Source organism: Carcharodon carcharias, chromosome 2 (genome assembly GCF_017639515.1).
Source record: "Carcharodon carcharias isolate sCarCar2 chromosome 2, sCarCar2.pri, whole genome shotgun sequence".
NCBI lineage: Eukaryota > Metazoa > Chordata > Chondrichthyes > Lamniformes > Lamnidae > Carcharodon > Carcharodon carcharias.
Window position 1 is genome coordinate 101,328,826 of NC_054468.1, and position 65,060 is coordinate 101,393,885.

The window sequence follows — 65,060 nt, forward strand, 5'->3', positions numbered from 1 at the left end:
CCACAGGGCAACCCTTGCTGCCCATCCCCCACAATCCCCCTCAACCCCCCTCAAACACAGGGCAGCCCTTGCTGCCCATCCCCCACAACCTCCCTCAACCACAGGGCAACCCTTGCTGCCCATCCCCCACAATCCCCCTCAACCCCCCTCAAACACAGGGCAGCCCTTGCCCTGATGCAGCTGTTGGCTCCCAATTGGGTGACGATATATAGATCTCCCACTAACCCCAGAAAGAACCCGAGGTTAAAAATTCAGGACCACTGTAACCTTAGGAGCCATTGGTCCCTGGACCATATGGAGGTGACAGTCACCCTTGGGAGGTGGTGCCTTCTTCGCCACTGAACCTCAGACATCTCCAGCTAACAGGAGTGCTGCCTGTAGACTCTGGCTGCTGGATAACGGCACCTTCTCCTTTTGCCTTGCACTTCCTGCTGGCCCTGCACCTCTCCTGGCTGCACCTCCCGATCCACAGGCCCCTCTCTAGGACGCTGCCTGCAGGCAACTGGCCTCCTCTCCCTTCTGGCACTTTCCTCCTCTCCTGAGAAAATTCCTCCAGCGGAGTAAATAATCCCCAGTTTTGTGCTGATGTTTCCACAGGTTTCTGTACTGGCAGACAGCCTCTGCAAATTTTAAGAAATCAGTGAGTTCTCCTGAATAACACAAAAATATCAGGAACTACCTATAAACCAGTTCCAAAGCACTCACAGCCAAACTCCTAACCACACAGCTTTGCATCTGCCTGTGGGTCTTTTATCCCACCTGGATGTGGAATGGGTGAGAAACACAAATGCTGCCCGGCCAAGTGAGCTGTGTGCTGAGCAGGAAAGCACACAGGCCCATGTAAAATCGTACTCCGTTGCCCTTTAAGTTATCTTAATTTTCCCTTTAATTGTCAGCAGCCACACTTTCAATTTCCCGAAATATCGCCCCCCCCCAAGACCATCGCACCCCATTTCACAAACAATTGGGACCACTGTGCACCTGCTACCTGAGTGTAAAATCCTGGCCATAGAGTCTGCTGTGTTTGAAGGATGCTGGTGAACAATCTATATCATTCACTCTTCACTCATAGAAGTGCTCAGCACTGGTTCCCCAATGATTACTGCTATGTGACTGTTAGGGAGTTGGCACTGAATATGGCCACTCAGCATTATAACCACACAAGCAGGGCTTGAGACTTTTTGCTGGGACTAAGCAAACTTCTGGCCCTGTTACAAACAGATGAGGGAGGAGAGCTGTATTTCTTGTGGTTATTCTTAGATGATGTATTTCTGTTCTGCTGCCCAGTCAGTTGTTCTGAGCACTATTACACTGAACATTTCTGACTGACTGACTGGTCCAGCTTGATTTGCCATTGCATATTTCACACGCTCACCCATTGCAGCTCCCTGGTTGGCAGATAAATTTCAGGTAGCAGATTGTTCCAGTGTCCCCATTCCTGGCAGATAGAGCACGGTGCTGAGTGTGATTTAGAGTTCAGTTCTGGGCACTGTACACAGGAAGGGCATTTTGGAAAGAGTGGAGTCAACACCAGGGCCAAAAGGGGTTTGTTTATGTTGGCAGAATCATAGGGCAGAATTTTCCGTGCCCACTGGCCTCGGGCATCATGGTGGGCGTGAGTGGACAATATGACGAGAAGGCCAAAAATCGGTTTCATGCCACAGTGAAACACATTTGCAACCGTCCGCTCCGTCTGTCAATGGCGGTGCGCGTTTTCCACTGTTGGATGTTGGGAACTTCACTGTAATACATCTGCATATCATTATAAGCCCAGCTCCCCAGAGTCATCGCCCCCACACTGGATCATTCGAGCCTGTCAGCATGATTGCACACCAATGGGTTTCACAACAGCATTTATAGGGTGTGCACCTGTCGGGCTGCACTTCGAGGGAAACATGGAAATGAGTGCACAGTAACGTTGTACAGAGCTCGAGAGGGTTGCCTGTTGACCTCAATGTTAAGGCACTGCACATTCATGTGAGGGCTTAGGACAAGTCGCTTCTTCCTGGCTGGAGATAGTGCAGTGCTGGGGCAAGGGCTGCACTGCAGTTGAGACACATTTGGGGGGCAGGGGCAAGAGCACAACTGCGATTGACGCTCTGTTCTGAAAGGTCAGTGCCTTCATTCACTTCCGGACCGATAAGGCTAGGCAGGCAGAGAGAGACAGCTTCGCTGCAATTGCAGGATTTCCCCGCATTCAGGGAGCCATCGACTGTCCATAAAGGTACCAGCAGGGAAGCCGGGTGCCTTTGTCAATAGAAAAGGCTTCCACTCCCTTATCGTCCAGATTGTGAGTGACCACAAGAGTCAGATATCACAGGTTTGTGCTAGGTATCCGAGAAGCTGTCATGATGCCTACATCCTCCGTCACTCCCAGGTGCCAAGGCTCTCCATTGTTCCAACTTGCTTGGGTGGTTAGCTCCTGGTGAGCAAAGGGTATCCACTGGAAAGATGGCTCGTGACCCCATGGAGACACCCAAGGACAGAGGCTGCGGAGAGCTATAATCGTAGTCATGCCTCTACAAGTGTAATAATTGAGAGAACCATAGGCCTACTCAAGATGAGGTTTCACTGCCTGGACCACTCAGGGGAATCACTTCAATATCCTCCTGAGTGCGTTTCCATTATTGTTGTTGTTTGCTGCACATGTCACAATCTGGCTCTGTCAAGGGAGGGACCCAGTGGAGGGTGAAGACAGTAATCCTGCTGCACAGGGCACAGAGGACAACTCAAGTGCTGGGTCTGAGGAGCAGCTGGAGGAGCCCCAGAGTGAGGAGCAGGATCCCAATGTGAGGGTCTTTATGGGAGGCAGGGAGACCAGGGAGGCCTTGATTCAGAGGGCTTTCAGCTAGAATCCAAACCAAGGAGTCAAAGTGACGGCAAGGGGTACGCCACCTCACTGATCTTTCCTGATGTAGCGATCCTGTCACTTTAAGGTGAGGTCTGACCTCTGAAACAACCCTTCTTCAGTGGCACACACGACTGCCAGGCCTTTTCCCTATCAAATGCAGGAAGCACACTAAGACCACCACATGTAATGAGACATTTTTATAATTAAGACAAAAATACATATGAACTGGTACACACATGCCAGGGAAACACAAATCACCCGTGACAACCCCGTATGTGATCAAAGTGACAAACCTCCATTTGCCTGTGCTGCGTCTTGGTGCCCTAACCTCTCTGGGAGCTGGATTTGAGGTATCCTGCTGACTCTGATACCCCATTGGCCTTGATGATCTTGGCGACCATCATCTGACTGGCAGAGCCTGGGTAGGCCCCATCTGGCCAGGAGGGTCCAGCGCCATGGCTAGGCACTCCTCAGTCGTTTTAGTCTCATCAGATGCGATGGTCATGACAGCGGGGCAGTGGAGCTGCTGCCATCATCCACATTGCCCTGAGAAGAGCCCCCAGATGTGAACTGTAGCTTCTCCACAATCATGAGGTTGGTTTGAACCTCCCTGTTCACCATTAATGGACAGGCACCTAGCAGAGTTAATAGGTGCATCATCTGTCTCTCATACTGACAGTTACCTACTTGCAGGTCGGAACGCAATCCCAGAAACCTCTTATTGAGTTCCTGGAGCGGCCTCTCCATGAGAGTCACCGCTTTCTCCATGGTGCAGGCAGTGCATTCTGAGATCTGGGCCAATGCAGTACTCACACTCACATGGGCCCCACCAAGACAGACACAGTGGCAAGCAGACCCTCAGGGATCCCTGCCACATCTTCCCATGCATCCCGCCTGATGGACAACTCCAGAGATTCATCATCTGCCTCGGACTCAGCATCGTCCGAATCTCCAGCTCCTCAGGTGAGTGTGATGTGCCTCCACCCCCATGCACTTCCACCTGATCCGAGACACTTATGCTCACCGACATGCCTGTAGCTGCGCTAGTACATGCTGCAGAGGGAAGATGTAACGTCCCTGTAGCTGCGCTGGTGCTTGCTGCAGAGGGAGGATGTGACGTCCCTGTAGCTGCACTGGTGCATGCTGCAGAGAGAGGATTTGACATGCCTGTAGCTGCGCTGGTGCTTGCTGCAGAGGGAGGGTGTGATGTGCCTGTAGCTGCACTGGTGCATGCTGAAGAGGGAGGATGTGATGTGCCTGTAGCTGCGCTGGTGCTTGCTGCCGAGGGAGGATATGACGTGTCTATAGCTGCGCTGGTGCATGCTGCAGAGAGAGGATGTGACGTGCCTGTAGCTGTGCTGGTGCATGCTGCAGAGGAAGGATGTGATGTGCCTGTAGCTGCACTGGTGCATGCTGCAGAGGGAGGATGTGATGTGCCTGTAGCTGCGCTGGTGCTTGCTGCAGAGGGAGGAGGTGATGTGCCTGTAGCTGCTCTGGTGCTTGCTGCAGAGGGAGGATGTGACGTGGCTGTAGCGGCGCTGGTGCATTCTGCAGAGGGAAGATGTGACGTGCCTGTAGCGGTGCTGGTTCTTGCTGCAGAGAAAGGATGTGACATGCCTGTAGCTGCGCTGGTGCATGCTGCAGAGGGAGGATGTGACATGCCTGTAGCTGCGCTGGTGCATGCTGCAGAGGGAGGATGTGACGTGCCTGTAGCTGCGCTGGTGCATGCTGCAGAGGGAGGATGTAACATGCCTGTAGCTGCGCTGGTGCAAGCTGCAGTGGGAGGATGTGACGTGGCTGTACCTGTGCTGGTGCATGCTGCAGAGAGAGGATGTAACATGCCTGTAGCTGCGCTGGTGCATGCTGCAGAGGGAGGATGTGATGTGGCTGTAGCTGTGTTGGTGCATGCTGCAGAGGGAGGATGTAACATGCCTGTAGCTGCGCTGGTGCATGCTGCAGAGGGAGGATGTAACATGCCTGTTGCTGCGCTGGTGCATGCTGCAGAGGGAGGATGTAACATGCCTGTAGCTGCGCTGGTGCATGCTGCAGAGGGAGGATGTAACATGCCTGTAACTGCGCTGGTGCATGCTGCAGAGGGAGTTTGCGATGTGGCTGTAGCTGCGCTGGTGCATGCTGCAGAGGGAGGATGTGATGTGGCTGTAGCTGTGTTGGTGCATGCTGCAGATGGAGGATGTAACATGCCTGTAGCTGTGCTGGTGCATGCTGCAGAGGGAGGATGTAACATGCCTGTAGCTGCGCTGGTGCATGCTGCAGAGGGAGGATGTAACATGCCTGTTGCTGCGCTGGTGCATGCTGCAGAGGGAGGATGTGACATGCCTTCAGCTGCTTTGCTGCATGCTGCAGAGGGAGGATGTAACATGCCTGTAACTGCGCTAGTGCATGCTGCAGAGGGAGGTTGCGACGTGGCTGTAGCTGCGCTGGTGCATGCTGCAGAGGGAGGATGTGATGTGGCTGTAGCTGTGTTGGTGCATGCTGCAGATGGAGGATGTAACATGCCTGTAGTTGCGCTGGTGCATGCTACAGAGGGAGGATGTAACATGCCTGTAGCTGCGCTGGTGCATGCTGCAGAGGGAGGATGTAACATGCCTGTTGCTGTGCTGGTGCATGCTGCAGAGGGAGGATGTGACGTGCCTTTAGCTGCTTTGGTGCATGCTGCAGAAGGAGGATGTAACATGCCTATAACTGCACCGGTGCATGCTGCAGAGGGAGGTTGTGATGTGGCTGTAGCTGCGCTGGTGCATGCTGCAGAAGGAGGATGTGACGTGCATGTAGCTGCGCTGGTGCATGCTGCAGAGGGAGGATGTAACATGCCTGTAGCTGCGCTGGTGCAAGCTGCAGAGGGAGGATGTGATGTGGCTGTACCTGTGCTGGTGCATGCTGCAGAGAGAGGATGTAACATGCCTGTAGCTGCGCTGGTGCATGCTGCAGAGGGAGGATGTGATGTGGCTGTAGCTGTGTTGGTGCATGCTGCAGAGGGAAGATGTAACATGCCTGTAGCTGCACTGGTGCATGCTGCAGAGGGAGGATGTAACATGCCTGTTGCTGCGCTGGTGCATGCTGCAGAGGGAGGATGTAACATGCCTGTAGCTGCGCTGGTGCATGCTGCAGAGGGAGGATGTAACATGCCTGTAACTGCGCTGGTGCATGCTGCAGAGGGAGTTTGCGATGTGGCTGTAGCTGCGCTGGTGCATGCTGCAGAGGGAGGATGTGATGTGCCTGTAGCTGCGCTGGTGCATGCTGCAGAGGGAGGATGTGACGTGCCTGTATCTGCACTGGTGCATGCTGCAGAGGGAGGATGTGACATGCCTGTAGCTGCGCTGGTGCATGCTGCCGAGGGAGGATGTAACATGCCTGTTGCTGTGCTGGTGCATGCTGCAGAGAGAGGATGTAACATGCCTGTAGCTGCGCTGGTGCAAGCTGCAGAGGGAGGATGTGACGTGGCTGTAGCTGCGCTGGTGCATGCTGCAGAGGGAGGATGTGATGTGGCTGTAGCTGTGTTGGTGCATGCTGCAGAGGGAGGATGTAACATGCCTGTAGCTGCGCTGGTGCATGCTGCAGAGGGAGGATGTAACATGCCTGTTGCTGCGCTGGTGCATGCTGCAGAGGGAGGATGTAACATGCCTGTAGCTGCGCTGGTGCATGCTGCAGAGGGAGGATGTAACATGCCTGTAACTGCGCTGGTGCATGCTGCAGAGGGAGTTTGCGATGTGGCTGTAGCTGCGCTGGTGCATGCTGCAGAGGGAGGATGTGATGTGCCGGTAGCTGCGCTGGTGCATGCTGCAGAGGGAGGATGTGACGTGCCTGTATCTGCACTGGTGCATGCTGCAGAGCGAGGATGTGACATGCCTGTAGCTGCGCTGGTGCATGCTGCCGAGGGAGGATGTAACATGCCTGTTGCTGTGCTGGTGCATGCTGCAGAGAGAGGATGTAACATGCCTGTAGCTGTGCTGGTGCATGCTGCAGAGGGAGGAAGTGATGTGGCTGTAGCTGCGCTGGTGCATGCTGCAGAGGGAGGATGTAACATGCCTGTTGCTGTGCTGGTGCATGCTGCAGAGGAAGGATGTGACGTGCCTTTAGCTGCTTTGGTGCATGCTGCAGAGGGAGGATGTAGCATGCCTGTAACTGCGCTGGTGCATGCTGCAAAGGGAGGTTGTGACGTGGCTGTAGCTGCGCTGGTGCATGCTGCAGAGGGAGGTTGTGACGTGGCTGTAGCTGCGCTTGTGCATGCTGCAGAGGGAGGCTGTGACGTGGCTGTAGCTGCGCTGGTGCATGCTGCAGAGGGAGGATGTAACATGCCTGTAGCTGCGCTGGTGCATGCTGCAGAGAAAGGATTAACATGCCTGTAGCTGCGCTGGTGCATGCTGCAGAGGGAGGATGTAACATGCCTTTTGCTGCACTGGTACATGCTGCTGAGGGAGGATGTGATGTGGCTGTAGCTGCACTGGTGCATGCTGCAGAGGGAGGATGTAACATGCCTGTCGCTGCGCTGGTGCATGCTGCAGAGGGAGGATGTAACATGCCTGTTGCTGTGCTGGTGCATGCTGCAGAGGGAGGATGTGACGTGCCTTTAGCTGCTTTGGTGCATGCTGCAGAGGGAGGATGTAACATGCCTTTCGCTGCTTTGGTGCATGCTGCAGAAGGAGGATGTAACATGCCTGTAACTGCGCTGGTGCATGCTGCAGAGAGAGGTTGAGACGTGGCTGTAGCTGCGCTGGTACATGCTGCAGATGGAGAATGTAACATGCCTGTAGCTGTGCTGGTGCATGTTGCAGAGGGAGGATGTAAAATGCCTGTAGCTGCGCTGGTGCATGCTGCAGAGGGAGGATGTAACATGCCTGTAGCTGCACTGGCGCATGCTGCAGAGGGAAGATGTGACGTGCCTGTAGCGGTGGTGGTTCTTGCTGCAGAGAAAGGATGTGACATGCCTGTAGCTGCGCTGGTGCATGCTGCAGAGGGAGGATGTGACGTGCATGTAGCTGTGCTGGCGCATGCTGCAGAGGGAGGATGTGATGTGCCTGTAGCTGTGCTGATGCATGCTGCAGAGGGAGGATGTGATGTGCATGTAGCTGCGCTGGTGCAAGCTGCAGAGGGAGGATGTGACGTGGCTGTACCTGTGCTGGTGCATGCTGCAGAGAGAGGATGTAACATGCCTGTAGCCGCGCTGGTGCATGCTGCAGAGGGAGGATGTGATGTGGCTGTAGCTGTGTTGGTGCATGCTGCAGAGGGAGGATGTAACATGCCTGTAGCTGCGCTGGTGCATGCTGCAGAGGGAGGATGTAACATGCCTGTTGCTGCGCTGGTGCATGCTGCAGAGGGAGGATGTAACATGCCTGTAGCTGCGCTGGTGCATGCTGCAGAGGGAGGATGTAACATGCCTGTAACTGCGCTGGTGCATGCTGCAGAGGGAGTTTGCGATGTGGCTGTAGCTGCACTGGTGCATGCTGCAGAGGGAGGATGTGATGTGGCTGTAGCTGTGTTGGTGCCTACTGCAGATGGAGGATGTAACATGTCTGTAGCTGCGCTGGTGCATGCTGCAGAGGGAGGATGTAACATGCCTGCAGCTGCGCTGGTGCATGCTGCAGAGGGAGGATGTAACATGCCTGTTGCTGTGCTGGTGCATGCTGCAGAGGGAGCATGTAACATGCCTGTAGCTGCGCTGGTGCATGCTGCAGAGGGAGGATGTAACATGCCTGTTGCTGTGCTGGTGCATGCTGCAGAGAGAGGATGTGACATGCCTTCAGCTGCTTTGCTGCATGCTGCAGAGGGAGGATGTAACATGCCTGTAACTGCGCTGGTGCATGCTGCAGAGGGAGGTTGCGACGTGGCTGTAGCTGCGCTGGTGCATGCTGCAGAGGGAGGATGTTATGTGGCTGTAGCTGTGTTGGTGCATGCTGCAGATGGAGGATGTAACATGCCTGTAGTTGCGCTGGTGCATGCTACAGAGGGAGGATGTAACATGCCTGTAGCTGCGCTGGTGCATGCTGCAGAGGGAGGATGTAACATGCCTGTTGCTGTGCTGGTGCATGCTGCTGAGGGAGGATGTGACGTGCCTTTAGCTGCTTTGGTGCATGCTGCAGAAGGAGGATGTAACATGCCTATAACTGCGCTGGTGCATGCTGCAGAGGGAGGATGTGATGTGCCTGTAGCTGCGCTGGTGCATGCTGCAGAGGGAGGATGTGACGTGCCTGTAGCTGCGCTGGTGCATGCTGCAGAGGGAGGATATAACATGCCTGTAGCTGCGCTGGTGCAAGCTGCAGAGGGAGGGTGTGACGTGGCTGTACCTGTGCTGGTGCATGCTGCAGAGAGAGGATGTAACATGCCTGTAGCTGCGCTGGTGCATGCTGCAGAGGGAGGATATGATGTGGCTGTAGCTGTGTTGGTGCATGCTGCAGAGGGAGGATGTAACATGCCTGTAGCTGCGCTGGTGCATGCTGCATAGGGAGTTTGCGATGTGGCTGTAGCTGCGCTGGTGCATGCTGCAGAGGGAGGATGTGATGTGGCTGTAGCTGTGTTGGTGCCTACTGCAGATGGAGGATGTAACATGCCTGTAGCTGCGCTGGTGCATGCTGCAGAGGGAGGATGTAACATGCCTGTTGCTGTGCTGGTGCATGCTGCAGAGGGAGGATGTGACATGCCTTCAGCTGCTTTGCTGCATGCTGCAGAGGGAGGATGTAACATGCCTGTAACTGCGCTGGTACATGCTGCAGAGGGAGGTTGCGACGTGGCTGTAGCTGCACTGGTGCATGCTGCAGAGGGAGGATGTGATGTGGCTGTAGCTGTGTTGGTCCATGCTGCAGATGGAGGATGTAACATGCCTGTAGTTGCGCTGGTGCATGCTACAGAGGGAGGATGTAACATGCCTGTAGCTGCGCTGGTGCATGCTGCAGAGGGAGGATGTAACATGCCTGTTGCTGTGCTGGTGCATGCTGCAGAGGGAGGATGTGACGTGCCTTTAGCTGCTTTGGTGCATGCTGCAGAAGGAGGATGTAACATGCCTATAACTGCGCTGGTGCATGCTGCAGAGGGAGGTTGTGACGTGGCTGTAACTGCGCTGGTGCATGCTGCAGAAGGAGGATGTGACGTGCATGTAGCTGCGCTGGTGCATGCTGCAGAGGGAGGATGTGACATGCCTGTAGCTGCGCTGGTGCATGCTGCAGAGGGAGGATGCAACACGTCTGTAGCTGCGCTGGTGCATGCTGCAGAGGGAGGATGTAACATGCCTGTAGCTGTGCTGGTGCATGCTGCAGAGGAAGGATGTAACATGCCTGTAGCAGCGCTGGTGCATGCTGCAGAGGGAGGATGTGATGTGCCTGTAGCTGCATTGGTGCATGCTGCAGAGGGAGAATGGTGTGCATGTAGCTGCGCTGGTGCATGCTGCAGAGGGAGGATGTGATGTGCCTGTAGCTGCGCTGGTGCATGCTGCAGAGGGAGGATGTGACGTGCCTGTATCTGCACTGGTGCATGCTGCAGAGGGAGGATGTGACATGCCTGTAGCTGCGCTGGTGCATGCTGCCGAGGGAGGATGTAACATGCCTGTTGCTGTGCTGGTGCATGCTGCAGAGAGAGGATGTAACAAGCCTGTAGCTGCGCTGGTGCATGCTGCAGAGGGAGGATGTGATGTGGCTGTAGCTGCGCTGGTGCATGCTGCAGAGGGAGGATGTAACATGCCTGTTGCTGTGCTGGTGCATGCTGCAGAGGAAGGATGTGACGTGCCTTTAGCTGCTTTGGTGCATGCTGCAGAGGGAGGATGTAGCATGCCTGTAACTGCGCTTGTGCATGCTGCAGAGGGAGGTTGTGACGTGGCTGTAGCTGCGCTGGTGCATGCTGCAGAGGGAGGTTGTGACGTGGCTGTAGCTGCGCTGGTGCATGCTGCAGAGGGAGGATGTGACATGCCTGTAGCTGCGCTGGTGCATGCTGCAGAGAAAGGATTAACATGCCTGTAGCTGCGCTGGTGCATGCTGCAGAGGGAGGATGTAACATGCCTTTTGCTGCACTGGTACATGCTGCTGAGGGAGGATGTGATGTGGCTGTAGCTGCACTGGTGCATGCTGCAGAGGGAGGATGTAACATGCCTGTAGCTGCGCTGGTGCATGCTGCAGAGGGAGGATGTAACATGCCTGTCGCTGCGCTGGTGCATGCTGCAGAGGGAGGATGTAACATGCCTGTTGCTGTGCTGGTGCATGCTGCAGAGGGAGGATGTGACGTGCCTTTAGCTGCGCTGGTGCATGCTGCAGATGGAGAATGTAACATGCCTGTAGCTGTGCTGGTGCATGTTGCAGAGGGAGGATGTAACATGCCTGTAGCTGCGCTGGTGCATGCTGCAGAGGGAGGATGTAACATGCCTGTAGCTGCGCTGGTGCATGCTGCAGAGGGAGGATGTGACATGGCTGTAGCTGCGCTGGTGCATGCTGCAGAGAGAGGATTAACATGCCTGTAGCTGCGCTGGTGCATGCTGCAGAGGGAGGATGTAACATGCCTGTAGCTGTGCTGGTGCATGCTGCAGAGGGAGGATGTGATGTGGCTGTAACTGCGCTGGTGCATGCTGCAGAGGGAGGATGTAACATGCCTGTAGCTGCGCTGGTGCATGCTGCAGAGGGTGGATGTAACATGCCTGTCGCTGCGCTGGTGCATGCTGCAGAGGGAGGATGTAACATGCCTGTTGCTGTGCTGGTGCCTGCTGCAGAGGGAGGATGTGATGTGCCTTAACTGCTTTGGTGCATGCTGCAGAAGGAGGATGTAACATGCCTGTAACTGCGCTGGTGCATGCTGCAGAGAGAGGTTGTGACATGGCTGTAGCTGCGCTGATGCATGCTGCAGAGGGAGAATGTAACATGCCTGTAGCTGTACTGGTGCATGCTGCAGAGGAAGGATGTAACATGCCTGTAGCTGCGCTGGTGCATGCTGCAGAGGGAGGATGTAACATGCCTGTAGCTGCACTGGTGCATGCTGCAGAGGGAGGATGTAACATGCCTGTAGCTGCGCTGGTGCATGCTGCAGAGGGAGGATGTAACATGCCTGTAACGGCGCTGGTGCATGCTGCAAAGGGAGTTTGCGATGTGGCTGTAGCTGCGCTGGTGCATGCTGCAGAGGGAGGATGTGATGTGGCTGTAGCTGTGTTGGTGCCTACTGCAGATGGAGGATGTAACATGCCTGTAGCTGCGCTGGTGCATGCTGCAGAGGGAGGATGTAACATGCCTGTTGCTGTGCTGGTGCATGCTGCAGAGGGAGGATGTGACATGCCTTCAGCTGCTTTGCTGCATGCTGCAGAGGGAGGATGTAACATGCCTGTAACTGCGCTGGTACATGCTGCAGAGGGAGGTTGCGACGTGGCTGTAGCTGCACTGGTGCATGCTGCAGAGGGAGGATGTGATGTGGCTGTAGCTGTGTTGGTCCATGCTGCAGATGGAGGATGTAACATGCCTGTAGTTGCGCTGGTGCATGCTACAGAGGGAGGATGTAACATGCCTGTAGCTGCGCTGGTGCATGCTGCAGAGGGAGGATGTAACATGCCTGTTGCTGTGCTGGTGCATGCTGCAGAGGGAGGATGTGACGTGCCTTTAGCTGCTTTGGTGCATGCTGCAGAAGGAGGATGTAACATGCCTATAACTGCGCTGGTGCATGCTGCAGAGGGAGGTTGTGACGTGGCTGTAACTGCGCTGGTGCATGCTGCAGAAGGAGGATGTGACGTGCATGTAGCTGCGCTGGTGCATGCTGCAGAGGGAGGATGTGACATGCCTGTAGCTGCGCTGGTGCATGCTGCAGAGGGAGGATGAAACATGCCTGTAGCTGCGTTGGTGCATGCTGCAGAGGGAGGATGTAACATGCCTGTAGCTGTGCTGGTGCATGCTGCAGAGGAAGGATGTAACATGCCTGTAGCAGCGCTGGTGCATGCTGCAGAGGGAGGATGTGATGTGCCTGTAGCTGCATTGGTGCATGCTGCAGAGGGAGAATGGTGTGCATGTAGCTGCGCTAGTGCATGCTGCAGAGGGAGGATGTGATGTGCCTGTAGCTGCGCTGGTGCATGCTGCAGAGGGAGGATGTGACGTGCCTGTATCTGCACTGGTGCATGCTTCAGAGGGAGGATGTGACATGCCTGTAGCTGCGCTGGTGCATGCTGCCGAGGGAGGATGTAACATGCCTGTTGCTGTGCTGGTGCATGCTGCAGAGAGAGGATGTAACATGCCTGTAGCTGCGCTGGTGCATGCTGCAGAGGGAGGATGTGATGTGGCTGTAGCTGCGCTGGTGCATGCTGCAGAGGGAGGATGTAACATGCCTGTTGCTGTGCTGGTGCATGCTGCAGAGGAAGGATGTGACGTGCCTTTAGCTGCTTTGGTGCATGCTGCAGAGGGAGGATGTAGCATGCCTGTAACTGCGCTGGTGCATGCTGCAGAGGGAGGTTGTGACGTGGCTGTAGCTGCGCTGGTGCATGCTGCAGAGGGAGGTTGTGACGTGGCTGTAGCTGCGCTGGTGCATGCTGCAGAGGGAGGATGTGACATGCCTGTAGCTGCGCTGGTGCATGCTGCAGAGAAAGGATTAACATGCCTGTAGCTGCGCTGGTGCATGCTGCAGAGGGAGGATGTAACATGCCTTTTGCTGCACTGGTACATGCTGCTGAGGGAGGATGTGATGTGGCTGTAGCTGCACTGGTGCATGCTGCAGAGGGAGGATGTAACATGCCTGTAGCTGCGCTGGTGCATGCTGCAGAGGGAGGATGTAACATGCCTGTCGCTGCGCTGGTGCATGCTGCAGAGGGAGGATGTAACATGCCTTTAGCTGCGCTGGTGCATGCTGCAGATGGAGAATGTATCATGCCTGTAGCTGTGCTGATGCATGTTGCAGAGGGAGGATGTAACATGCCTGTAGCTGCGCTGGTGCATGCTGCAGAGGGAGGATGTAACATGCCTGTAGCTGCGCTGGTGCATGCTGCAGAGGGAGGATGTAACATGCCTTTTGCTGCACTGGTACATGCTGCTGAGGGAGGATGTGATGTGGCTGTAGCTGCACTGGTGCATGCTGCAGAGGGAGGATGTAACATGCCTGTAGCTGCGCTGGTGCATGCTGCAGAGGGAGGATGCAACATGCCTGTCGCTGCGCTGGTGCATGCTGCAGAGGGAGGATGTAACATGCCTTTAGCTGCGCTGGTGCATGCTGCAGATGGAGAATGTATCATGCCTGTAGCTGTGCTGATGCATGTTGCAGAGGGAGGATGTAACATGCCTGTAGCTGCGCTGGTGCATGCTGCAGAGGGAGGATGTAACATGCCTGTAGCTGCGCTGGTGCATGCTGCAGAGGGAGGATGTAACATGCCTGTAGCTGCGCTGGTGCATGCTGCAGAGGGAGGATGTGACATGGCTGTAGCTGCGCTGGTGCATGCTGCAGAGAGAGGATTAACATGCCTGTAGCTGCGCTGGTGCATGCTGCAGAGGGAGGATGTAACATGCCTGTAGCTGTGCTGGTGCATGCTGCAGAGGGAGGATGTGATGTGGCTGTAACTGCGCTGGTGCATGCTGCAGAGGGAGGATGTAACATGCCTGTAGCTGCGCTGGTGCATGCTGCAGAGGGCGGATGTAACATGCCTGTCGCTGCGCTGGTGCATGCTGCAGAGGGAGGATGTAACATGCCTGTTGCTGTGCTGGTGCCTGCTGCAGAGGGAGGATGTGATGTGCCTTAACTGCTTTGGTGCATGCTGCAGAAGGAGGATGTAACATGCCTGTAACTGCGCTGGTGCATGCTGCAGAGAGAGGTTGTGACATGGCTGTAGCTGCGCTGATGCATGCTGCAGAGGGAGAATGTAACATGCCTGTAGCTGTACTGGTGCATGCTGCAGAGGGAGGATGTAACATGCCTGTAGCTGCACTGGTGCATGCTGCAGAGGGAGGATGTGACATGGCTGTAGCTATGCTAGTGCGTGCTGCAGAGGGAGGATGTAACATGTCTGTAGCTGCGCTGGTGCATGCTACAGAGAGAGGATTTGACCTGGCTGTAGCTGCGCTGGTGCATGCTGCAGAGGGAGGATGTAACATGCCTGTAGCTGTGCTGGTGCATGCTGCAGAGGGAGGATGTGATGTGGCTGTAGCTGCGCTGGTGCATGCTGCTGAGAGAGGATGTGACATGGCTGTAGCTGCGCAGGTGCATGCTGCAGATGGAGGATGTGATGTGGCTGTAACTGCACTGGTGCATGCTGCAGAGGGAGGATGTGACATGGCTGTAGCTGCGCTGGTGCATGCTGCAGAGAGAGGATGTGACGTAGCTGTAGCTGCACTGGTGCATGCTGCAGAGAGAGGATGTGACATGGCTGTAGGTGCGCTAGTGCATGCTGCAGAGAGAGGATGTGATTTGGCTGTAGCTGCACTGGTGCATGCTGCAGAGGGAGGATGTGATGTGGCTTAGCTGCGCTGGTGCATGCTGCAGAGGGAGGATGTGACGTGGCTGTATCTGGCAGCTGCTCCTTCTCGAGTGTCAAGGGGGGGTTTCCTCAGGGTCCTTCTGTTGTCGCGATGGTGAGCCCTCTGAGGGAGGAAGCAAAAATGTCAGCATTGACCATCATTGCGAAGTCAGAATCACGCAGTCTGCTTTCTCATTAGAATGGACATCTGAACAAATACTTTTGAATGGACATGTAGTGGGAATAACAGCATTTCACTGTCAGTCTTACAACCACAGCCCCACATTTCTCAGACCCAACACCACACTCTTCCCTTCCCATTAGATTCTTATGCTCTTCCGACATCCCTGCCTCTCTGCAACCTGTGGACCTGGCTCCACACTCGCAGCCATTTCCAAATCCTGCTGCTCCACCTGTCTGAGGATCAGCAGGTGTGGTATCCACCACAACAGTCTGGCTGCGCTCCATTGAATTGTGACCCCTGTTCTCCTGTAAGGGAAAAAGTGCTTCCATTACACCCCCCAACATACCGCCACACTTCAACCTCCCCACCCCGAAAGACACAGGAATAGTTGCCCGTCACATTGTTACAAATCAGCCTGCCACCCAGAAAGACATCGGCCCAAGGCTCCAACTGGAATCAGTCCTCACCCTGCCAGAGCGGAGAAGGTCACCATGGCAGATGGTGAAATTTGAATTCAATAAAAAATCTGGAATTCATTGTCTGATGATGACTATGAAACTATTGCTGATTGTTGTACAAAACCCACCTGGTTCACTAATGTTCCCTTTAGGGAAGGAAATCTGCTGTCCTTAGCTAGTCTCGTCTACATGTGACTCCAGACCCACAGCAACGTGGTTGACTCTTAAAATGCCCTCTGAACAAGGGCAGTTAGGGATGGGCAATAAATGCTGGCCTAACCAGAGATGCTCACATCCCCTGAACGAATATAAAAAATAATGTTTTAAAGTCATTGAACCTCTTCCAGCGCTGGATCCAGGTTCTGCATAGTACATCATGGCCCTGACCAAGCCCATCTCTTCCATCCAAACCTTCTTCGTGGTGTGAGGTGGCTGTCCTTTGGCAGCAGGATGTGATGGTCATTTTCTGCCTCCGATAATACACTTAGGCACTCATCCGCAAAACCCTGGTGGAAGGGGCAAACTGGATCCAGGCATTCCCATCACATTTGGCGTGGGATCCAGGGATTGCTGCCATCGTGCACACAGGAGCAGCACTTCAAATCTGCAATGGGCACCAAAAAAATTCCCACTGCAAACCAGCTCCCTGAGGCTCAGACGTCCAGCCTGCAGGGAGCTGTATTTAAAACCCCCTCACCCATGCCCTTCCTGTTCCCGGTGCCCACCCTCTTCCTGCCCCTCCCAGCAGTACTGAGCCTCTCTCAGAGCACTGATCACGCTAGCTGGCAATGAATTGGCCAGTCAGCGTCAAATTGAGTTTGACAGCCGATCGTGGGCGGAAGCGAATTCCACAGCCGCTTCTGGGAGTGCCGATTGCACTCACACTGACAATTCAGGCCGGTGGTCTGCAATCCTAGACCGATTAGACAAGACTGTTTGGAGGTGGTAGTGCTTCATGTCCTACAGTGAAATGCTGAAAAGTTTTAATATCTTTTTTGCTTGTAAAGAAAAGAAAGCCTTGCATTTTTATAGCACCTTTCACAATCTCAGGCATTTTATAGCCAATGAGGTATTTCTGAAATGTAGTCATTAAAATAAAAAAGCAACAATTAATTTGTACTCAGTAAAATCCCATGTTCAGCAATGAGTTAATTACCAGATAATGTTTTAATGATTTGTGAAATATTGCCTATACAACACAGTAAACTTCTCTGTGCACCTAACACCATATGGGACCTTTTACACCCTCTATGCAGGCCAGACTTCGAGTTGGCGTCTCACCTGAGAGATGACACTTGCAATATAGCAGCACTGCCTCATGACAGAAATAAAAATAGAAAATGCTCAGCAGGAGGTCTGGCAGCATCTGTGGAGTGAGAAACAGAGGCCTGAATCTTCTGGTCTCCAGTCCGTCGGTGACTGGACATACAACTGAGGATGTGTGTTGGGACCCCGTGGAAGTCCTGACTTATGGACCTATATGGGAATTGGCCCAAGAAGTTTTAACTTCCAATGGGTAATTCTCCTGCTCCCCAGGACCCTCTGAGTTAGAGTTGGAGATTTGGGTCGGTTCCATGGTGCTTTTTTGGATAGTTACCCTGGAAATATTGGACAGATTGAAACCTAGTCTAACATCTGGGTAACTACACAACTGATCCTCCAGTCACCCCACAAAACACCTGACCGCCTGACTACCCCCCCAACCTGACTACATTTCCTACCACCCGAACTACCCGACCCAAGCCAACTACATCCCAGCCTCACCTGACTACCCTCCCAAGCCAACTACATCCCCAACCACCCTACTACCACCTGACCTTATCCAATTACCCCCCTGCCCACCCAAATACCCCAATGACAGCCACCTCATCTGCCTGCCATCTCACCCACCTATCACCTCACCTACCTAGCCATCCACTCACCCATCCACTAACATTTAGACTGGACATTTAAACTTACCATATGGAGTGGACGGTAAAGTGGCAGATGGATTTTAACATAGAGAAGTGTGAAGTCATACATTTAGGGAAGTCAAACAGTTACAGGGATTACACAATAAATGGGAATATACTAAGAGGGGTAGATGAAGTGAGAGATCTTGGCGTACAAGTACACAGGTCCCTGAAGGCAGCAGTTCAAGTAGACAAGGTTGTAAAGAAGGCATATGGAATGCTCTCCTTCACTGGCAGAGGTTTGAATATAAAAGTAAGGATATAATGTTGCAGTTGTATAAAACACTGGTGAGGCCACAACTTGAGAATTGTATGCAGTTCTGGTCACCACATTACAGGAAGGATGTAATAGCTCTGGAGAGAGTGCAGAAGAGGTTTACAAGAATGTTGCCAGGGTTAGAAAAGTGTAGCTACAAGGAGAGATTGGATAGGTTGGGGTTATTTTCCTTAGAACAAAGAAGGCTGAGAGGTGACTTGATTGAGATGAACAAAATTATGAGGGGACTAGATAGAGTGGACAAGATAAAATTGTTTCCCTTGGTGGAGCATTCTAGATTCAGGGGACATAGTTTCAAGATAAGTAGCAGAAGGTGTAGGGGGGACATGAGGAAGAACTTTTTTACGCAGAGGGTAGTGGGTGTCTGGAATTCACTGCCCAAGTTGGTGGTAGAGGCAGAAACTCTAAACTCTTTTAAAAAGTACTTGGATCTGCACCTTAAGTGCTGTAAACTGCAGGGCTATGGGCCGGGTGCAGGAAGGTGGGATTAGAAAGGGCACCTGGGCGTCCTCGGGCTGGCATGGACAAGATGGGCTGATTGGCCTCATTCTGTGCTGTAACTTTTCTATGGTTCTATGGCAGCTAGTGCCATAAAAGGGTGGTGTGTCCTGTCTTCCCACATTGCTACTCTGCTCCGATGGATGTTCCCAGTGGACACTGTGCTGCACATTTCTGGGAAAGCCGCACTCAGAAGGTCCCGGAAATGCACAACAATGTCGAGTTAGGGATATTTTCAATCTTTACGGCAACTGGACAATCATTGCTGCTGCTCCAAAGATTCAGGCCAGAGTTAATGTTTCAGGTCAGAACTGGGAAAGGTTGGAAATGAAATAGCTTTTTAGGAGTGAAACGTGGAAAAAAGTAAAAGAGAAGCTCTGTGTTAGGGAGAGATTAAATGACAACATGGCTATGGCAACAAGGTAAAAGAGACAATTGGAAATCCTGTCAGAGAGAAGAGTAAAACTCCTTCAAAATAGGAATTCCTCAGCACTGCACTGGAGTGTCAGCCGGGATTATAAACTCAAATCATTGGCTTAGACAATCACAATCTTCTGGCTCTGTGGTGCACTGTTAACACATATATAAACGGTGATAACAAACAATGTCATTCATTATATTTTTTAAAAATCAGTTATTTCATTAACATTTTTTAAAATCTCCATTGTTTATAAGAAAATACAGGAGCTCCCAATAGGTGGCTTGATGAATCACAAACAACTAAAGATCAGCGTATGGGATGTTTTGCTAAAAGTGATAAATGATTTCCTTCCACCTGCTGAAGGGGCAAATATCTTTATAATTTTATTTTTTCTTATTGTTTAGATGATAAACTGAAAGTATTGTTCATATTTAACCAACAGTTATAAAGGAGATGCAAATGTAACTCTTTGAGGTAGGAATGGTTGAAACATTTATAGTGATTGCATTCATCGCTACATATCTGTTGTCCTCACAGGTTAATCCCAAAAGTAATGTGCAAAATCTCGTGAATGAACTGCTGAAGTTTGCAAGTTCAGATCTGGAGAAAATCAGATTGTTATGGATCTGGATTTGTTGTCACATTGGTAAATATTCAGCTAAGTAATCATTACAATTCTGTGCAGGAATTATCTGCATCACAAATGAAATGTATATGAGTTTAACTGCTAGATGAGAACGGTAAGTGCCATCTATCAGAAGCTGTTTGAAGATTGTCCTGCAAACAGTGCATTAATCGTTACCCTCCCTGTCATTTTACCTGCAAAACTGTAACAAAACAAGGTGTGCTCAACATTCCATTCGACAATAACAGCAGCAAAGACTTCTATTTACACAGTTCCTCGAACAGTGAAACATTCCAAGATACTTCACAAGACTTGCCAAAGACACAAGAGAAACTTCCAAGCTCCAGGGCAATGTATCTGGGAGGTACCCCAAAGATGTGCTGGGGAACCGCCTCCCTGTCCCTCCCCAACCCCTGAATGTTCCCTGGTAAAGATTGCACAGCAATTGCCTGGGAAATTCAAACTTCCCCTGGACAATTGCCCTGCACTGGGAACCACCCGAAAATGCGATTTAAAAACACACAACTTCGGAGGGTTCTGAGTGTGTTCCAGTAATAGTTACCCAGAACAGTTAGGAGAATTGGAACCACTTCTAGCCTCTGGGTAACTATTGTGCAGTGCCACACAGACCCCCAGTGGTATTCCCACCACGTCCCAACCCCTGGGAAACAGTCCCACCACTCCCCAACTACCTCTCCACATGACTACACCTCCAAATACACCCCCCACACCCCCACCCCCACCCCCACCAGCAGATTACACATCCCCCATGGGACTCCCCACCCCCACAGGACTCTTCCGCACCCCATGGGACTCCCACCCCCACAGGGCTCTTCCCCCACCCCACAGGACTCCCCACCCCCAGGGGCCTCTCCATACCCCCATCAAGACCCAACTGCTGACCACCCCTCCCCCTCTGAAAGGCCAGGCCAGCTCGCCCCCAAGGCCCGACTGCTGACCTCTCCCTCATGCCCCTCCTCTTCCTCACAACCCTCCTCTCCCTCATGCTCCTCTCCACCTTGGCCCCACGCCCCAGGCCCTCCACCCCGCCACTCCAGCCAGCCCCGATTCCCACCCTCCCAAAACCCAACTGCCAACCCCCAACCAGGCCAGGGCCCTCCCCACCCAAGGCTCAACTGCTGACCTCCCCAATCACTCATCTACAACCCACCACAGACCCAACCTGACCCAACAACGCCGACCTCCACCCTCCAAATGCTCCCCATTTACCCTATACACTTATCTTCTCTCCCTGGCTTGTCAAAGATCTTTAAACCCAGCTGAACGTTTAAACCTACCTGGTTTGCGGCAGTGAGTGCCATAAAAAGGGGGCGCGGCTTACCTCCCTTCGAATGAGCTGCTCTCAAACGTAGGCCTTGGGAGTGTGCTGCACTGCACAGATCTCTCCCAGCCTGAGCTGAAAGGTCAGGCAAGATAGGATTGCCAGGATTTCCAGGTAAGTAATTTCGAGCGGAATGGCAATCTGACTCAATTGCCACTCCATCGGAAGTTACGGCTCATTGGGACAGATGAACAAAACCTTGCCAAAAGGTAGGTTGTAAGCAGTGTCTTAAAGAAGGAAAGAGGAAGTGATAGGTAAAGGTGAACCAGTGGAAAGACTTGAAAATAAGCATGGGAATTTTAATCTAAATACACTACATCTACTGGTTCCTCCTTATCCATCCTTCTAGTTCCATCCTCAAAAAACTCCTTACTGGAGATGTCAAACATGATTTCCTTTTCACAAACTCATGTTATGGTTTTCTAAGTAGCCTAATATCACGTCCCGAATAGTAGATTCTAGCCTTTTACCTACAGAAGATGTTAGGCTAACTGGACTATAATTCCCCATGATCTTTCTCCCTCCTGTCTTAAATGGTGAGGTTATATTTGCTACCTTCCAATCCATGGGAACTGTTCTAGAGTTTGAGGAATTCTGGAAGCTTAAAACTAATGCACCCATTATCTCTGCAGCCACCTCTTTTAAAACCCTAGAATGCAGATCGTCAGGTCTAAGGGATTTGTTGCCACTTTGTCCCATTAATTTCCCCAATACTCATACTGATGTCTCTAAGTTCTTCATTCTCGCTAGACTTTTGGCTTCCCATAATTTAAGTCAAAGAATCACAGAGTAATTCTGACACAGAAGGAGGCTACTCAGCCCATCTGGTCCATTTCCTTCCTCTATAGAGTAATCCAGTCAGTCCCATTACCCCCTCTAACCCCATTGCCCTGTGAGTTTATTTCCTTTACATATCCATTTAATTTTCTTTGACCAATCTCCATAAAAGTTCAGCATAACTTCCCTGCTCTGTAATCAATATTTCTTTTTATGAAACCTAAGATCTTATATGCTTTGCTAAATATTCTTTCAACATATCCTGCCACCTTCATAGAGCTATGATATGAACCCTTCAGTCCCTCTGTCCCTGCACATTCTTTAGAGATGTGCCATTAAGTCTATATTGTCCCTTCTACCAAAATGCATCATTTCATATTCAAAAAACTAAATTGATGGCTACATTAATGTTTGAGGAGGTGAAGCAAAGTCCCAAATGGCAAAGCTTTCAAATAATACACATAAAGCACACAATCTGGGAACATAATTACTTCTACATTTTTGAATGTTGCTTGCCAAAGGAATAAGTGAATGCCCAAGAAGAATAAATAAATTCATCCCCACAAAGAATGATGCAGGTGAGGTCCTTGGCCATCTGAGAAATGGTAGGTTCCCATACATGACCATGTGGTCTTGCTTAAGACCTATTTCATTAGGTTATGCTTAGTATCGTCTGTGAAAGAGGTTACTTGCATTTCTTTTTATGCTATGTCATACTTATCTATAAGGGAGCAAAGTCAAAAAGCAGCAATGCTGACTGGGCTATGGACAGTTTAAAGATACTTGCTGTGCAGTGATGGGGCTACAGTGCTCGAGCCTTTAAGCAATGGGAGTCTCTCTGGAGAATTCAGGTGTGGTTTATCCCTGATTTATATCTCCACATTATCTCACTGCTGCTCAGTGTTGATATTCTTCTTGTGCCAGATGGTTCCAAGGCTTTCTCACAGTTGGAAATTCCCCACAGAGAACAGATGAATCTTTAACATCAGTTATAATAAGCAATGTTGGGTGTGTCAGCTGTGGCTCAATGATTGTCTCTCAATCAGAAGATTGTGGTTCAAACCCCAGTTGTACACATTATCAAGGCACACACTCCAGCTCAGGACTGGGAGGATAGGTTGTTAGGACAGTTCAGAGTGTATTAAAGGTCTACTGCATTGAGTGCAAATGGGGTCATTATCGGCAGGACTGGCAACTTTCCTTCCCTGAAAAATCAAACCTAAAATTTTTGGCAGGTCAGACAAAATATAAAAACTAGCAAAGAATTACTAAAGAAATGATAAGGAGAGAGAAATTAGTGTACAAGAGAAAGCTAGTTAAAATGTAAAAACAGATAGTAAGAGTTTCTATCAGTATTTAAAAAGGAAAAGTGTAGTTAAACTGAGCATTGATCTTCTAGCTCAAGGATGGGGAACCTTTCTCTTATCAAGGGCCACACATACACAGACAAAATCAGTCGTGGGCCACACTCACAGACAAAATCAGTCATTGGCCACTCCCACAGACAAAATCTGTCATGGGCCACTCACATAGACAAAATCAGTCATGGGCCACTCACACAGACAAAATCAGTCATGGGACATTCACACATAGACAAAATCAGTCATGGGCCATTCACACATAGACAAAATCAGTCATGGGCCACTCACACAGATAAAATCAGTCATGGGCCACTCCCACAGACAAAATCAGTCATGGGCCACTCACACAGACAAAATCAGTCATGGGCCACTCACACATACACAAAATCAGTCGTGGGACATTCACACAGACAAAATCAGTCATGGGCCATCCACACAGACAAAATCAGTCATGGGCCATTCACACATAGACAAAACAGTTGTAGGCCAATCCCACAGACAAAATCAGTTGTGGGCCACTCACACAGACAAAATCAGTCGTGGGCCATTCACACATAGACGAAATCAGCCATGGGCCACTCACACAGACAAAATCAGTCATGGGCCACTCACACATACACAAAATCAGTCGTGGGACATTCACACAGACAAAATCAGTCATGGGCCATTCACACATAGACAAAACAGTTGTAGGCCAATCCCACAGACAAAATCAGTTGTGGGCCATTCACACATAGACGAAATCAGCCATGGGCCACTCACACAGACAAAATCAGTCATGGGCCACTCACACATACACAAAATCAGTCGTGGGACATTCACACAGACAAAATCAGTTGTGGGCCACTCACACATACACAAAATCAGTCATGGGCCATTCACACATAGACAAAATCAGTCGTGGAACATTCACACAGACAAAATCAGTCATGGGCCATTCACACTTAGACAAAATCAGTCATTGACCATTCATACACAGACAAAATCAGTCATGGGCCACTCACACATAGACAAAATCAGTCATAGGCCATTCACACATAGACAAAATCAGTTGTAGGCCAATCCCACAGACAAATCAGTTGTGGGCCACTCACACATACACAAAATCAGTCATGGGCCATTCACACATAGACAAAATCAGTCGTGGAACATTCACACAGACAAAATCAGACATGGGCCATTCACACTTAGACAAAATCAGTCATTGACCATTCATACACAGAAAAAATCAGTCATGGGCCACTCACACATAGACAAAATCAGTCATTGACCATTCATACAAACACAAAATCAGTCATGGGCTATTCACACCTAGACAAAATCAGTCATTGACCATTCATACATAGACAAAATCAGTCATTGGCCGCTCACACATACACAAAATCAGTAATGGGCCATTCACACATAGACAAAATCAGTCGTGGGACATTCACACAGACAAAATCAGTCATGAGCCATTCACACATAGACAAAATCAGTTGTAGGCCAATCCCACAGACAAAATCAGTTGTGGGCCACTCACACATACACAAAATCATTCATGGGCCATTCACACATAGACAAAATCAGTCGTGGAACATTCCCACAGACAAAATCAGTCATGGGCCATTCACACTTAGACAGAATCAGTCATTGACCATTCATACACAGACAAAATCAGCCATGGGCCACTCACACAGACAAAATCAGTCATGGTCCATTCACACATAAACAAAATCAGTAATGGGCCATTCACACATAGACAAAATCAGTTGTAGGCCAATCCCACAGACAAAATCAGTTGTAGGCCAATCCCACAGACAAAATCAGTTGTGGGCCACTCACACATACACAAAATCAGTCATGGGCCATTCACACATAGACAAAATCAGTCATTGACCATTCATACATACACAAAATCAGTCATGGGCCATTCACACTTAGACAAAATCAGTCATTGACCATTCATACACAGACAAAATCAGCCATGGGCCACTCACACAGACAAAATCAGTCATGGTCCATTCACACATAAACAAAATCAGTAATGGGCCATTCATACATAGACAAAATCAGTCATGGGCCACTCACACATACACAAAATCAGTAATGGGCCATTCACACATAGACAAAATCAGCCATGGGCCACTCACACATACACAAAATCAGTAATGGGCCATTCACACATAGACAAAAACAGCCATGGGCCACTCATACATAGACAAAATCAGTCATTGGCCGCTCACACATACACAAAATCAGTCATGGGCCACTCACACAGACAAAATCAGTCGTGGGACATTCACACAGACAAAATCAGTCATGGGCCATTCACACATAGACAAAACAGTTGTAGGCCAATCCCACAGACAAAATCAGTTGTGGGCCACTCACACAGACAAAATCAGTCATGGGCCATTCACACATAGACGAAATCAGCCATGGGCCATTCACACAGACAAAATCAGTCATGGGCCACTCACACATACACAAAATCAGTCGTGGGACATTCACACAGACAAAATCAGTCATGGGCCATTCACACATAGACAAAACAGTTGTAGGCCAATCCCACAGACAAAATCAGTTGTGGGCCATTCACACATAGACGAAATCAGCCATGGGCCACTCACACAGACAAAATCAGTCATGGGCCACTCACACATACACAAAATCAGTCGTGGGACATTCACACAGACAAAATCAGTTGTGGGCCACTCACACATACACAAAATCAGTCATGGGCCATTCACACATAGACAAAATCAGTCGTGGAACATTCACACAGACAAAATCAGTCATGGGCCATTCACACTTAGACAAAATCAGTCATTGACCATTCATACACAGACAAAATCAGCCATGGGCCACTCACACATAGACAAAATCAGTCATGGGCCATTCACACATAGACAAAATCAGTCGTGGAACATTCACACAGACAAAATCAGGCATGGGCCATTCACACATACACAAAATCAGTCATTGGCCGCTCACACATACACAAAATCAGTCATGGGCCACTCACACAGACAAAATCAGTCATGGGACATTCACACAGACAAAATCAGTCATGGGCCATTCACACATAGACAAAACAGTTGTAGGCCAATCCCACAGACAAAATCAGTTGTGGGCCACTCACACAGACAAAATCAGTCGTGGGCCATTCACACATAGACGAAATCAGCCATGGGCCATTCACACAGACAAAATCAGTCATGGGCCACTCACACATACACAAAATCAGTCGTGGGACATTCACACAGACAAATTCAGTCATGGGCCATTCACACATAGACAAAACAGTTGTAGGCCAATCCCACAGACAAAATCAGTTGTGGGCCATTCACACATAGACGAAATCAGCCATGGGCCACTCACACAGACAAAATCAGTCATGGGCCACTCACACATACACAAAATCAGTCGTGGGACATTCACACAGACAAAATCAGTTGTGGGCCACTCACACCTACACAAAATCAGTCATGGGCCATTCACACATAGACAAAATCAGTCGTGGAACATTCACACAGACAAAATCAGTCATGGGCCATTCACACTTAGACAAAATCAGTCATTGACCATTCATACACAGACAAAATCAGCCATGGGCCACTCACACATAGACAAAATCAGTCATGGGCCATTCACACATAGACAAAATCAGTTGTAGGCCAATCCCACAGACAAATCAGTTGTGGGCCACTCACACATACACAAAATCAGTCATGGGCCATTCACACATAGACAAAATCAGTCGTGGAACATTCACACAGACAAAATCAGGCATGGGCCATTCACACTTAGACAAAATCAGTCATTGACCATTCATACACAGACAAAATCAGTCATGGGCCACTCACACATAGACAAAATCAGTCATTGACCATTCATACAAACACAAAATCAGTCATGGACCATTCACACCTAGACAAAATCAGTCATTGACCATTCATACATAGACAAAATCAGTCATTGGCCGCTCACACATACACAAAATCAGTAATGGGCCATTCACACATAGACAAAATCAGTCGTGGGACATTCACACATAGACAAAACAGTTGTAGGCCAATCCCACAGACAAAATCAGTTGTAGGCCAATCCCACAGACAAAATCAGTGTGGGCCACTCACACATACACAAAATCAGTAATGGGCCATTCACACATAGACAAAATCAGCCATGGGCCACTCACACATAAACAAAATCAGTCATTGACCATTCATACAAACACAAAATCAGTCATGGACCATTCACACCTAGACAAAATCAGTCATTGACCATTCATACATAGACAAAATCAGTCATTGGCCGCTCACACATACACAAAATCAGTAATGGGCCATTCACACATAGACAAAATCAGTCGTGGGACATTCACACATAGACAAAACAGTTGTAGGCCAATCCCACAGACAAAATCAGTTGTAGGCCAATCCCACAGACAAAATCAGTGTGGGCCACTCACACATACACAAAATCAGTAATGGGCCATTCACACATAGACAAAATCAGCCATGGGCCACTCACACATAAACAAAATCAGTCATGGGCCATTCACACTTAGACAAAATCAGTCATTGACCATTCATACACAGACAAAATCAGCCATGGGCCACTCACACATAAACAAAATCAGCCATGGGCCATTCATACACAGACAAAATCAGTCATGGTCCATTCAAACGTAAACAAAATCAGTCATGGGCCATTCATACGTAGACAAAATCAGTCATGGGCCACTCACACATACACAAAATCAGTCATGGGCCACTCACACAGACAAAATCAGTCATGGGACATTCACACAGACAAAATCAGTCATGGGCCATTTGCACAGACAAAATCAGTCATGGGCCATTCACACATAGACAAAATCAGTTGTAGGCCAATCCCACAGACAAAATCAGTTGTAGGCCAATCCCACAGACAAAATCAGTTGTGGGCCACTCACACATACACAAAATCAGTCATGGGCCATTCACACATAGACAAAATCAGTCATTGACCATTCATACATACACAAAATCAGGCATGGGCCATTCACACTTAGACAAAATCAGTCATTGACCATTCATACATAGACAAAATCAGTCATGGGCCACTCACACATACACAAAATCAGTCATGGGCCATTCATACACAGACAAAATCAGTCATGGTCCATTCACACATAAACAAAATCAGTCATGGGCCATTCATACATAGACAAAATCAGTCATGGGCCACTCACACATACACAAAATCAGTAATGGGCCATTCACACATAGACAAAATCAGTCGTGGGACATTCACACAGACAAAATCAGTCATGGGCCATTCACACAGACAAAATCATTCATGGGCCATTCACACATAGACAAGATCAGTCGTGGAACATTCCCACAGACAAAATCAGTCATGGGCCACTCACACTTAGACAGAATCAGTCATTGACCATTCATACACAGACAAAATCAATCATGGGCCACTCACACAGAGACAAAATCACTCATTGACCATTCATACATAGACAAAATCAGTCATGGGCCACTAACACATACACAAAATCAATCATTGGCCATTCCCACAGACAAAATCAGTCGTGGGCCATTCCCACGGACAAAATCAGTCGTGAGCCATTCACACGTACACAAAATCATTCATGGGCCATTCACATATAGACAAAATCAGTCGTGGGCCATTCACACATAACAAAATCAGTCATGGGCCACTCTCACAGACAAAATCAGTCGTGGGATATTCATACAGACAAAATCAGTCGTGGGCCATTCACACATACACAAAATCAGTCGTGGGCCATTCACACATAGACAAAATCAGTCATGGGTCATTCACACATAGACAAAATCAGTCATCGGCCATTCACACATATACAAAATCAGTCGTGGGCCATTCACACATACACAAAATCAGTCATGGGCCACTCTCACAGACAAAATCAGTCGTGGGGCTTTCACACAGACAAAATCAGTCGTGGGCCATTCACACATACACAAAATCAGTCGTGGGCCACTCCCACAGACAAAATCAGTCGTGGAACATTCACACAGACAAAATCAGTCATAGAACATTTACACATAGACAAAATCAGTCGTAGGTCACACAAACACAAATGCCAGTTTAATTTAGTTTTTTTAGAGAGATTACAGTAACGATCAACTCACCCACTGCTTTAATGCAATGGCTGAGTTTTCTTTTCCTTAATGAGCCTAGTTATATCTGCTGGCACTGATGATGTTGCTTCTCACAACTGGCTTTTCAAGTTAATCTGGTACAGGGATCATTTTTGGTGAAAGAAAGTTTTGTGAAAAGCTGCTCACAGCAGTATGTCATTCCAAACAGCATTGCCATTTTCAGTCTCCTCAAGTTTGGAAATTGGTCAGCACCTAAGTGAAGTCTGTTTAATTCCAGCAGAGGCAGGTTATCTTATTTAGCCTCACATTCAATGTTGCTTTGCAGCTCTATAACTTCATGTTGAAGGTCTTCAGGTACATCGACCGCTTCAATACAGAGCAGCATGGCAAAAATGTCTAATTCCAGGTCCTTCACTTTTATGTTTTGAAATCGCTCATGACATTTGTGAAGTAAATTTGGGGTACTCCATTGTTGCTGCAGTGTTTTGTTTCTGAAGGGTAGCAAAATGCATCGTGTTGCCCTTGTCCAGCTGCATTTACCATACTTTAATTTGGCTTCAAATGGTTTTCTATTTGAAAGAAGGGAAGTAATAAGTTGGTTAGGCCCTCGCAATTTAACAGTGAGCTCAGACGGACGCTGTGTAATGACAGCCAAATCACACAGCCGCTTGTTGTCACTCAGCTCGGCCACAGGTTTTCCCTTTGTCTCCATGAAAAGTTTTGCTTCGTCCCTCAGTTCATAAAACCACATCAGCATACCGCACCCCACCGCCCCCACCCCCATCCCCACCCTCACCCCAACCCCCCACCCCCCACCAGACGGCTGAGCCATCACACTTCACAATAGTAAACTAAATCGCCATGCTCTGATTCAAGGTCTTTCAGTAACTCCTTAAACAGGTGGCTGTTTAACCCTCTACTTTTAATGAAGTTAATGCTCAATGCTGCTGTCGACATTATGTTGCTCCATCACACAGACTGTGCACACAGATTCTCCTGATGAATGATCCAGTGACATACAATCAGCTTACTTCAATCAAGGTTGAGGAGATTCATTTCTTTCTTGATTAGAGGAACTAATCCCTTTGAGATCCAACCAGTGCTGGAGCACCATCAGTAGCAAGCCCAGTTAATGTTTCAAATGATAACTGAAGCCCGTGCACTGCCAATACAACCTTCTCAAACATATATTCATCTTTGGCGGTGACATGCATTGTTATTAAAGCAAGCTAAACCCTCTCAAATCTCAGAATCTGCCCTGATTCCGTGCAGAAAAATCACCAGTTGGCATGTATTTCTTATGTCTGTTGTCTCATCACTATCCAGAGAGTAAAACTCAAAATCAGCCACAGAATCTTTCAGAGGCTTCTCAACGTCTTGAGCCATATCATTAATTCGATCTGACACGGACCTGCAAGATAAGCCCACATTCTCAAATAATTTGTTTTTCTCTGGAGCCAGCAAAGCTGCGGTCACAACGATGCACTCCTTTACAAACTCTCCTTCTGAATGAGGCCTAAGCTTTTTTGCAATACATTCATTCACCACATAACTGGCTTGCATAACACTGGGGAGAAATTTCTCCCCGTCAGGCGGGCCAGTTGGGAGCAGGCGTGGTCGGGCGCATAGCCGATCACCACCCACGATCAGCTGCGCGCCACCATTTTACGTGGGCGGGCCAGTTAAGGCCTGCCCAGTGTGACGCGCACCCAGAAGTGCTGAGCACTACCTGTTCGGGTGGGGGGAGGAGGGAGAATCGGGGCCTGTGCTCTTTGGCACGTACATAAATCTCTCTGAGGCATGGATCTGTCTCAGGGAGATTAAGTTCAGAATGAGAAATTGAAAAAAGAATTTAAAAAATTATTCTGACATGTCCCCTCATGTGACATTGTCACATGAGCTGGTGCATGTTTATGAATTTTCATGAGACATTTTATGAATTAATAAACCCCTAATGAAGCCTCATCCTGACCGTGGATGAGGTTCCATGAGATATGCGAAGGCCGCCTGGGCTCTTCGCCTGACCGACATCCTTAAGGATGGATGAGCAACCCTGGCAAGTTCTTCAATTAGTTCGTTAATGGCCTTAACAGGCCTTTGACAGTTCGGCAGGCATGCAGCTGACTCCAGTGCATGCCCAGTGAACAGAAGATCAGAATGGCACACGGTGACGTCAGGACACGCCCAACATCACCGTGTGTCATTTAACACATCAGCTCGTCGAACTATTTCTAAAATGACGAACGGTATGTGTGGAATGGAGAAAGTCCTCACTGACCGGGTCTTGTTGGTGTGCTATCTTCAACCTGCTCAAAAGCATTGAGCTTGAGGTCCTTGGTTTCCAAGATTTGGATCGGCTGAATATAACAGAAATACTGTGTAAATTCAAATTAGTTAACAGTAAATCACCAAAACAGCTCAGGGTAGCACAGTTTCTGTGTCTCAATTACAGCATACCTGAAATTCAGCTCAACTTTTTGTTTGCTTTCCTTTCCCATTCTCTCCGTCTGTCTCTCTTTCTCTCCTTCCCCACTTTGTCTCTCGCTCTCTCTCTCTCTTTCACTTTCTCCCTCTCCTTTCTTACTTTGTCTCACCCCCAAACCAGCCCAGGGCAGCGACTCGACAACCCAAGGCTCTGGCCAAACCCCGGCCTGAGGCTGCATCTAGGCCTGGAGCCTGGGCCTCTTCCTCAGTCTGCAGGGGCTGAGCCCCTGTCCTAGGACACCAATGGAGCTGGGACTGGGGGAGGGGGGCAGTGAGCCACTGATGGAACTGGGTATCCTGCTCCCTTTCTCGTCTGCACTGGATTACTCTCACTTCACCACCCAATTGGCAGCTGGCAGCTTCCCATCCCTGCCCTACACCCCTGCTCCTGGATCTCGGGCCTCTCTCTCTCTCCACAGCCTGGGCCTCTGGTGACTGCAGCTGAGGCTGAGGCATCTGAACATGGCAGCAGATGGCCCAGAGTGCAGGATGCGGGGTGAGGGGGGGCAGAAGTGGAGGCCAGATTTTGAAATCTCATCGCGGGACAGATGAAAAAGTGCAACGGGCCAGATCCAGTCCCTGGGCCGGTGGTTCCCCACGCCTGCTCTAGAGAGTGAGAATGGGAATTAAGATTCAAAAAACGGAAATGGCAGAAGTGTTGAACAGATACTTTGTGCCTGTCTTTACTGTGCATGATACAAATAACATCCCAGAAATAATTGTAAATCAAGAGGTGAAAGGGGAGAAGGAGCTTAAAATAATTACAATCACTAGGGAAAGAGCATGGATAAAATTATTAGAACTATAGGCTGACAATTATTAATACACAAGGTCCTGTTCTTTGCAGACAGAAAAAACATGTACACACATTGTTCCTGTTTCAGCTAAACAAAATAAGTGACAGCCATTCACTGACTCATTCCTCAGAGCAATGCCTTGACCGATCAGGGTCAAGCTGCTTGGTTTAAATTTCAACAATGTTTGGCAGCTAACTGTCAGTCACCATCACTAGTGCATTCTCCATGGCAATGCTATTGGCCAACCAATCAGCACTCTCTTCACATACAGTATAAATTGTAGTTTTCCCCTTATATTGGTATTCTTGCGAGGTGGACAGATGAATGCAAGATGAAAAGCTTCAACATGTCTCTTTTCTCAGCAATAATTAAGTTCTGTACTACCAAACGACTATTCATTTATTAGAAGTCTTTGAGGAAGTAACAAGCAATCTGGATAAAGGGGAACCTGTAAACAGGTTAATAGATTCATTCTCACCCCTGAATTTCAGTCAATTGATCCTAGTCACACTGAATCTTTGACGATGGATTAACAAGATTAATAGCCATTACTAAAGTACTATACTATATAATCTAACAACAATAGTCTAGCATTTCTTTTCTGTCATAATTATTTCCATTGCCCTTGAAGAACTAAATGAAAGTGTTTCTGGCAATTTAAAAAATGTAGAGACAATTGAATTTACATAGGAGCCAGTACATCTGTCAGCTTATAAATGTCCTTAAAATTGCACTTGTAGAAAATACAAAAATAAAGTGCAACCCACAGACCGAGGTGCATTTAAACCCTGACCTCACTTGTTGTTTCGTTAACAGTAATTAGGCTTATTCTTAAAGGATAAAAACAAAAAAACTGCGGATGCTGGAAATCCAAAACAAAAACAGAATTACCTGGAAAAACTCAGCAGGTCTGGCAGCATCGGCGGAGAAGAAAAGAGTTGACGTTTCGAGTCCTCGTGATTATTCCTAGTTCTGTCGAAGGGTCATGAGGACTCGAAACGTCAACTCTTTTCTTCTCCGCCGATGCTGCCAGACCTGCTGAGTTTTTCCAGGTAATTCTGTTTTTGTTTTTTATTCTTAAAGGATTCAGCTTCACCTTGGCCACTGTGTCTACCAACCTCAAAAGGTCTACACTAAAAAGTAATTTGTATGATGTGTTTTGCAACATTTTTCAGAAGTTTGATCAGTGCTGTGCAACTGATCTTTGCTTATTGAAAGATGAGGACTAAACCTCCATAAATCACTTCTCAATGTACTGCTTATGAGTTCTGAGTTACTGTCACTTCTGAGATTAAGTTCTACATTTAACAATTAATTATCTAACCTCCTCTTACTCTTCCTATCTTTCTGTAATAACAAGTGACCTAGCTACCAATAGTATTTTTGGGTTTTTTGAGTATGCCTATTTTTAATACTTTCAATTTCTGTGCCACATTATCAGAGCTGACAGTTTCTATAATGTATTTGATTATTAATTGCCGGAAGAAATAGTAGCCAGTGCTTTAATATCTTTGCAGAATATGACGTGAAGGGATATCACAACAAGGACCTGAAACACGATGGCCCCAATGATGTATTGAAGACTGGAAAAGCAGTGTGTGCTGGATATTCAGGTCTCTTTTGTCAAATGTGCAGGTAACATTTTGCTTCATTTCCATCTGTACTCTTTTTCCCTCACTAGCTTTCCTTGTCCTCTTTTTGCTAATCTGTTTGAATTGCTATAAACTTGCTTCCTCAGTGAACTGAGGCCCTGGGACCTCCCTACATCCTCTTTGAATTTTCAATTCAGGGTTAGGCTCAGTGGGAGGGTGGATATTCCATTCCATTGCACCTACAGCAAGATTGTGAAGCCTACAATGTCTGAGCTTCTTGTAATTGTGCCACACAATCTTTAACATCTACCTGAACCCGAGCAGACTTGGTGAATGTTACATCCAAAGGTGACCAGGCAACATTCCCTGAGCACTGTACTGCAGTTTCAGCCTAGATTACATGCTCACGTCAAGGAGTGGGTTCCTTTGACTCAGAGGCAAGCTCTCTGATGATTCATTGTAAAGAATGTCTGGAAGATATAAGGGTTAGTGAAGGGTGGATATCACAGCAGAACCTCATACTGTCCTCTCCCTCATTCAGTCCATTATCAGTAGGGATGGGACACAAAAGTATGATCAGAAATATAACCATGAAGAGTTTTATTCTTTATTCACCAGAATCACCAGGCACCAAGATCAAATTTTCAACCTTCTTTCACACTGGGTGGTCCATTTTCCGGCTGAGGAATTATAATATGATACTCCCTTTCCTCTGTCTTCTGCTTTCCAATTGGCATGCCTTCAACTTTAACCTTTCAAGTAGTAACTCACATTGATCAAACTGTCTTACGGACTCAATTTGAAGCTTTAAATCTTAACAGCTTCATTCTTGAATGTCTAGATTCTCCTAATACACCAACATCCTTTGTTCAATGTCCTGAATCTCCCTTTTTACATTGCACTAATTTTGCAATCCTTTGCCTTAAAGTGCTTTCTCCCTTTGCTTGCCTCGCTATATGCTGTTGAAAACTTCCTTTGTGAAGAGGCAAGGTTCTGATACTATTGAGCATCGCAGCAGAGAAGCTGTGTAGGTGATGCCAAGTTTGGGTTTTAAAATCTTGAAGATTGGACTGATCAAGGTGAGGAGATCCCCAACTCTGCAGAAATGCTTTTCCAGCATTTTCTGTTTTTGTTCCACTAAATCAAAGCTTTGTCTGCACACTCAGATGGATCTAAAACATTTCATGGCACTTTTTAGGGAATCAAAGAAAATATTTACACATGGAGGCATAGGACACAGCTGAAGTATTAAATGAATACTTTGCATCTGTCCTTACCTAGGAAGGGATAACATGCTACCCAGGTCATGGTGAAAGAGGTAATTCAGACACTAGAAGGATTTAAAATTGATAAGGAGGTTTTGGATAGGCCTGCCTATACTTAAAGTTGATAAGGCACCATGACTGGATGCGATGCATCCAAGGATACTGAGGCAAGTGAGAGTGGAAAATGTGGAGGCACTGGCCATAATTTTCCAGTCTTCCTTAGACTCAGGAGTAGTGCCAGAGGACTGGAGAATTGCAAATGTTACATCCTTGTTCTTAAAAGGGTGTAAAGATAAGCTCAGCAACTATAGGCCAGTCAGTTTAATTTTGATGGCGGGGAAACTTCTAGAAACAATAACAGAGTACAAAATTAATAGTCACATGAACAAATGTGGGTGAATGAAAGAAAGCCAGCATGGATTTCTTCAGCAAAAATCGTGTTTAACTAACTTGGAGTTTTTTTCAGAGGTAACAGAGAGGGTTGATGAGGGCAATGTTGTATACATGAACTTCCAAAAGACATTCGACACAGTGCCATACTTGTGAACAAATTTATAGCTCATGGAATAAAAGGGAAGGTAGCAACAATGATAAGGAATTGGCTGAGTGACAAGAAACAGAGGCTAAGTAGTCAATGGATGTTTTTTGGGCTGGAGGACAGTTTTTAGTAGATGCTATCAAAGCTTTTTGTCTTGCACTCATCAGGATAGTTGCAAGAATACCAATTGTAAAGAGAGCAATCATTTATGCTGCATGAGATGAGAGTGCTGATTGGCTAGCAAGTGGATTCTGATGGGAAGAGACATTGCCCTTGAGAAAGCACCAGGGAACAAATTACTGCCAAGCTTTTTAAATTCAAACCAGGCAGGTCAACTCTGATTGGTGAAGGCATTGCCATGAGGAATGGCTGTGCCCTAAGCTTTTGTTTAGTTGAAAAAGCCACAGCACTTGTACATGCTCCTTCTGTCTGCAAATATTCTATGTAAATATATGTAGCTTCTAGCATGTGTAAGTGAGCCACACTGAAAGCCTGACTGATAATCTTAAACTGGTTGTCAGTGATTGTGCTAAGAATTACACTGACCCTTGCTTTTCCTGATATATATTAATGACCTAGAACTTGGTATACAGGGCACAATTTCAAACTTTGTGGATGATACAGAACTTGGGAGCATTGTGAAATGTGAGGAGGATAGTATAGGACTCCTAAAGGGCATAGACAAGTTGGTGGAATGGGTATACACGTGGCAGGGTATGCAGCAGTTAAATAAACAGGAAAGAAAAAAATAAAATAAACTGAATACAAAGGAAATGTCAGGAGGATACATTAATGAATGAAATTGCAAGATGAGCTCATGAGATTAAATGCAGATGAAATTTACTTCTGACCTCATTAATGAGCTGAGATTATTAGTAAAATTCTGGGTGGAATTGGAGCGGTGAGTTTAAATTAAAGGGCATTCAGAAAAACCAGTGGGCTCCAATGATATCAGGGGTACTATTGACAACAACAAGGTAAAACTTGATAATATATCAGAAATTGGCTGTAGCTTCCAAACATGATGTCTGGCTAGCGGACAGGTGTTGAGATGCTGTGTGGAATCACACTAAGATTGGTCTTGGGGCCTGTACTTTTTTCATGGATAGCATTCAGGCTTGAGCTGGTAAGTGGCAAGTAACATTCATGCCACACAGTGTCACGCAATGACCATCTTCAACAAGAGAGAGTCCAACCATTTCCACTTGACATTCAATGACATTACCATCGCTGATCTGCATCCCCCCTTCCCCCCCCAACCCCCACTAAACCTGGGGGGGTTACCATTGATGAGAAACTGAACTGGACTAACCATATAAATACTGTGGCTACAAGAACAGGTCAAAGGCTAGGAATCCTGTGGCAACTAACTCACCTCCTGACCCCGCAAAGCCTGTCCACCATCCACAAGGCACAAGTCAGGAATGTGATCGAAAAATCCCCACTTGCCTGGATGAGTGCAGCTCCAACAACACTCAAGAAGCTTAACACTATCCAGGACAGAGCAGCCCGCTTGATTCATACCACATCCACAAACATTCACTCCCTCCACCACTGATGCACAGTAGCAGCGGTGTGTACCATCTACAAGATACACTGCAAGAATTCACCAAGGTTCCTTCGACAGCACCTTCCAAACCCACGACCCACTACCATCTAGAAGGACAAAGGCAGCAGACATATGGGAGCACCACCACCTGAAAGTTCCCATCCGAGCCACTCACTATCCTGAATTCGAAATATATCAAAGTTCCTTCACTGTCACTGGGTCAAAATCCTTGAACTCCCTTCCTAACAGCACTGTGGGTGTACCTACACCACATGGACTGCAGCGGTTCAAGAAGGCAGTTCACCACCACCTTCTCAAGGGCAGTTAAGGATGGGAAATAAATGCTGGGCAGCCAGCAAAGCCCACACCCCGTAAATGAATAAAAAAAAGCTCCTGAAGTAGCCCTTCCTCCTACAATCTACAGACTTGTCAAACCCAACTAGGCATTCCTCAGGTGACTGATCTCACATTCTCCCCAACCTTTATCAAATCCCAGTGCTACCAGACACAATTCACTTTGCTGTACACAAGTTTCTCAAATCAAAAAAAAAGCTGGATGTGGTTGATGATTGATGATACATTGTATGCCAACAAATTAGTTTTGCAGGTATAGAGTGTACCACAATCGAAGGATACTCCAAAGGTTACAATTATGATATTGGAAAGAAGTTTGTGGGGGAAGCTGACCACGCATGGAATGCTGTGTTCCTGGATGGGAAATGGCACCTTCTCGACAGCACTTGGGGAGCAGGCCACGTTAATGAGACCTGCACCAAGTTTACTTTCAAGTAAGTCTTGTCTTTTACTTCATGCAATTTCTACATTCACCCATTTCTACATCACCAGGCACAGAAAGCATAAAGCAATGTCAACATATGGATATTTTAACCTTGTACTCTGAGGGAAACAAGATGCAATGCTTGGACATGCTCCTCCTGGCTGCAAATGTTTTGTGTGAATATATGTATTTTGTCATCTTTCCCTTTTATTGAGGTCTCTTTGTTTTTGCCCAAGACTGGACACAGGTGTCTCATTTGCAGGACTCTGCTATTGTTGTTCTGTAAACAGCAAACAGGGATGGCACAGTAATCCCAAGAAACTCACCTCCAACACGGTACTCTGTGGGGAATAACTCATCTCTATTCAGTCTCTTTCCCCTAAAGGTGGGGCTGAATGCATTGAAAACTGCATTAAAAACTGGATTTCGGTATTTTATGGTTCCATGCATTGTATCCCCCAGTTATGACACTATTTTCATACAATAGATGGACACTGGTGGAAAAATGGAGATTGTCGTGCCTGTTTCTCAGATGATGACAGGGGCTTTAGAGCTTCAAATAGCATCTGCTGTATTTTTTGGGCCAAATCACACTAGATGCCATATGGTGAAAGGGTTCGTGCCCATTCCGGACACAGGCAGAGTTGGAAGAACGCAAAGACAATCAGTGTGCAATGCTGGGGTTTCTCCAGTGATGCCATTTTGGAGCTCAACACTCCAGCTAATGTCCTCTCTTAACCTCACACAGCTGAACACACTTTCAGCAACAGGAAGAACACCCACCAGTGGTACATAAAGGGCACATCAGCCACTCACAGGTCAGTTGCTGGTTGATTTTTCTGGCTGTTAAGATTCCACAAGATTTTGGTGTTTTGTATAGTCATTACAATTTGCTATAGTCAACAGGGAAGTAGTATGACAGGTGCTGAAGGAATTTGTCCTGACTTCAAGGTTTCTGTACAAATCAGTTGCTCCCAGATTTGGATGTACTTATATCCATTCCCCTTGGAATGTTTCGTGACTGGAAGAATGAACAGAGGCCACAAGTGTACTGATATAGTTGGCAACCACCTCAATGCTTGAAAGGGTTCTGTGCAAATTCGTGTGCCAAGTTGGTGCTGGGCTCCTCTGTACTGCTTGATATCGAACACAGGCTGTCTGGCAGGCTTCCCAATGCACTAGGTGTTTAGTCATACATATCCATCAGCTTTCTTCTGTAGCTTGCCCCATCAAAGTGTTTACCTGAGCCCTCTTCAGCCAAGCTCGTGTGTGACTTCACCCTCTGGTGAGCTGGCACCTGCATTGTCCTTGCCTCCTGCCATAGCTACCAGCCACTCATTCCCAGTGCCTCACCACATGCACATCCCACCTCTAATCTACCCTTGAAGCTATGCACTCTGTCAGGACCTGAGCTGGTGGTTGCAAAAGTGAAATTGTGTGATGATGTTGTGACTTCATCATCACTCTCTTCTTCTGAACCACCACTGCCTGGTCAGGAGATCTGCAAGGAGAAAAGCACAAGGGTAAGTTTTGGTGTGGGGAATGGGGAGAAGCCAAAAGGTTCCTGCCACAGCATCTGAAGCTTGTAAATTAGCAGAGATTGTAGGATGAGGGAGGAGGTGGGATGTGAGAAGAAAGATTCGTAATGAGGACACTGCCACCTTCAATGATTTCTGCCCTGCCTGTAGCCACAGTCTTGGAAATGACTGTTTCGATAACGGCAGCATGACCTCCTCCATGGGACTTGGGACATACAGGTGAGCCCCCTTATTTCCCATTCTCCAAACTTGCTGCTTCAAATTTATCTGTCCTTTTCTAACTAAACTATCTGTGTACCTCAAGGGCAAATTTAGCAGTGCAAAGCTACTAGAATGATTGGTGATGTAAGTGGTCATATTCAGATGCTTTGGAGTTTGGGGGTAGTGGTGTATTTGATATAACCATCCCCCTCCCCATCCTAGAAATCTTCTGAAGTTTTGAATTGTGCAAGTGCTGTGTGCACCATTGGTGAAAGAGTAATTGATGAGTGCGAGATGTGGCTTCACTTGTACAGGCGATGAAATTCACTGAAGAAGGTTAAACATGAATCCCAAATCCATCTCAGTGCAAGAATAGCTGCTGCTATTTTCCAGTGTTACTCAGGGATTTTATTTCATATGATTTTAAGATGCTCTATCTTTATATTGCAGGTATGTTGAATTTTATTTCTTTACTCATCCTACACTTTTCATCAATAATCATTTTCCCATCGATGAAAAATGGCAGCTGATATCTCCAAAGATTCCCCTCAAAATATTTGAAAATATGGTATTTAGGACTGGAGAGTTTTATGATATTGGTCTGACATACATCCATCCAGACGTACAGGTGGTGTCCACAGGTAAACAGAATCGTACGATAATTTGAAACAAGGGATCATTGGGAAGGAAGAGAATGAGGGAAACAGGGAGAGAAAGAGAGAGAAAGAGAGAGAGAAGGAAATAAGGTTGGATGAGAGAGAGGGAGATGAAGAGAGTGAGATAAAGCAAGAAAGAGAGATCGAGATAAAGACGGAATGAGTGAGATAGAGAGCAAGAGAAATGAAAGACAGAATGAGAGAATTAATTATATTGTCAATCAGACAAGGCTAGATTCTTGCCCGCAGTGGGTAGGGGTCTAGATGTGTAATTCAGCAGCAATCATTCTGGTTAGAAGTTTCTCTTTCAAATCAGTTGGTCAGACATCTCAACTCCAGTCCAAATATAACACTGCGACAATGAGTCTGTGGCATTAACAATCAGATCACAAATTGGCAAAATTGGACTGAACTGGAGATGTCTATTAGTGAAATCAGCTCAGATGGAAATTCAGGCCTGGCTTCCATGCCTGTTGCCTAGTTTACTTGAACTGAGATTATTCAGAACTCCACAATAAAGCCAGAAAGGATGAAACAGTAATGAATGAACATTCTACAATGTATATACTATTCTTTCTAAATATCAAAGACACATTGGCTCTGGAACATTTTGAACCAGCACATCCACAGGTTATGCCAAAATTTCCTGAGAACCTCATTAGCATAAGGCTATAAATGAATAAAGGTTTAATTTAATTTATATAAAAAACCTCATGAGGCTTGGTGGTTTTTATTCCTGAATTCAGAGCTACATCTCAAACATACCAATTAAAATTATAGGTTATGACAGTTGTTTAAAGTTTCCCTCCAGGATTTTAAATAACTCAGCCTTTACCAACTGCATCGGTCATAACAATATAAACAATCAGGGCCCAATGTGCTGAACTTACTTCATATTCTCTCTTAGTAGTTGGCCTTCGTCTTTCATTTTCATGCGCTAATTGGCACACTAAACATGGCATGATTAAGAAAATACAATTGTGGAAGTATTTCAACTTTTAGTGCAAGTCACCCTGATGTTATAAAGTTTCATTCAAAAGTACAGAAAATGCACTTTGGATCTTTGAAATAAAATTTGAGAAAAAGTTGCTGAAGTTTTCAATCAACAAAAGACGTTAGAAAATATATACTTTGATTCTGTTGTGCCTGGAATTTGAAGTGGGAATGCTTAGCCTTCTTGGAGCAGAAGTGAATTCAGGAAATTCTCATGAAATGCACTTTTGACTGGTGGAGGGAGTAGTTGGGCCGAGGTTACATTAATGAGCAATAGAGGACTTTGTCAGAAGTCATGCAGAATTAGTGTAAAAAAATGGGAAAATTCAGGCAGAGAAATTTGCTTCCTGCTTGCACTGCTTTTCAGTGCTTGTTTTCAGGAAACACCAGCTTATATGCATACAGGTCACATAGTGCAGTCCCGATATACACAACAGGAAAAAAGAAAGAACTTGCATTTATAATGTGCCTTTTTCCATTAGCCAGGACATGAGGTAGAAATCTTCTGCTCTTCTTTAAAATACTGCCATGGGATTTGTATCCTAGGAAAACAGACAGTGCTTCTGTTTAGTGTTTGGCAGATGGTGCCTCCAACAGTGCAGCACTCCCTCAGTACCACACTGGAGTGTCAGCCTAGATTTCAGGCTCGAGTCTCTGGAATGGGACTTGATCTCAAACCTCAGGGCTGAGAGTGACAGGAAGTCTCAAGCTTAGCCCTGAGCTGTACCATCAACAAGGATAGCAGTGCATGGGCACAGTCATCCTGAGCAGCACTGAAAAAATTAACTGAACTTGATGTCATTTAGGTTTAAAATGAGGTTATAACCCATAGCAGCAAAGAGTCATTGTTCAAAAATTAACAGAAAGAACAACTTAATTATTACCTGTTATCACAGAAGGTTACCCAGGTAATGCACACAGAGCACTGTCTATTCATCCTATGTGTAACTTGCTCAATTACAGTAACAAAAGCCCTAGAATTAATGCAGGTTAATTAGTAAAGTGATGTCCTGTTACTTCAGGTCTCTCACACCAAGGCATCAAAAAGTATACATACTAAACCTTGTTATGAAAGTGTGGGAGTCAGCAGTACACTAGGTTTAAGATAACGGCAGCAAAGTTATGCTAACATAGCTAGCACCATATTGAAAACCAACAGAAGACCATCATACAATTCACCAATGCAGGCATCTCTAACTTGCTAAACTAATTCTTAATCATTTCAAACAGTGAACGGAAGAGTTATCATCAATGTGGAAGGTCAATATCCAACATACTTCATGTTCAATCTGGATGGTAAAAAGGACTGCGCTATCTTAACCATAACTAAATTTGGCATGAAGCTAGAGGTTCTTCCTGAAAAGACTGGAGAATTCAAGTTAAAAATCTATGCCAAACTGTTGAAGTCTGAAGAGGAGACATATTCCTTTATATGTGCATATTTGATTAAATGTGATTTTATTGATGAAAACTTTAAACTACCAAAGTCATTTCACAATCCTTTGGGTCCTAGTTGGATTACTGAGAACAAGGGCCTTCTTCGGCCCTCACATCCTGAGCCCATTATTTACTGCGATGATGGCAAAATCAAAATAAGGTTTATGCTGAACAGAGATCTCACTTTCACTAGCAAACTGTCAAGTGACGAAGTTCAATTGTCAGATGAGGTCATGAGAAATCACATCTTTAAAAATCAGCAAGGCAATTGGGTAGAATTCCAGATCCATCTCCCTGCAGCCGGTCTTTATGTTTTTGCAATCTTTGCCAAGGAAAAGAAAAAGCGCACCCCTACACATGACCACGTGTGTGAATACTTGATCTCATGTCCAAATCGGAATGTCCACTGGCCGGGTTTCCCTAAAATTTTCAGCTCCTGGACTGATGGATGTGAATTAGTCGAGCCCCTCTCTGGGATTCTGCCACGTAACCAGATGGTGACATTCAAGCTGAAAATCCCTCACGTGAGAAAGGTTCTCGTTCATGGTAAAACAACTTGTCCACTGAGCATGACAAAGGAGGGCTATTGGGAAGGAAAGTGTCTTACACAAGAATCAAAGTACCTTAGTGTTGGAGTTTCAGACAAAATGTTTGACACTAAGTTTACATTCGCCCTTCAATATGAGATAGCGGACTCATAGCCTGGACATGGTTTGAAAGCAATGAATACCTGTTGTTGTTAGCATTACTAGCAAAAATGATGCTGCCTTGCTATTAGTAATAAAAACACGTGTGATTCATCTGAAAGCCTGTCTAAAGATAATAAATATGTTTTGTAGTGTGGCACTACCTTTGCAATGGACAGTTGTCACCCTTTGAGATGTGACAGATTGACAGTAGCTTATAGCTTCTTCATTCAACTTTCGGACAAAAAATGAAGTTCTCAGAAGAAGAAGAAAGAATTTGAAATTATATTTGTCTGTTATGTTTTCAGAATGCCCAAAATTATTTCAGAGCTAATAAATTACTTTTGAAGTATAGTCACTGTTGTAATGTTGAGAGACAAAGCGGCTAATTTATGTACAGCAACATCAATAACTTGCATTTATATAACACCTTTAACGTAGAAAAACATCCCAAGGTGATTGACAGGAGCATTCTCAACAAAATGTGATACCAAGCCACTTAAAGTGATGTTCGGGCCAGTAACCAGAGAATTAATTACCCAGGTAGGTTTGAAAGAGCATTTTAAAGGAGGAGAGAGAGAGAGATGTTAAGGAGATGGAAGTAGGCAGTTTTGGCAATGGAGAGGATAAGTGGTCAGAGGTTCAGCTCACAGTCAAAGATCTGATTCATCCTCAGACTGCAGACAGACAAAAGGATGGAACTGTTGGTTAGGGAACTGAGTTTGTGACAAGGCCAAGGATAATGGTTTTGGTCTTCCCATTACTTAATTGAAGGAAATTTCTGCTCACGCTGCCCTAATCCTGAACTTACATCTTTCTCTACTTTCTCTCTTATCTGCCTTCCTGCACCCTCTGAGCTCATCTTGTTCATGAGCCACACGTCCTGCTCTCTTGACCCTATCCCCACTAAACTGCTGACCACCAAGTTGCCTTCCATGTTAACTGACATTGTTAACTGTTTGCTCTCCTCAGGTAATGTCCCCCCTCTTTCAAATCCACCATCATCATCCCCTCTCCTCAAAGGCCAACCCTTGATCCCACCATCCTTACAAACTACATTGACATATCCATCCTGCCTTTCCTCTCCATAGTCCTTGAGCATGTTGTTGCCTCCCAAATCTATGCCCATCTTTCCCATGTTTGAATTCCTCTAATCAGGTTTCTGTCCCTGCCACAGAACCGAAACAGCTCTATCAAAGTCACAATGATATCCAATGTGACTGTGACAAAGGTAAACTATCCCTTTGCAGAACAACTTCCCCGTTCAGTCTACACACATGACTCTGAGTTTCTGGTCACCTTTCATTGTAATTCTCCACTTTGCTCTCATACTGACCTCTCTATCCTTGGCCTCCTGCACTCTTCCAAGGAAACTCAACATAAGTTTGAGGAACAGTATTTCAACTTTCATTTAGGCACTTTACAACATTCTGGACTCATCATTGGGTTCAACAATTTCAGACTGTAATCGCTGTCGCCATTTTGTCCTCTTTGCATGCCTGTCTTAATCTTGTTTCTCTCTTTGCTTTCAGATGGCAGCTATTCATGATTCTGCCATTCACACCTTCTCTGGACCCTGACATTTACACCTCTTCTTGACCCTGCCATTCATACCTCCTCTAGACATATCTTGTGTTTCTTTATTTGCCACTCCCTCTAGCCTTGTATCAACTTTTTTTGTCATCTATCACCCTATCACAAACCTTCCCATTTGTTCCTTTTTTACACTTCCCCATTTGACTTGCTTAAAACCTATCACATTTCAAACCTTTCCCAGTTTTGATGAAAGCTTAAAGACCAGCAATGCTAACTCTGCTTCTCTCCACAGATGCTGCCTGACCTGCTGAGTGTTTCCAGGAGGAGAATTTTCTCCCCATCAACGGGTGGGAGGTTGTGCAGTGGTGGGCGCCTGTGGGTGTGCAGCCCATCGGTGCCCCCATTTTACGTGGGTTGGCCCGCTCAGCGTGACGCGCACCTGGAAGCGCCTGGGGGTGGTGGATTCCCTGAGTGAGGGAAGGCCTTCTTTCGTGAATGGGTGTGAAAGAGAGCAGAAGTTTCACTTATAAAACATTGAATAAAGATTTTTAAAGATTTATGACATCACCTTATGTGAAACTGTCACATGAGCTGGGACATGTCCATAAATTTTATTAAAAATTTTTTAAACACTTCAAAAACATTCATGAATCCTCATGCCACCCGTGGATGAGGATCCATGAAAAATGCAAAGGCTGCCTGGGCTCTTCGCCTGCCCCTTGCCAACCTTAAGGTTGGACGGGCTGCTCAGTTAATAGTTTTATTGGCTTCTTAATGGCCTTAGTAGGCCTTTGACAGTTCAGCTGGCAAGCAGCCGAGTCAGCTGCACACCCGCGGAACTGAAAATCTAAATGACATGCAGTGACGTCAGGACACATGCCCAACATCATCGCGCATCATTTTACACCTCAGCGAGCGGGCCCCACCCCCACTCGCCGAGCTGAAGATTCTACCCCAGCATTTACCCTTATTTCAAAGGATCACAGAATTACACTTTACAAAAGAGGACCTTCGGCCCATCGAGTCTACACCGACACGTGAGAAACACCTGACCTACCTACCCAATCCCATTAACCAGCACTTGGCCCATAGCCTTGAAGGTTATGATGTGCCAAGTGCTCATCCAGGTACTTTTTAAAGGATGTGAGGCAACCCGCCTCCACCACCCTCCCAGGCAGTGCATTCCAGACCGTCACCACCCTCTGGGTAAAAAAGTTTTTCCTCACACCCCCCCCTAAATCTCCTGCCCCTCATCTTGAACTTATGCCCCCTTGTGACTGACCCTTCAACGAAGGAGAACAGCTGCTCCCTATCCACCCTGTCCATGCCCCTCATAATCTTGTACACCTTGATCAGGTCGCCCCTCAGTCTTCTCTGCTCCAACGAAAACAACCCAAGTCTATCCAACCTCTCTTCCTAACTTAAATGTTTCATCCCAGGCAACATCCTGTTGAATATCCTCTGCACCCCGTCCAGTGCAATCAAATCCTTCCTATAATGTGGTAACCAGAACTGCACACAGTTCTTGGCCTCACCAAGGTTCTATACAACTCCAACATGACCTCCTACTTTTGTAATCTATGCCTCGATTGATAAAGGCAAGTGTCCCATATGCCTTTTTCACCACCCCACTAACATGCCCCTCTGCCTTCAGAGATCTATGGACACACATGTCAAGGTCCCTTTGTTCCTCAGAACTTCCTAGTGCCATGCCGTTCATTGAATACTTCCTTGTCAAATTACTCTTTCCAAAGTATATCACCTCACATTTTTCAGGGTTAAATTCCATCTGCCACTTATCTGCCCATTTGAGCATCCCATCTATATCTTCCTGTAGCCCAAGACACTCAACCTCACTGTTAACCACCCGACCAATCTTTGTGTCATCCGCAAACTTACTAATCCTACCCCCCACATTGTCATCTATGTCGTTTATATAAATCACAAATAATAGGGGACCCAGCACAGATCCCTGTGGTATGCCACTAGACACTGGCTTCCAGTCACTAAAGCATCCTTCTGTCATCACCCTCTGTCTCCTATAACTAAGCCAATTTTGAATCCACCTTATCAAATTATCATGTGCATTTCAATATCTGCAGTATTTTGGTTTTGTAAACTATCCCTCCTCATCCTTCTTGACCTGTGACATGGTTGATCACACCCTCATCCTCCAATGCTTCTCCACTGTCATCCAGCTGAGTGTGATTGCTCTCACCTGTTTCCATTCTTATATATCTAACATAGCCAGGGAATCTCTTGTAATGGCTTCTCCTCTCAGCCCCACCCTGTTACCTTTGGTGTCCCTCAAGGATCTATCCTTGATCCCTCCTATTTCTCAAATTCTTGCTTCACTTCAGCAACATTATCTGAAAACGCAGCACAAGTTCCGTGTATACGCTATCAGCACACCTCATTTAAGCCCTTCCAAAACATGTCCTAAAAAGCTCTGTTAACTTATCACCCCTGTGTTCATTGACCTACACTAGCTCCTGGCTAAGGAATGCCTTGATTTTAAAATTCTCATCCTGGTTTTCACATTACTCCAGAGCCACATACCTGTCTACCTGTGTAATCTCCTTTAGTCCTAGAACCCTTCTGTGATCCCCCAATCATCCCCAATTTTAATCGTGGTTCAGTGTCAAAGTGTGTCTCATAATGCTGCTCTGAAGCCCCTTGGGGTGTTTTACTGCATTAAAGGTGCTATATAAATGCAAGTTGTTTTCTATTGATCTATAAACATCAAATGAGACAAAGGAGTGTAGAATGACAGTGTTTGTTGAGGGATTCACATTGACCAGGACATCAGGTGAACTCCCTGCTCCTATGTGAATGCTATGTTATCTTCCATGTGTAACTGAACAAGAAAATAGAGATTTCGCTTAATGTCTCTCCTAAAAGATGGCACCTCTACCTGTCCACAACCCCTCAACATTGCCCCTGTCAGCTCTGGAGTAAAAGCTTAATTCCACTACTTTCTGACTCAAAAGCTAGAGGCCACAACTGAGCCAAAATTAAGAGAATAAAAGGTAAATCCCTCAGAAACAATTCACAACACTTTCAAACCCATCATCAATAATCCAGCAGAAAAACTGCAGAATCACAGCAGTTTATTTATTTTCAAAATGTGACAAGAGACATGAGAAGATAGAATGATACAGCACCAAAGGTTGCCATTCGAATCCATCATGGCTGTGCTGGCTGTTTGAAAGAGTTCTCCAATTAGTCCCACTTCCCTGCTTTTTCCCCAGGATCCTACATTTTTTTTTCACCTGTTAACTAGATCATAAGTTCATAAAGAAATAGGAGCAGGAGTAGGCCACTCAGCCCCTTGCGCCTTCTCCACCATTCAATAAAAACATGAGATCATGGCTGATCTGATTGTAACCTCAACCCCACATTCCTGCCTACCCCTGATAACCTTTCACTCCTTTGCTTATCAAGAATCTATCTAACTCTGCCTTAAAAATATAAAGACTCTGCTTCCAGTGCCTTTTGAGGAAGAGAGTTCCAAAGACTCATGACCCTCAGAGAAAAAAATTCTCCTCATCTCCGTTTAAAATGGGCGAATCTTTATTTTTAAACAGTGACCCCGAGTTCTAGATTCTCCCACAAGAGGAAACATCCTCTCCACATTCACCTCGTCAAGACCCCTCAATCATCTAAGTCAACTGAGTTCATGCTTATGGAAACCAGGTATCTTGTAAAGGCGGGACAAAAGGATAGGGAAAGGGCCCAGACTGTGTCAACCAAAACTGTGGCCTAATGATTATTCTTTAAGCTGTAGAAACTTACTTGTATTCCCTTGTGTTTGGAAGGTTGAGGTATGATATCATTGAGGCATTTAAAATCCAAAAAGTATTTGTAAGGTAAATAAAGAGAAACTATTTCTCCTGGTAGAGGAATCCAGAATTCAGAAATAATACTGACCCAGAATCCTTCACAGTAGATTTACACTCTTGTCTTTTTATCTTATTTTTGGCTCCAGTGTATAATCTTAGAATTAAAACCCACCTATTGAGGAGTGAAGTCTGTACACACTATTACGTACAAATGGTGATCAAAATCTGGAACTCTATCCCACAAAAGGATGTGAATACTGGATCAATTGAAACTTTCGAGCATGAGCTTGATTGATTTTTGTTTGGCAAGAGTATAAGGGATATGGATCAATAGGTAGCAAATAGGATCAAGGTATAGACTAGCCAGCATGTGACTAGCAGGCTCTGGAAGCTGAATTGCCTACTCCTGGTGCTGTGAATCCTGATCAGGCTTCACATATCAATCATGATTTAAGAAGGTCATTCGGGCCGTAGTAGCAGTACGGAGGAGAACACAAAGCTAATCCCCAATGTTAGAAGGAAGGGGAATGACTTGATATTCTACATCCTTAGTGCTTCAAAGCAGCGAGCTTACAAGACTTATAGAGGATTCTGAAAGGGATACAGAAACCCAAGAACAGTCCATTCAGGTACATCAGAAGCTGCTGGAGAAAGATGCACTAGTTCAGGAGAATGAGGTACAGATATCCTAAAGTTCTTCCTTACACAGAGGGTGATCACAGAGCTAGAAGGAAACTGAAAACAAGATTTTCTGGTTGACAGGATGTGATGAGTGGTGTGTCACAGGGATCAGTGCTGGAACCTCAACTTTTTACAATTTATATAAATGACTTGGATGAAGGAACCAAAGGAACGGAGGCTAAAGATAGGTAGGAAAGTAAATGTGAAGAGGATGTAAGGAGGCTACAAAGTGACATAGATAGGTTAAATGAGTGGGCAAGAGCTGGCAAATGAAGTATAATGTGGACAAATGTGACATCGTTCATTTTGGTAGAAAGAATAAAAAAAGAGCTATTATCCAAATGGTGAGAGATTGCAGAGCTCTGAGGTTCAGAGGGATCTGGGTGTCCTAGTGCATGAATCACAAAGGGTTAGTATGTGGGTACAGAAGGCAATTAGGAAAACTCACAGAATGTTATTATTTATTGTGAGGGGAATTGATTACATAAGTAGGGAGGTTATGCTTCAGTTGTACAGGGCACTGGTGAGACCACATCTGGAGTATTGTGTACTGATCTCATTTAAAAAAAAGATATAAACGCGTTAGACACAGTTCAGAGAAGGTTTACTAGACTAATACCAGGAATGGGTGGGTTGTCTTATGAGGAAAGGCTGGACAGGTTAGGCTTGTATCAACTGAAATTTAGAAGAGTAAGAGGCGACTTAACTGAAACCTTTACAATCCTAGGGCGTCTTGACAGGGTGGATGTGGAGAGGATGTTTCCTCTTGTGGGAGAATCTAGACCTAGGGGTCATTGTTTAAAAATAAAGGGTCATTTAAGCTCACTTAAGACAGAGATGGATAGGAATTTTTTCTCTGAGGGTTGTGAGTCCTTGGAACTCTCTTCCTCAAAAGACGGTGGAAGCAGAGTCTTTGAATCTGCTTAAGGCAGAGCTAGATAGATTCTTGATTAACAAGGGGGTGAAAGGTTATCGGGGGTAGGCAGGAATGTGGGGTTGAGGTTACATTCAGGTCAGCCATGATGTTATTGAATGTTGGAGCAGGCTCAAGGGGCTGAGTGGCCTCCTCCTGCTCCTATTTCATATGTTCAACTGGGCTGCTCAGAAACTGCCACAATCCATGCTCCATATTCCCCCATCCCCCATCCCATTAAATCAAAATTATTCTTTAGGCAACCAAAAATTCAAATGATGCAGCAATTTTTATTACATAACTTAAATTTAGAAAACCACAGCAGGCATTTTGTGTGTTGGAGAAATTTTGAATGAAGCGATTTTACCATTGGTCTGTAGGTGCTGTAATGGAAGGATGATAGAGCTAATACTCTGGAAGAATGAGATTAAATGGGCTGAATGACCATTTTGATTCCAACCCAACTTATTTCTGTACCCCACCAGACTCTGTAGAGAGAACGTCCAGCCTAATTGTCTTACAATACAATATAATGCCAGTGTCTTGATGTAGGATATATAAGCCAAGGTTTCTCTACATCCAAATTTGTTTTTTTCTCAGTAACTGAAATTCCTAATGGCCAAGATTAGAGATTTGTTTAAAAAATATCAAAATAACCTGACTAGATGTATCCATTGTTATTTTAGTTTTTTGAATCTCTTTATTTAAAGTTGTTACTTCAAAGTCTCAGCCTGTTTCAAAAGGATCAACAGCTGAAGTAAATAAAATTATACACATGCAATCTGCAGACTTTTTCAAACTGCCTAAGTAAATACGATTAAACATTCCCACTGAGAAGGTGAACATTTACCCTATAACACTTGTTTTGGACTCTAATTCTCATTGGAAGAAACCAAAGATGCAATTAACCACTAGTACCATCTGATTTTGTGTGAAGTGAAAATTGAACAGTTTGCAATCAGGCAAGGATGCTTGCCAACAGTTTGAATACAAGAGTTTCCTGACATTACTGTAGATCATGGCATATAAGCCAACCCAGGATATAAAATAACCCCATATCTTTGGTTCCAAATCATGTTTTTGCATAAACTTGGCGGATAATCCCTTTTCAGCCACGACATACTACACTTGTATTAGCAGTCAGAATTACACCAGAAGAATATAACCATACACAGAGACACCATTTGATTTTACTTGGAATAATCATACTGTTTATAACTCAAACATAAACAGACCCTGTTTAAGTCATAATGCTGTCACATTTGCTCAATCTCTCTCTCACAACTAATGCAGACAGCAAACATTCAATACAGCAGAAATAAAAAATGCTGGAAAAACTCAGCAGGTCTGACAGCAGCTGTGGAGAGAGAAACAGAGTTAACGTTTCAAGTCCGTATGGGTCATACAGATTCAAAATGTTAACTCTGTCTTTCTCTCCACAGATGCTGTCAGACCTGCTGAGCTTTTCCAGCATTTTTTGTTCTTGTTTCAGATTTCCAGCATCCACAGAATTTTGTCAACATTCAATACAATATGCCTGTCTTAAAGTTGCCTTTGGCATCAAAGCTTGCTATTCCATGTGTTATCATTTCCCTTGTTAACTAAATGTTATATATAACAAAGCCATTTTTAATCACTGAAGTGTAACACAGCATTTTTAAGATCAGTTCTCTGAGTTCACATTTTCAGATCAACAATTCCAACTATGTGATATTTTAGATGAAACTAGTTGGCCTCTTTCTATTTTATAATGTAACACTAGTAAGGTCATTTAAAGCTGAAAGTAAAACCTTTGATACTTTTACTCAATGTTCTAAAAGGTGAGATATAAATGGAAGTTTCCAGCTGGACTTGCAAAGAGCATGTGTAAGTATTGCATTAAAGAATCTATGGGGAGAATTTTCCTCATGATGGGCAGGCCAAGCGCCCAGGAGCAGGCGGTGACTGGAGTGCACTGACAGCCGGGTCCAATGGTGACCTGGCGGCCTGTTTAAATGAAGCCCTGGCAGCTGTTGCAAGGCTGCTCACAGTGGCTGGTAGAAGGGCTCAACAGAAGGCTTCTGACCAGCAGGCAAGTCCGGAGGGTAGGGCAGAGGAGCAGGCCAGGCTGGAGGGTAGGGCAGAGGAGCAGGCCAGGCTGGAGGGTAGGGCAGAGGAGCAGGCCAGGCTGGAGGGTAGGGCAGAGGAGCAGGCCAGGCTGGAGGGTATGGCAGTGGGACAGGCCAGGCCAGAGGGTAGGGCAGCGGGGCAGGCCAGACCAGAGGGTAGGGCAATGGGACAGGCCAGGCTGGAGGGTAGGGCAGCAGAGCAGGCCAGACCAGAGGGTAGGGCAGCGGGACATGCCAGGCCGGAGGGTAGGGCAGCGGAGCAGGCCAGACCAGAGAGTAGGGCAGCGGAGCAGGCCAGACCAGAGGGTAGGGCAGCGGGACATGCCAGGCCGGAGGGTAGGGCAGCAGGACAGGCCAGGCCGGAGGACAGGGCAGGGGGGCAGGCCAGGCTGGAGGGTAGGACAGTGGGACAAGCCAGGCCGGAGGGTAGGACAGTGGGACAGGCCAGGCTGGAGGGTAGGGCAGCAGGACAGGCCAGGCTGGAGGATAGGGCAGGGGGGCAGGCCAGGCTGGAGGGTAGGGCAGTGGGACAGGCCAGGCCTGAAGGTAGGGCAGGGGGGCAGGCCAGGCCGGAGGGTAGGGCAGTGGGACAGGCCAGGCTGGAGGGTAGGGCAATGGGACAGGCCAGGCTGGAGGGTAGGGCAGTGGGACAGGCCAGGCCTGAAGGTAGGGCAGGGGGGCAGGCCAGGCTGGAGGGTAGGGCAGCTGAGCAGTGTGCCCCTCATTTTTCAGATGAGTGCCTACCTGCCCTCCTGGAGGAGATGGCAGCACGGCGGGAGGTCCTGCTTCCGAGGGAAGGGAGGCGGAAGCCTCCCCACCTGATCAAACATGCCTGGGAGGAGGTGACCAAGAGTGTGAACTCCCATGGTGTGGTGAGATGCACATGGGTCCAGTACTGCAAAAGATTCAACAATCTCCTGCACTCGGGAAGAGTGAGGACCATGTTGGCCAGTTAGTGCAGCCGTCAGCCTTTCCCCCTAAAGCACCCCCCTGTCACCGCCCCCCCCCAACAGCTCTGAGCGGAGCAACAACATCGACTCTTTCCCGGCATGTTTCCCTCGCTGGGTGGGCCAGCAGATATTGGCCATGTCTAGTTTGCCCTGAGAGGGTTGTGCTGAGATGGGTCTTGCAGCAGCAGCACGTGTGACACTGATGCCCAGAGTATAGAATGGGGGGGAACCTCAAGAGTCTGCACCTAGGCAGAGAGCTGGAACTGGGAAGCATGTCAAATTCAGGATGCTGGCATGCTGGGAGGGCAGCTTCCAGGTGGCGGGGCACCAATCCATCTGCTGGCCTTTGCACTCCATGTGCTTGTGCCTTCTTGCTTAGCAAAGTTACATCTTGTGGTGCCAAATGTGATGGAGGCAGCATTTGGGCAAGGAGGGGTCAGCCCTGGCTTCTTTGTGTGAGTGTGCGGCAGCTGCAGGATAATGAAGCACTGGAGTCCTGCAATGTCCCACTCAGGCTGGGGAGGCAGGGATGCGATGGGTGGACTAATCAATGCTCTTCTCTCCTTTTCAGGAGAAGACTGCACACAATTCCACTGAACGGATATGAACTGCCGGAGGCCAGGCCCAGTTGGCCGTCTTGACTCCTTTTAAACAGCAGGCCATGGATCTGGAGAGGCGCCATGCGCCCAGGTTCACCGGTGGCGGTGAGGCTGGGGTGCCACGGGGAGGTATGCTTGTCGAGCACTGAGGTCACCATGTGTGTCCCAGCAGCCATGGCAGTGCTGAATGCTCAGTGATTGAAGTTTGCAACATGGGTTGACCATTGATTATGGAAGGATGAGCGCAGACTGATCCGGGGGACAGGGATGCACATTGACATTGTCTGCACTGTAACTAATCAAACGTCCTTGTTTCTCCTTTCAGCATCACCAGAGCAGGGCAGGGAGGAGGAGGCAGAGGGGCCACCTCTCACACCCAGAACATATTGGCTCACAGCGTCACACCATCTCTGCCAGGCAGGCACCAGCGCTGATGCTGACACCTCGGCGGGAATTAGATCTTTGGCTAGTGTCCCAGGGCACAGCAGTGAGGGTACTTCACAGTCACTGGAGGAGCTGGCAGAGACAGAGAGTCCCCAGGGCATCGGCAGTCGGAGGACGGTTGGGAACCAGGAACATGCTCAGTCAGTGGCTGATGATGTGCCTCTGGAGTCGTCCATGAGGCAGCAAACGCTGTAAGTGCAGCAGGGGATACGGGACGATCTGGCAGAGATACATGAGGCTATGCACGGCATGGTGCCCGTACTGCAGGAGCCCATGCGGAGCATCACCGATGCAATGAGCTTCATGGCCGAGCGCCACGCTTCCCCATGGAGACAGTGGTGTTTCTCATGGAGAGGCTCCTCCAGGAGAACAATCAGGGCTTCCTGGGGATGTGCTCGAACCGGCAAGTCCTCACAGTGGCATTGACCTCAGCTGGTTAGTGCCAGTGTGGGAGGTGGTTTGGGCACCAAGTATCCCACCTCGGTGTCCATCCATCCATGGTGAGCAGGGAGGTCAGAAGTGATCTCACGTCGGCGCAGCAGCTGCCTGTCGTCTCTGCGGGCTCCTCTCAGGGCGCTCCGGATGAGGGCAGCAGCTCCTCTGCTCCTCTGCCAGTGACCATGGCATCTGATGAGGCTGCAGCTACTGGGGAGATGCCAGCTGTGGAACTGGCTGCTCCCTCCCAGGCGGGGCCAGCACAGGCTCCACGGGCCAGAGGACGTCCGCCAAGGTCATCAAGGTCAACAGGACAGCACAGTGAGCAGGCTGGCTCAGATGCCAGTGCCAGCAAGGGAACAGCACCAAGACATTGTACCCAGAAACGTAAACATTAGACACCTTAGGCACACCATGGGTTTCTCACTGGTGCTGTTATGTTGCCTATTATTAGTTCTTTAAGACTTGATGTGATGTCCAACAACTTTTTTTTTGGATTATGAAGTTACATTTGTTATCTCAATAAATCTTGATATGTTGTCATGGCTCAGGGTGATTCCTTACTCCCGCAGGTGGATGGGAACCCATGATGTTATGAGTGAGTTGTTTGACATTAACTAAGGCCCTTGTCAGCAAAGCTCATTGTTCCTATCCAAGCAGATTTAGCATTGAGGCATCGAGTATGGAGCCTGCAGCCCTGGCGTGGGTTGAAGGTCCATATGTGTTGTGCTAGCTGAAGATTCTTTGGATTAAAGCCTCCTGGGTGTCCCTGCCTCCCTGGAGTATGCCCAGGTCAGCGTCTACCCCCTCAGCGTTCTCCTGTGCGTGCTCATCCTCGGACTCATCGTGTGCAGCTGAAGCAACTGTGTCCACATCTTTCTCGTCCACAGCATCCCCCCTTTCCAGCGCAAGATTGTGGAGAGTGCAGCATGTAGCCAATATCACCGACACACAATCTGGGAGGTACTGGAGTGCGCCCCCTGAGCGGTCCATGCATCGGAAGGGCATCTTGAGAAGACCGATGGTTCTCTCTCTACCACAGCCCTTGTGGTGCCCTGGCTCCTATTGTAGCGCTGCTCAGCTTCTGTTATTGGATGGCGGACAGGCATCATGTGCCAACTTCTGAGGGGATAGCCCTTGTCACCCAGCAGCCATCCATCCAGCCGGGCTGGAGCACTGAAGAGCCCCGGCACCTGGGAGTAGGTGTCATGGGAGCTGCCTGGGTACCTTGCAGAATGTAACCTTGCAGAATTGTAGAATCAGCATCCTGTGATCACACACTATCTGCACGTTCATGGAGTGGAAGCCCTTCCTGTTGATGAAGGCACCGGGCTCACCTGCTGGCACCTTGATGGCCACATGTGTACAGTCTATAGCACCCTGGACACGGGGGAAGCCAGCAATGGCCTCAAAGCCTCTGGCTCGCTCTGTCTGGCTGGCATCGTCCCAGCGGTGGTGGATGAAGTTCAATGCCCATCTGAACAGAGCGTCTGTCACCTGCTTGACACAAGTGTTGACAGTTGATTGGGAGACTCCACAAAGATCACCCTCCAAGCCCTGGAAAGAGCCAGAGGCATAGAAGTTGAGGGCAGCTGTGACCTTCAGCGCTACTGACATGGGGTGTCCACCCACACAGTTGATGGAGATCTCAGGGCCAATCATCTGACAGATGGAGGTGACTGTCTCCCTTGAGAGACGGAGCCTCCTTTAGCACTGCACCTCAGTCATATTGAGGTAGCTGCATTGCTGCCTGTATACCCTGGCAGCAGGATAGTGGTGTCTTCTGCAGCCCCTTCTGCCTTGGACTACCTCTTGGCCCAGCGCCCCTTGTGGCTATGCCTCTCCTCCCAAAGGTGGCTCCCCTGCAAGCTGAATGTGGACTCCTGGCCTCCTTCCCCTTTTGGCCCTCCCTTCCTCCTCAGAGAAGCTGCCTCCAGTGGATAGCACAACTCCCATTCCCAGGCTAAGGGAGGCTTCCTGAAAGCTACAGGCCCCAAAAATGATCTTTACTGTGGAGTCCTGACCTGAAGGCTGTTACTCCTGTCTAAGCTGCTGGTATGAGTTTTGAAGTATTCCTGCTCACACAGGCAAGTATCAATAACTTTCACACTTAAATACCTGACATAACATTCATGATCCCACTCACCCATCTACCCGTGGATGAGGTTTATATAAATGTCTCCGACCCGCCCGCCCGTTCCGCCCATGCGATGTCCTGAAGGCCCCGAAAAATCGCAGACAATTGCTGCTCAAGGGCCTTAACTAGCTGATTAATTAAAGGTGGGTGCACATCCGAGAACATCACACTCCCACCCACCTAAATCTCACAATGGTGCACAGTGACGTGAGGACGCTCGCCCGACATCACCACGCGTCATTTTACGTGTCAGCGTGCGGGGCCCGCCTCAGCTCACCAACAGGAAATTTCTGGCCTATAGCTACTTATTTGTCTGGAAGAATATTTGCAGGTGTGTAGAAGACAGCTACAGTGTTTGCATTGGATTAAAAGAATTGCACTAATTGCAGAAAAGTACAATACACAAGACGACCATTTGGCACACTGAGTGTGTTTTGGCTGATTTGAGGAACTATCCTGTTGGTCCCATTCCGCTACTCTTTCCCCATATTTCAGCACTTATCCAATTCCCTTATGAAGGTTGCTACTGAATCTATTGCCAGCACCCAGCGCACTCCAAATCCATATTTAATTATATATCAATTGGATGCTAATTTTGTTCAGGTGATAGTTATTAATTGGGGACTTTCCTTGTTCTTCTGCCCAAAATGTATCACTTCACATTTCTCTACATGAAATTTTATCTGCTATGTGCCTGCCCGTTCCACCAGCCTGTCTTTGTCCTCTTGAAGTTTATCACTATCCTCCTCACAGTTCAAAAACTTCCAAATTTTGTGGCACCTACAATGTTTAGAATTTTGCCATGCAGCCAAGTCTAGGTCATTAATATAGATCAAGAAAAGCAGTGGTCCTAACACCAACCTCTGGGAAACCCCATTATATATCTTCCTTCAATCCAAAACAACTATTTACCATTACCCTGTTTCCTGTCACTTAGTCAAATTCGTATCCATGCTAGCACTCTCTTTTATTCCATAGGTTTCAACTTTGCCAACAAGCTTGTTGTGTGTTACTTCATGAAATGCCTTTTGGAAGTCCATGTACACCACATCAATCATATTACCCTCATCAACCCACTCTGTTACTTTATTGAAAAATTCAACCAGATTTGTTAACAACAATTTTCCCTTAACAAATGTGTGCTGGCTTTCCTTAATTAATCCACATTTCTCCAAATGACTGTTAATTTTGCCCCAGATTATCATTTCTAAAAGTTTTCCACCACCAAGGTTAACCTACCTGGCCTGTAGTTGCTGGGCTTATCCTTACACACTTAACATGAGCATTATAGTCTGCATGAAGTCTTCTGGTCATTCTCCTGATGTGTAAATATCTTTGTGTGGCTTAGTAAACATTAATGTTAACTTTGTTCCAACGTTTTTAATTAACTAATATTTACAGAGTTGATTAAAAACATGGGAATGAACTGAACATCAATGTTTACTAAACTGAGCAAAGGTATTTACTTAGTAGGACAATGGTCAGAGGACTTCATGTAGACAATGATGATCACCCTAAGGCATGCCAAATTTCTGTCTTTCGTACAATTAGTCGATTGCCCATGCATCGAAGGTTGTGCTGAGAATTGTAACAGAAAGAGTGGGTGGGAAGCACAGACCTACATCAGAGATGACCAGTTTGGATTCCAAGGAGGAAAAGGGACAAGGCTAGCAGTTGGCATTATAAGATTAATGAGTGAGAGCAGTTTAGAGTTTGGACATGAATTATATGTTTGCTTCGTAGATTTTGGAAAAGCACTTGATTGGGTTAACTGGATTAGCCCATGACAGTGCTGAAAGACATTGGAGTAGACCAAAAAGGTGGATGACTGAAAAGAAATCTGTACATTGGACAAACAGAAACAGCGAGAGTAGCCATTGGGGGTCGGAACCATGTGTAATTGATAAAGGAGTTTGACAAGGATGCTGTCTATCATTGGTCCTCTTCAATGTCTACACAGAAGCATTTGAAGATACAGAGTCTGGCATTAAGATAGGGGGAGGGGTGGGGGCAATGAACTATAACATCAGCTACACTTGCAGATGACAAAGCACATGTAACGAGCACAGAAGAAGGATTACAAGAGCTGGTAGTGGACTAGTAATAGCAGGTATGAACTTTGGTTTTGTCAATGTTAACTTTCATTCCAGAGTGAAGCCTTGAAATCACCAAGAAATGTTCATATATTCACAGAAGGAAGAAAACTGGAAGAAGTGCAAGAATTCAAGCATTTAGGAAGCATAATATCTGCAGATGGAAGATGCAACAAAGAAATATGAACAAGTATTGCAATGAGAAAGGCCGTATTTGGTAAGAAAAATCTGCCTGACTGGGAAGCTGAATAAACAACTCAAAAGTGACTTGTAAAGAGGTTGATTTGGAATGCTGTTTTGTCTGGGTTTGAGGCTTGGATCATATGGAAAGATGAGACTAACTAGCTAAAGAGTTTTGAAATGTGAGTTTGGAGGAGATTGAAAAGGATCAGCTGGGCTGAAGAAATAACAAATGACAAAATGCGGAGGAGAGTGAATGAACAAAGAAATTTTCTGAACATAATTAGGAAAAGAGTCTGGGTAGAACATATTTTAACAGGAAATGGACTTGTAAGAGATGTTATGGAGGGAAGATTTCAAGAAAAAAGAGGAAGAGGAGGGAATAGAATGTCCATGTTGGGTGGCTGAAAATTAAAGGAAGTTATTGGCAAATGAAAAGATTGGCACAGAATAGAGAGACATGGAAAGGCTATGAGCCAAGGGCCTGCCGTTGGACAAAGCAGACAAAATGATGAACAAATGCTAGCCTTGTCAGCTCACATCCCCTGAAAAATAAAAGAATAACAAGTGTCTTGTGCTTATTCGATCATTGTTGTTATGAACCAGAGAGGGAAGGAGGTTGAATATCAATGGCACATTGCCCTTTGGCAACGTTCATACGAAAACATGTAAGGTTCCAGCTGTACACTCATAACACCTCAGCACCACCTCACCACCATCTCTCCCAGCTTTTCCACTGCCTCTGATTTTTACTCTGCTTATTTGATACTATTCAATGTGTAGAAATGTTGCGCAATTAAATTTAGTAAGTCAGAAACTATTGTCTTCGATCCTTGCGTCAAACTCTGTTATCTAGCCACCAATGGCCAATATCTGAGGTTGAACCAGACCATATGCAAACTTAGCTTCCTATTTCATCAGTAGCCCAGCTCTGGTTCCATATCTACTACTTTTCCAATACTGCCTATTTCCACCTCTTTAACAATCACCCATTTCTCCCCCTTTCAACCCACCTGCTGTGAAAACTTCATCAATGGCTTTGCTACCTCTAAACTTGGCTATCTCAGTGTTCTCCTGGTCAGATTTCCCCACCATGCACAGTCCACAGACTTGAAAATTCTGTTTAACTTGCACCAAGCTGCAATGATCCGTCACTCCTTTGTTTTCTAGCCTAACTTGATTCCTGGTCTAACAACATCACAATTTTAAAGTGTCCATCCTTTTCTTAAAATCACTGCAGGGCCTCACCCTGCCTTGGCTTGGTAACCTCCGGCCCTACAATCCTCCAAGATCTCACTTCACAGGAGATAATTGTACTCCGGTTCTGGTCTCCTGATTACAATCATCTGATTTAACTTTTTGTTACCTAGGATTCAAACTCTGGAATTCTTTCTCTAAACCTTTCTACTTCTCAACCTTATGTAACCTCTGTAAGCTTTTGTCATCTGTCACTATCTCCTCACTTGGCTTGGTGTTAAAGTTTGTTTAGAAGTGAAGTGCCTTAGGGTGTTTGACTACATTATAGCTGCTTTATAACTCTTTCGAGTACAAACACATTTCTGTCTGTTTCAGATGAAATTACATTGTTTCATAGTTTGCCATTGTGAGATTTGAACTCTTGATCTTGGGGTTACAAGCCCAGTACCATAACCACTTGGCTATTTAGGCCAAGCCCATAACTGCTTTATAAACACACATTATTGTTGGTGTTGTTAAACACTTTGGCTTTTTAAAATTTCCATGTTCACAACCTTTTGTTAGCTTTTGTGGACATCTAGAACCCATGTGGACAAAATGTAACTTTCAGTACCTTCACTATTGCAAAGTAACTTCCACTTAAAGGGACATAAACAGTTGGTCATCCTGGATGTTCACTAATGGTTACATCATGGAATTATGGGGCATTGACAGCATGAGATACAAAGCTGGTTGAGTGACAGGAAACAGGGAATAGTGGCAAAGATTTGTTTTTCGGACTGGAGGAAAATACCCAGGACTCGGTATTAGGACCACTGCTTTTCTTGATATACATTGATAATATCCTGCAATAGTACTGAAGACTTGTGCTCCAGAACGTGCCACGCCCCTAGCCAAGCTGTTCCAGTACAGCTACATCACTGGCATCTACCCAGCTATGTGGAAAATTGCCCAGGTATGTCCTGTACACAAAAAGCAGGACAAATCCAAACCAGCCAATCATCGCCCATCAGCCATTTTTGATCATCAATAAAGCGATGGAAGGGATCATCAACAGTGCTATCAAGCGGCACTTGCTTAGAAATAACCGGCTCACCGATGCTCAGTTTGGGTTCCTCCAGGGCCACTCAGCTCCTGACCTCATCACAGTGTTGTGACACAGCCGATGGTAAATGCTGAGTTATTGAAATCCCAGAGGGAAACTTAAAACAACTGTCACAACTTGTTTTGCAATTTGTATAAATTTCGAGGTGTGTGCCTTGAGTTCAGTGGTAATAAGACTACCAAATCTTACAGGTTTTTATAAAACTAGATTAAACATTTATTAATCAGAGACATGGTTCTAAGCACATACATATGTCTACAAATTGCTATTATAATAACTTCTAAATCCCCTAATTAATCTGACTCCCAGTTACACCTCCATTAAGGCAACAGTAAGACATAGATTTTAAAAGACCCAGGCAAAGTGACACACAATGCCCTGAAACAGTTAAATTCAAAGTGAGTTTTCTTAACTTCAGTTCTTTGAAAACAGCAGCTTGGGGCTTAGATACTGAAGGCTTTTCACACTCGTTAGATCTTAAAATGTCTTCCCTTACACACAACCGTCACTCTTTTACATATATTTTCCCCTTTGAATGGAAATTCCCATTGTTTCACTATGTCTTTGGACTTTACCTTTCTGATAATAAAAATATCTCATTGCACTAAGTTTTACCAGTAATCTTTGGGAAAAATAAACACACTGTTTCTAACCTTCACCTGGCTAGGTGACACATTTCATTCCCTTTTTTGAAAACAATCTAGCCTGGCTTATTTAAAAATGCAAATGTTCCCTTGATATCTACGTTTACCTACCTAACATTTAAAACCTAAGTCATTTTCTACCACATCAAAGCCTTCAGACCAGCTGCCTTTAATCCAATTAAGTCTCTCTCATACATGCGTGCACACACACACACATATAGACACAGATACAACAATTTTACAATGAATTCCAATAGCATTATTATATCCTCCTGACATCAGCCTTGGTTCAAACATGGATAAAAGAGCTGAACTCCCGAGGTAAGGTGAGAGTAACTGCCCTTGATATCAAGGCAGCATTTGACTGAGTGTAACATCAAGGAGCCCTAGCAAAACTGGAGTCAATGGGAATCAGGGGGGAAAACTCTCCACTGGTTGGAGTCATGCCTAGCACAAAGGAAGATGGTTGTGGTTGTTGGAGGTCAATCATCTCAGCTCCAGGACATCACTGCAGGAGTTCCTCAGGGTAGTGTCTTAGGCCCAACCACCTTCAGCTGCTTTGTCAATGACCTTCCTTCAATCATAAGGTCAGAAGTGAGTAAGTTCACTGATGATTGTGCAATATTCAGCACCATTCATGAGTCCTCAGATACTGAAGCAGTCAATGTCCACATACAGCAAGATCTGGTCAATATCCAGGCTTGGGCTGACAAGTAGCAAGTAACAATTGTGCCACACAAGTGCCAGGCAATGACCATCTCCAACAAGAGAGAATCTAACCATCAACCCTTGATGTTCAATGGCATTACCATCACTGAATCACCACCTATCATCACCCTGTGGGTTACCATTGCCCAGAAACTGAACAGGACTAGCCATATAAATACTGTGGCTAGGAATCCTGCTGTGAGTTACTCACCTCCCGACTCCCCAAAGCCTGTCCACCATCTACAAGGCACAAGTCAGGAACATGATGGAATACTGTCCAAATGCCTGGATGAGTGCAGCTCCAACAACACTCAGGAAGCTCAACAACATCCAGGGCAAAGCAGCCCACTTGATTGGTACCCCACCACCGATGCACAGGAGCAGCAGGATGTACCATCTACAAGATCCACTGCAGGAACTCACCAAGGCTCCTTAGGCAGCACCTTCCAAACCCACGACCACTACCATCTAAAAGAACAATGTCAGCAGACGCATGGGAACACCATCACCTACAATTTCCCTTCCAAGTCACTGACCATCCTGACTTGTCAATGTATCGCCATTCCTTCATTGTCACTGGGTCAAAATCCTGCAACTCTCTCCCAAACAACACTGCGTAAACCTACACCACATAGACTGCAGCGGTTCAGGAAGGCTGCTCACCACCACCTTCTCAAGGGAAATTAGGGATGGGCAATAAATGCTGGCCCAGCCAACGAAGCCCACATACGAGGAATGAATAAAAAAAGTTAACGACCCAGACCTTGGTGTACAGGGCACAATTTCAAACTGGCAGATGCCATAAACCTTGGAAGTATTGTGAACTGTGGTGATAAACTTCAGGAGGACATAGACAGGCTGAAGGACAGCTGACAGATTAAATTTAATGCAGAGAAGTGCATGTGATACATTTTGGTAGAAAGAGAGACAATATAAATTCAAGGGTCCAATTCTAAAGGGGGTCCAGGAGCAGGGGGGTCTGGGTATACATGTGCATAAGTCATTGACGGTGCTGGGGCAGGTGAGAACGCAATTAAAAAAAGGATGAGAAAAAGGATGGAAAGATAAAAAGGATGAAAAAGGATGAAATAGGATGAAAAAAAGATTCACAAGAATGGTTCTAGGTATAAGGAATTTCAATTTTTTTTATAGATTGGAGAAACTGGCGCTGTTCTCCTTTGAGAAGAGAAACTTTGGAGGAAACTTCATGGAGGTATTCAAAATCATGAGGGGTCTATACCTCATGAGTTTCCATTTGTGGAAGGATTTGAGAACCAGACAACACAGGTTTAAGCTAATGAGCAGAAGAACAACGATGACATGAGGAAAAACTTTTTTATGCAGTGAGTGGTTAGGATCTGGAATGAAGTGCCCAAGAGTGTGGTGGGGGCTGGTTCAGTTGTGGCTTTCAAAAGGGAAACTGATAAGCACCTGAAGAGAAAGAGAGTGCGGGGCTATAGAGAAAGGGCAGCGAGTAGTGGAGCTGAGTTGCTCTTACAGAGAACTGGCAGAGACACGTTCTATAATTCCATGATTCTATCATTCAATCACAAGTATATTGCTACACTGTGCCTTTCAATTGAATAGGCATTTGCCAGAAACTATAATTAAGGAACAGCTTTCTAACTGAGCTTATAACTTTTTAAGCATTTTATAAGCAAAATATAAGGAAGACAAGGTTCTTCCCAGTCTGTTTC

At 46.7% G+C, this 65,060-nt stretch overlaps 1 protein-coding gene across 1 annotated transcript; it reads left to right on the forward strand.

The window, feature by feature from the left end:
• Positions 1–19,527: 19,527 nt before the first annotated feature.
• Positions 19,528–43,806, forward strand: LOC121287919 (kyphoscoliosis peptidase-like). Its single transcript, XM_041206005.1, has 5 exons — positions 19,528–19,693; positions 34,076–34,193; positions 38,102–38,290; positions 40,470–40,660; positions 42,899–43,806. Exons 1-5 carry the CDS (start codon positions 19,528–19,530, stop codon positions 43,804–43,806), a joined length of 1,572 nt encoding a protein of 523 aa, XP_041061939.1.
• Positions 43,807–65,060: the final 21,254 nt, after the last annotated feature.

What these genes read in the sequence shown, in the direction of transcription:
- LOC121287919 (XM_041206005.1), top strand. Translation starts at nt 19,528, where the DNA reads ATGGTTGAAACATTTATAGTGATTGCATTCATCGCTACATATCTGTTG. An exon ending in CTGGATTTGTTGTCACATTG is followed by an intron (nt 19,694 to 34,075) that starts GTAAATATTCAG and finishes ATATCTTTGCAG; the next exon opens with AATATGACGTGAAGGGATAT. An exon ending in CGTACAGGTGGTGTCCACAG is followed by an intron (nt 40,661 to 42,898) that starts GTAAACAGAATC and finishes CATTTCAAACAG; the next exon opens with TGAACGGAAGAGTTATCATC.